Raw genomic sequence first — 58121 nt, 5'->3', positions numbered from 1 at the left:
TATAGATATGTATGTGCATATCAATGTTTAGTGATGATAAATTTATAGTGCATTAAAAAAACTAATCTTTTAAATTGATAAAATACATTTATTCCTTGTCTTCCTCTTGGATTATTTACTTTGATAATTGGTAGATTATATTTACACATGTTATCTAAAATAAGAAAAAAATTTAAGCAGATATATCTTTTCATATTAATTGAATCAATGTGCAATTTTTGCTTTGCGCGCTCAAAAAAAGAATAACAAAAGGAACGGGAAAAAGAAAAGCGAGAACGCGTGGGACAAAGGATATCTCGCGAGACTTATGTCCTTTTAACGTATGTTGCGGCAAAGGTGGAAAAGGATTCGGATTTATCTCTGATTCTGCGTTGGTGTAATGGCAAAAGAAGGTGGAGAATGAAAAAAGAAAGCACATATCAATTCCATAAGAGTCTATAGTATAGTTTCATTGAAACACCAGCGCGAGCACAGAAACACATCATCATCTATAGCTTCAAATTTCAAGGAACCTTTCTTTATTTCATAGAATTATAGACTCCCAGAGACGAAGAGAAAAATCGATGATGCATCAGAGAAATGACGAAGGCGAAAGATTATCGTCGATTATAATTAAGAGTAATTAAGCGCAGCAAAATTTAATAAGAACAAGGATGACTATCGTGAAAATTGAGAAATAAAAATAATGTATTTTTATAAGAAATATATAACGCATAAAAAATATAGATTTTTGATAAAGAAAAAATTCTTTATTTTGTAACTAACCGGTTTTATTATTTTATATTTTATTATATTAGTTTTTTAATTTTATATTTTATTTATATATATATATTATTCCATTTTATTTATTTTATTTTATATACATTCAGATCGACAAGAAAAATATTAGCAAAACATTGCAAAAATATTAGAAAGAATAAATTAATAAAATTAAATACGCGCGACAGATATATATACATATTATATATGTATATACATATGTAGATAACAAATTTAACATTTATTTTCAAATTTATATCATTAAAAATATATATATATATATATATATATAACAATTGTGTAATAGAAAAATTTCAAGTATATATATATATATATATTTATACTTGAAATTTTTCTATTACACAATTGTTCATATTATTGTATGACATATATACATATTTATATTATTATTATTGTTTTAATATTATTATTCTGTATTAATTATGTTATTTTTAGATAAGAAATATAGAGTAATAAGCAGAAATTATACGCAAACTTGTTTTAAAAATCTTTTGTTTATAATTTCTCACAATTAATTTAATACAAATTAAATAAAGAACATTTAAAAAAAAAATTAAGCTTAATATTTTTATATCTGGTTTTTATTAACCTTTTTTCTTGATCTGATTTTGTATTTATTTATCATAGAGCCTTTTCGTTTTATTATTATTATTATTATATGTATATATTAAATATTATTATTTTATTATCATATAAAAAATATCGTATTTTATACTACTAGTTTTATTCTCTCTCTTTTATATATGAAAATATAAAAAACAAGTTTTTTAAATCTCCAAAGAGACTTGCACGCGAAGCATTTTTCTGTAATTACGGTGACGTGAGAAAAGGCTCCAGCCTTACGGATTTCCTTAAGAAAACCGCTTAACAGCGTGTATAACTACTGATAAGGAGCACGTTGTATTTTTTTTCTTTCCAGCATCCGATTGCACCTATCTCATGTTCGTCCTCTCTCAAAGTCAAATAACACATTCTCGAGATATGAAATTATCTCTCAGCTTTAAAGAAAAAAGAAAAAGTGAGAGTGCCGTTTTGCCACTTCCGTAGAGTGAAAATAATCAAACAAATTGAAACACAACAAAATGATAATAAAGCGATTGGTCGGAGAAAAAATTATAAATCTTATATAAATAATAGAAACACACACATACATACATTTACTAAAGTATAATAAATATACTAGACATATGAAAAATTAATCAATTAAACCCAAAAATAATGTTTACAATAAACAAGTCATGAAAAAATATATTTCCCTTTATAATATTTATTATTTAAAGTTAAAAAGTATAACGATTTCATAGGATATTTATTATTATAAAAGTTATAAAATTGCAAATTATTATTTATCTGTTGGTTTTATTGTTTATTAATTGTTAATTATATGTTTGTTTGTGCAATCAAAATATTTACAAAATACTTATCAATAGTTACAATACTTACATATAATATATATATATATATATATATATATATATATAAGTATTGTAACATATTATACAGATAACATTATTTAATTATTAAAAACATTGTAATATTATAAGGATATTGTAATTTTTGTTATAACTTAGTTGTTGCACATATAATATAAATTTTATTATAATTTTTATTATAATATTTTTACCGTGTAGAGCAAAAGAAAATGTTGAATAATAAATAATATATAATAGAAAAAAAAATCAAAGAAAATATTTATATAAATTTTTCTCAATCAATAATATATACATATCTGTTTCTCATGAATTACTTTACAATATTTTATCAGAAAATAAATCTAATTTTAATTAAGTTAGTTTATTTAAAAGTTTCTAGCTAGTGTTTTGCTGTTTCAAAAATTCTTCCAGTTCTAAAGTTCTCTTTCTGTTTTGACCTAATTGAATAATTCAAAGAAATTGATAATACAAAAAGTGAAGTACCTTTTAAGCAATATTATTATGTAATTTATTTTCTTATTTGTAGATATCTAAATCCGTTTCATTCTTGTTTTTATCTCACAATTGTTATCATATTTTTATCTTTTTAATTGATATATCGGATTTAAAAATAAATTTCTCAGCTTATAATTTTTGTTTGTGCTTAAAAGAAATCAGAATATAAATCTAATTTTAATTTAGTTTGTTTATTCAAAAGATTCTAGCTAGTGCTTTGCTGTTGCAAAAATTCTTCCAGTTCTAAAGTTCTTTTTCTGTTTTAACCTAATTGAATAATTCAAAGAAATTGATAATACAAAAAGTGAAGTACCTTTTAAGCAATATTATTATGTAATTTATTTTCTTATTTGTAGATATCTAAATCCGTTTCATTCTTGTTTTTATCTCACAATTGTTATCATATTTTTATCTTTTTAATTGATATATCGGATTTAAAAATAAATTTCTCAGCTTATAATTTTTGTTTGTGCTTAAAAGAAATCAGAATATAAATCTAATTTTAATTTAGTTTGTTTATTCAAAAGATTCTAGCTAGTGCTTTGCTGTTGCAAAAATTCTTCCAGTTCTAAAGTTCTTTTTCTGTTTTAACCTAATTGAATAATTCAAAGAAATTGATAATACAAAAAGTGAAGTACCTTTTTAAGCAATATTATTATGTAATTTATTTTCATATTTGTATAGATATCTAAATCCGTTTCAGTCTTATTTTTACCTCTTATCTCAATTTTTATCATATTTTTATCTTTTTAATTAATATATCGGATTTGAAAATAAATTTCTAAGCTTATAATTTTTGTTCGTGCTTAAAAAAGATCATTGTGAAAAAAAAGTGTGAAAGAGTATTAAATAAAAATTGTAGTGCAGAGAAATATCAATAACTGATATTTTTCAGATTTGCTGATATAATAGGAAGCAGTAAATATCTCTATGAATAAAAATGTTTATTTTGAATGTTTAGTTAGAACCCCCAAAGCCTAAAAATAAAATTTCAGCCCTTTAATTTTCTTTCTCTATGATAAATAATTTTTTTTCTCAAATGAAAATTTTACTTTGATTAAAATATTAGCGAATCAAAAATCTATTTCAAGTAATGTACATAAAATTGCAATAACTATTAATATAAAATTGCAATAATTATTAATAAAATAACAATTGCTATAATTTGCAATAGAGAATTCAGGATCTAAATTCTATATTCCTAGAATTTGAATGCATCATTCAATGTTGTATAAGAAACATTTGCAGAATCGAATAAAGTTGTAATTATAAGATTCCATTTTTATGCGCAATTATTTTTATAATACATACAAAGACGCAAACAAGATAATACAAGATAACAAATAGTAGACAGAATAATTGATATTTAAAAAACAACTCACCTATTCCTCTTAACGTTCTCTCCTCCATGATTGGTCGAATCATCGCGATGACGTTACATACTGTTAGGTTAGAGTTAATTCACACATCGATTAGTCGCACGCTTATTAGTCATCTGCAAAACAAGACCATAATCGTAAATAAATGCGAAACAACAGCTACTAAACTGTGTCATTATTTTATTTGGCACAAGTTATAAAACATTAAGTTGTATGTGCGCGTATATACATGATATGTGCGTGTATACATGATATGTACATATGAATAAAAGCTCGAAAATATCTTCTTGTAAGTTAAATTTACGTCAATTTATGCATGTCTATTTAATAATAACACTGGGTTACAAAAATATTTTTTTTATTATTTTAAACCAGACAAGATGTACCCTAGAGTTGGGTAACTTAATAATTTTTTACAACTAAGTTAAATTAAAGTTAATTGTTTATAAAATTAATTTAGTTAAGTTAAAAGTTGCATGAACAAAAAATTAATTCAATTAAAGTTAAGATTAAATTAACTGAAGTTATATCAACAGTTAATTTTTAAAAACATTTGTATTAAATTAGAATTTTGTTTGTTAATTCTTTTAAAATTTACAATAACAAATAACAAAGATTTTGATTTCTATATAAAAATATATTTTTTGGTAATTACAATTGATGATAAATGAATATAAAAATTAATAACATTTTAATTTAAAAATAAAACGTTTATAATTTATAAAAAAAAACAATAACGGTATTTATAGAGAAAAAAAATTTAACTTAAAAAAAAGTTACTAAGTTTAAGGTCAAAAATAATTAGTTGAAATTAAAAATTACTACATTTTAAAATAATTAAACTAAGTTAAAAGTTATTAATTTTTTAATTTTTTCTTAACTTTTAACTAATTAATTGGTTATTACCCAACCCTGTAAATCATCGATCTTATTATAAATTAATCCCGTAATTAATCTAAAAAATCTTAAAGAATTATTTTGGAAATCTAACGCGCTAATGAAATTTGGTTTTCAGCATTCAAAAATCTATAAAGAACACTTTGTCTGGTTTAAAATAATTTTTGGCTGTAGACTAGTGTAGTAGACACTCTTTCGGAAAAGTAAAAATCTCAAAAATGACATATTGCTATTTATCGCAAAAAATATTGATAACATTATCGCAATTATTTCATAAATAAATAAATAAATAAATAAATAAATAATAAATAATAAATCTTTCAGTATATAATAAAAAAATAAAAATATTTTTTTCAATTATATGAGAAACAAGCATATAGAAACTGCAAATCCATAAAAATATGATATATATGGTAAAGTATAATATAAATCTATAAATAAAATAAAAATGTAATATAAATTTATAAATATATAATATAAAACATAATATTCATATAAAGATAAATTTTTCGCGGATGCGAAGGTAAGAGAGTAATGGTGCCGATTAATCATCTGCAATCCGAATCATTAGATGGACCGCGCATCCATCATGCGAGAGTGTTTAATTCCGACCGCCATGTTTCGACGATATCCATCAACGAGTCGCATTGATAAGAGAGCTCGAAAAAAATTCTGATAAAAGTCTTGTTAGATTATTTTACAATAACTGTTTAGTTTATTACTATTATGTATATATTTATTATTGTTTAGCATTTCATTTCGTATATCACGAAAAATATAAAATATTTATGTAATTTGAGTGCGAAAAAATATCTATGTATTTTAAATTGAATAATATACATTATTTGTATATACATATACATATATATTTTAATTATATTTAGAAATTTTTAATTATTGAAAGAAAAAATTTTTTTATTATAATCCAAAATTTAAAAAAATTATCACTAATTAAAAGCAGTTTTACATAAAATATTCTATCAATATTGTCATAAAGTATTGAATACTTTACATACAAATTGTATACAGCAAATTCCAGCAACAAGCTACTCTACTCCTCTACTTGGTTTAAACACGATCTATTCTTGGTGTTTCATTTCAGCATTATTTGCATAATACCGAGAGTATGTGTCGCTTCGCATCAACGAAGATATGGGTTACAAATGCTAGCAATTCGGTCGACTAGTAGTTTGTCGGACGATTAAAGGATTTATAATAAAAAATAAGTGTTTTTGAAAATTTATTTCCTCGGAAAAAAGGAAGAACTTTCTCTGTTCAATCTTTAATTTTATTTATGTAATTATATAGTTTTTAATAATTTCTCTCTTTTTGCTTCTTTCTATTTATTTATTTAAATTGTGTTTCTTAATAATATAATCTATTCACTTACGCAATTATATATAAAATTTGATATTTCTTTCTATTGATTATTTTAATGTGCAATACATATGTTTAAAAAATATATAGAATGTACAATTTGTATATTTATAATACATGTTTAATATCTTAATTATTTATTGCATGTCGCATTATGCTGTAACTAAAAATGTATCGATCGCTCTGTAAAATAACATAAAAGCAAAGTCACCTTGAGTTTTTACGTTTCATCTCGCGAAAGGATTTCGCAAATTTATGAAAGCACGATACGGCGAAAGGAATCGGCTCGTTGTTTAATCGGGCTTTTTACGGCCGCGTTGCATTTTACGGGAAGATACGCAATTATACGCACCGATGCAATTAACTGACGCGGTATGAAATAAAGGCCTCGTTGTTTGCATAAGAAGCTCCGAGGAACCCCGGTTTTAGCCGTTTGTGCATTAAGCATTTACATCCTCATATTATCGCGCATTTAGCTTTTATTTTTATCAGAAGAAAACTTATGTGCATATGCTTCTTATTGTTAATTTTATATATATATATATATATATATATATATATATATATATATATATATAGAATAAACATATTTTTATATATAGGAATAATGCAGGAAAAATTTACTCTCTTTATATATTAGGTGTAATATAATAAAAATATATATATATATATATGTATATATAAATACACATATATACACAGAATGTTTCTAAATAAGTGCGAAAAATTTTAGGAGATAATTCTTTGTTGAAAATTAAGGAGTTTTTCATATAAAAATTAAAAGATTTAATTTTTTTTCTTGAAAAATATTAATTTTACGAAAAAAGAAATAAAAAAGTTTTTAAAGAAACTTTTTTCTACCGCATGTTTTTAAATAATTACATTTCGCGCTCCTTTAAAAAATTTTAAAAAAATTAAGGGGTTTTTACATTTATCTCCTTAAAACAATACGGGAACATTTAAAAAATATTAATAAATATCCTTTTTATTAGTGAAAAATAACCACAAAATTTCATTTTTTTAACTGAACCAAAATTTGAGAAAAAAATTAAAAACCTAATTTTCACCTTCCGCTTTGGAGGAGTATAACTTCTTAGAGAGAAATATAGGGAGGAGTATATGTTTATATTAAGGTTTATATTCATATATATGAAAAACTTCCCTTAATTTTTAACAAAAAATAATTTCCTAAAGTTTTTCGTGCTTATTTATAGAAACACAGTATACAATGCAGCAGCTATATTTTTTTTAAATATAACTCAATTTTCTTCACACCAATCGATTTCTCTCATTATTTGGTACATCAAAGTATTAAGGTAATATCATTGGAAAATGAATATTTTACGAGATGTTTCATAGTTCATGTAAAATTATACCAAATTAAAGTCTAAACTATCTTATAAACAATTCACTTTTTGGTCATCTTATCTTTATAACTTTTTATACAGAATATTGTAAAAAATCAAAATATGTAAAAAGAATAGGATAGTTTCATTAAAAAAAAAATATTGACCTCTAAATGACATTGAAAAACGCCACTCAAAGGCAATTTTGGGTCACGATGTTATGTCCTCCTCGAAACATTACTGACAACTTTCATATAAAACATTTTGTTTAAACATGTCTCATTTTTAAGATAATCGACTCTATCGCTTAAAAAGAGACATCCTGTATGTAATTCATTTGTTTATTGTGCATTATTAGATATAATTATTATACATATTCCTGGCAACAACAAAGCTTTCATCGCAATTTCTCGATAAACCGATCGCATTTCTTTCCAAATCAATTGTTTTATATTTCATTATCGTAAAAAGGTGTAGAAATCTACAACAGTGTATTTTTCCTCGCGTTACGCTCTCGTTCACTCTCTCATCGAAGAGATTCGATCTTTTTATCTGTTAACTATTATCACCGCTGTATTGAGATGTTTTACATTTATTATAAACTAAATTCTCTTTTTCTCTTTCTCTCTCTTATTGACTTTTAGTAATAGAAACCGCTACATTTCAATACTATCTTTCAAACATGACATTTGACATTTTGACAGTTTGACATTTTGACATTTTAAAACAAAAAAGTATTACTATTTCTTCAAAATAATATATTTAGTGTATATAGCAGGGTTGGGTAATAACTAGTTAATTAGTTAAAAGTTAATATCTTAAAAGTTAATAACTTTTCACTTAGCTTAGTTGATTTAAAATGTATTAATTTTTAACTTCAACTAATTATTTTTACCTTCAACTTAGTAACTTTTTTCCTAAGTTAAATTTTTGTATCTCTGAATACTATTATTTTTTTACAAGTTATAAACTTATTATATTTAAATTAAAGTACTAATTTTTATAAAAATATTTATTTCTGAAACTAATTTTTATGTTTATTTGTCATCAATTGTAATTATCAAAAAATATATTTTTATATAAAAATCAAAATTTTTTGTTATAAATTTTAAAGAATTAACAACCAAAATTCTAATTTAATATAAATGTTTTTAAACATTAACTTTTGAACTTGGCAAAATTAATTTCGACGTAACTAGCAATTCTCACTTGATAAGGACCACAACCAAATGGTCAAAACGTTGTGAAAGTATTGAATAAAATTGCTAGTTACGTCGAAATCAATTTTGCCAAGTTTATTTTCACCACTAGCGTCCAATATTAATTTTGATTGATCTGATTAACTTTTGATTTAACTTGAGTTAATTTAATCTTAACTTAACTTGAATGGAGTTATTTGTTCATGCAACTTTTAACTTAACTAAATTAATTTTATAAGCAACTAACTTTAACTTAACTTAATTTTAAAAAATTATTAATTTATGTTTATTATCTTTTAATTATAATAAATAATAAATATAATAAATAATAAATATAATAAATATATTACTATGCTTATTCTATCCGTACATTTATGAAAAATTCTTAATTAGAACATAAATCAATTAATTGTGCGTTACAAAAAGTAAAATATCATTAAAATTCTCTCTTTGCAAGTTTTTCAATTTAAATACATTTCTTTTAAATGTATAGTCATCAATAAAATCATAATAATAAATATAAAATAAATATTCCTAATAATACAAATAAAAGAGTCATATATCAAATTATTATATTATACAACACAATGTTTATATTAAAATTTATCTCAAACTGATGACGAACGGCAAAAAAGCAATGCGTTACTTTTCTAAAACAGTTAGTAGTTGCGTTGAAACTATTACGCGTTATTTTATGTGAAATATTTTATATAAAATGTTGATTTCATGCGAATTTACACACATACATACGCATACACAAATTTGTACAATTAAAACAGACGCTAGAGATGCATTTATACCTATGTTTTGTAAATAAACGACACAAACCGAGCTTATTTGATGCAAGTATAACGCGCGTAGTAGCTAGCCAATTATCATGCAAACAATATATATAATAATGCAAACATTAACATCGACTCGAACCGGTGTTTTGCTCCTTCCAACATCCATCCCGCAAAAAACATACAAATAAATTTTGAATCTATTTTTTATTCTAATAACTTTTATATCTTGTAATTTGTGTTGGAAGTTTTACAAAATTCTGATCCTTTATTATTATTTTTTATTGTTCTTTTTATTTTAAAGAACTAACAAATTTGATGACTACATATTTTCTACTGACAATTAATTTTTCTATTGACTATTAAATTGTATGCATCAATTTTTGCATATAATAAAATACATTAAATTTGTGTGTGTTTTGTTGAAACCAAAATGCTGTGTAATATAAAATAAAGAGAGCGAAAAAAGAGAAGAATAAAATATTTTTAATATATAAATTATTATATAAATTAATATATAAATTAGAAATAAAATTTTATTTAATAAATTCTGAAATTTGCACAATTATATACTTAACTTAAAATATAGTAGATGTTTAATTTGACTACTATGATAAAGCTATAATCTATTGTTTCAGCGATCTTAAAAAGCTTAAGTATGTTTTTCCTTCATTATTTTAAAAGAACTGATGGCCTTGGACACGTCATGACAGAAACGATAAAGTGATGATAACATGAAAAATAGCGGGAGATAGTGCTGCTATTTCGAGAATAACTGCCGGAATAATACTATTAAAACCGGAAAATTAAATAATATTCATTATATTGTATAATGTTCTGATTGTAAGTAATATTAAAAAATAATAAATTTTACTAGAATTTAATATAATTAAAAAATCGAATAATTTATAACTTTGTAAATTTCAACTTTATGATGTGTGTATGTATAATAATTATTATCAATAATATATCATAGTACAATAGAAAAAAAATGTGACATGTAAAAAATTTTTCAAAAATCTTAATAAATATTTAGAAAAACTTTTTATTTCACTTATATTATTTATAAATATTTAAAAAATTGAAATATAAATTTAAAAATTAAAAAACTGTCGTAATTTAAAAATTGCAACAAAGCTTGATAATAATACTAGTTTATAAAAAATATTTTTTTAGTAATTTTAAATCAGACAAGATATTTTTTACAAATTCTTGAATGCTGAAAAATGATGTCGCAAACCAATTTTTACCAGCACGTCAAGTTTCCGAAATAACTGAGGTTTAAAGTGCAAAAAATGGCTTTTTTGCAATATCTGAGATCTTTTTATAGAAAAACTTATCTGAAAATTCTGATCAGATATGATATAAATGTATTAATTTATCCCCTATAAACTGCATTTTTTTTAATTTCCACATTTTTACTTTTTAGTCACGTTAGAAAGGATTTAAATACGGAGTTTTGCTTGAGGTAGCAAATATTTCGCCTATCATGATGAAATTATGTAATTATACCATAATTTGTAGTTTAGAACTCGATGCACATACGCAGTGTAACTTATCATGATAGATTCCATCAAATTGTATATTTATATATAGGGTGTCTTATTATAATTGTCCATCTTGAATTTTTTCAAACAAAATGCATTTTCAAAAAAATGTTCCAGGTAAAAGTTTTATGATCTAAAAAAGACAAATAATAGTAAAATTAATTTTGGAAAAAATAATTTATTTACAAAAACATTTTTTCCTTGAGAGCATCTTGTTTTTTTACAAAAAAAATCTCAAAATATAGCAAAAAAGCCATTTTTTCATATTAAAAACTTCAATTATTTTGGAAATCTAAGGTGCAAGTAAAATTTGATATGCAACTTTCATTTTCAGTATCCAAAAATCTATAAGAAACACCTTTGTCGGATTGAAAATAATTTTTGGCTGTAAATTAGTGTTATAAAAGATTTTTAAGATTCTATTTAATAAAATTTGATGTGTGTGTGTGTGTTTCTGTATATATGTGCATGCGTCTATCAAAGTACACACGTATGCTTTATATGTACAATTTATCGTCGTAATACCAGCTTTGACTTTGGTGGCTCATCTTATTAGCCGAGATAACAAACTCAATTTAAAGTTGCTATTTTCTGGCTTGCCGCTTCTCTTAAGAAACTGTCTATCAGCCGTTTTATCAATCGCTTTTTCAACAAGACAAATTAACTCTCTCGTTGCTCGTTCTTTCGCAAGCATTGTCTTAAAAAAATCTCAACTGCAGAAAATTGTAACTTCCCCTAAACTTCTTCTAACGTCGAACTATATCGCGTTTAAAAAGAACGGAAGAAAAATAAACAAATATAAAAGAACGATTGGCTCTCTCTCTCTCGAACTTCTTAAAATATGGGTATAAGAAAAATACTAAAAAAATCAAAGAAAAAGAATTTAAACAAAAAAATATTAATAAAGTCGACATAACTTATTTTTAAACCCTTTTAATGTTTCTGGCAGCCCGAATAAAATTTCTCTTTGAAATAAAAGGGTAAAGAGGAGATATCTCGATTCTCTCCCTTTCTCTTTCTCCAACTCGAGAACGCTCAATACACTAATTGGCACTATATAGTGACGTCGAAGACACTCGATAAACAAATTGCAGGCGACAACAAACTGTAGTACAAAGGAGAAGATCGAGACTGAATAAAATGCATATCGTCTGCTCAATTGTTTATGAATAATTTATATACTGATCGTTTGTTGTAAAGCATTTTCAAAGCACCTTCAAAATGTCTTTGTATCACTTGCGAAATAAATTTATGTAAACGGAGCTTGCGAAAGACACCAAAGCGTAATTGGAGGTCAGTTTCTGAAAGAATTTCATAGAATGTAGGATTGCTAGAGTATATATGTATATATTCGGATAATGTAAAAAAAAAAAAAAAAAAAAAAAACGTGATGAATATGTAAGTGTATACATAGTGGTTGCTGTTATCTAAATAAAATTATATAGAAAATATAATTATATAGATTAATATTATAATAAATATAATTATATAGAAAATTATATATATATATATATATATATATATATATATATATATATAGATAATGATCTAAATGAAATGTTAGCGTCATCTTATCTTTATAGATAATAAAAATATGTATTATCTGCATCTTAAATGAAAAAAAATATTATCTTTATTAAATTATCTAGAATAATTTCCAGATAATTTTGATTTAGAATCATAGCGCATAAAAATACTTAAATAGTAGAACTTAAGCAGTAAGCGATACAAATTTATAAATAAAAATACGAATACATACATATTTATATCCCTCTTATAATTAATTTACATTTTTTTATAATTGTATTTATAATATATGTATAAACAGTCAAAAATAATATTATTTGGAAGTTATCTGGATGAATCGTCATATAATTTTATTTTTCATCTAGATACATTTAAAATAAAATCATCTTTATCTTATCTAAGATAAATTTACATATTTGTATCTTTTCTTTATCTAAATAATTTTAAAATCATCTAAAAACAACACTAAATATACAGATAAAAAATTATATAAATTATATAAAAAATTGTGAAAAGCGAAAAAAGGAAAGAAGATGATTTATTTATTATATTTTATGATAAAAAATCTTTTGAAATACAGAAAGTACAGTATAATAAGTAAATGAGATGGACATAATTAAAATCATAAGAAAAGAGGGAAAGGAGAGAAAGAAAGAAGAAAAAAGTATGTAAAAGAAGATAGAGGAAGATTAAACTACATATTTTTATATATATATAAACTTGAGTTTGTGCCTCTCAAGACAAGATACTTGAAATGAGATGATGAGAAGATTGCATCTGAGTAGAAAAAAACAGAAAAAGCAAATTTTACGCTCAATAGAAATTGACATTACTGTGGCGTCAATGACGTGAAGCGTTATAAAACGATTTTCCGCATACTACCTATCATTGTTTGCACGCTTTTCTTATATATATATATATATATATATATATATATATATATTATTTCACTTCAATTCTAGCCATTTTATTTTTGTTAAAGTCGTTTGTCGCAACATATGATGTGAATCGACCAAATAATACCTTCAGATTTTCACAAGAATACTGGTATTCTACTGTGTTTTTAAAAATTTAATAAAAAATGTTAAATATAAATATAAATATGTAGAAATAATCTTAAAAAGTTTAATAAAAATATATAAATAATATTTTTAGCTTTTAAAGAAAATGCTATTCTATGTACTCTCAAAAGTTTAAATACAAATATAAAATAATTTTATAGAAACCTTTTCCAAAACACAAAAATAAAATATTGATATTGTAAAAAATATTATAAATAACTATTATAAATTAATAAATATTAATTACTATAAAAATTAACTAATATTATTTTAAACATAAAAAATATAATGTAGCACGTTCGCAAAATTTCACAAGAAAAAGAGACTCTGCTGTCAGTTCTTTATTCTATTCAATTCGGCCGTATTTTGTTAATTAAGTCTTTTATTTCGCCTACGCTGACACATTTACGAATGACAAGTATATAATACGTTACCTAGAAAACATCACGCGGAAAATCGCAAAACAAAATCGAATTTTTAAAAACTGTAAGATAATCACAAAATTTATCTCACGCTTATTTTGCATAATTATGATGCAAAAATAAAATATTATATATATAATGTGTTAAAATAATATATTATATATTTAATGTGTTATATAAAAAATTAAAAAACCGAGAATTTTACATAAAATCTGTTATAAAATGTATATAAATTATTAAACTGATAATTTAAACTGACGCACTTTTTCTCAGTAATAAAATACTATATTTCGTTAAAATTGATAAAAACTTGGTTAATTTACTCTTCAGAAATCTCTAATTTGTGTGAAATCGACTTGTTGCGTGAGTTGTTAAAATTTGATTCTTTTTATAATTAAGAGAGAGAAATGTATTTTTTGAATAATATTATGTATATGCGTATGCGTTTTTATTCTTTATATTCGTAATAAAATCTAAACTGTTTCATTTTCATTTCATTAATTTTTTATATTTTTGTTACAATTTTCTGTTAGTTTTCAATATATTTATACGATAAATTATAAAATTGTTGTATCGAACATCTGTTTCCGTATATTTATATTCGAGTGGTTGAAATAATTTTCCGTCCTTCTTGAAAATTTTACACCGCGCAGCGTTAGATGAAGTCTTTGAAAACAACAACAATACGAGAGAGAGGCAGAGCAAAGAGTTGCAAACACTGTTTCGCCTAAGTATTTCTTCGAAGAGTCCACGAGTTATATCTTGATGATCGCGCTTCATCTGCGTCATCTGTTCGCGCGGAAAATTGCGCTTGCGTTGAGAGAGGAGAGAAAATTTCGCTCCAAGAGGAATAAAAGCACAGGAAAACGACAGCAAAACGTGGAAACAAAGAAACAATCGGGTCGAGTAAGGAAGATTTAGAAATTCTATGACACATCAAGCTGCTCTTTTATTTTGTCAATCTCTTTGGCCGCATTATTCACAAAAAAGATGAAAAAATGTTTAATCGTTCGAAATAGAGTTCCTCTAGTAAGAGTTCAGACAATTCGGCATTAATAGCCAATTGGCATTGTATACATACGTTATATATACTATACTAATACCATTACATTACTACCAGATGTCTCGAATAACTTTGTCTTTTTCTTTTGTTTATTTTTGTTTTTTTCTTACTCACTTCTTGGCTATTACATATTTTTGCGGATTGGAATAAACAAAATTGATAGCCTGTTGTCTTAACTCTTACTCGAGAAACTCTAATTCAAAATATACTATATACTATATAATAATAATAATAATTACAATAATAATAATTAATAATAATACAATAATAACAATTATATAATAATAACAATTAATAACAATAATAATAATAATAATAATAATTACAATAATATTAGTAAAAATAAGAAAAATAATAACAATAACAATATTCACACACAATATTAATAATATTACACACAATAATAATAACACAATATTAATAATAATATTAGTTTATAAAAAGATTTTTTTTTCATTATTTTAAACTAGACAAGATGTTTCTTATAGATTTTTGGATGCTGAAAATGATATTACAAGTCACTTTTCACCAGCACGTTAAGTTTCCGAAGTAATTGAAGTTTAAAATGCAAAAAAAATGGCTTTTTTGTGAAAAAAGTTATCTAGAAGTTCTAATCAGATGTCAAAAACGTATTGTTCATCTTCTATAAAATGCATTTTTTTATTTCAATATCTAACTTTTTAGTCGTATGAAGATTTAAATATAAAGTTCTACTGAGATAGTAAATATTTTGCTTATAATGATGAAATGATATAATTATACCACGTCATGATAAATTTCACTAAATGTATATTTATATATAAGGTGTCTCATTTTTTTAATTGCCCACCTTGAATTTTTCGGAAAAAAATGCATGTTCAAAAAAATGTTCCAGACAAAAGTTGTATGATTTAAAAAGGGACAAATAATTATAATCAATTTAGAAAAAAATAATTTTTTTTCTAATAAAATCTTTCTTCAAGAGTATCTTCATGAAAAGTAGTTCCCTGTTTTAATCTTTCATAACATGACTAAAAAAAAAGATATTTAAATATAAAATGGATTTTATAGGGAATGTGTGTGTGTGTGTGAACAATGTATTCATGATATTTGATTAGACTTTCCAGATAACGTTAACCTTTTTTGCAAAAAAAATCTTAAGGCTCTTTGGTGCTCACCGCGGCCATGTTAAAATATGACGTCAGAGACGAGAAAATACACGCTGAAAATTTTTACGTGTCATTTTTAAGTAAAATGATATTTTGATGAAACACAAAGTTTGGATGACTTTAGCACACTTTTAAAATATTCCTTTTCTAAAACTATCCTTTACCCTTTATAATCAATCATCAACAGCTGTAAAATGACTGTGATAGACATACATAGTCATTCCACATGACAAAGTTTGACGTCATAATTATTTTACGGATGTTGATTGTCAAGAGAAAAAAATAGTTTTCGGAGTATTTTAAAAGTGCGCTAAAACCATCTGAAGTTGTGTTTCATCAAAATATCTTTTTACCTAAAACTGGCATGTAAAAATTTTCTCGTTTCTGACGTCACAATCTAACATGAATACGATGAGTACACAAAAGCCTTAAATATCGCACAAAAGGCATTTTATTTACACATTAAACCTCCATTATTTTAGAAATCTGACATATGCTAGTGAAATTTTTTGCATCCAAAAATTAAAAAAAAAATTTTGTTTAGAATAATTTTGGCTGTAAACTAGTATAAATTATCTCATTATGTTATACTTTAAGGCTCTCACTGCAGTCATTTTGGATTGATGATGTCAGAAGCGAGAAAATAATTATGAAAATTCTTGCGACTTACGTTAAAATAATAATGTTTTTCAATAAAATAGCATTTGAAATCGATAGAACAGACGTGTAAAATATACCGAAAATACTCTCCTTTTGTTTAAATAATCAATAATTAACATATATATGTCAAATTGAATTGAGCCTAATCAAGAACGAAAAACATCTGTTTGACAGATATCGAAATAAAATAAATATTTGCTTTCACATATTAAATTATGCCAAAATGGGAGTATTCGGTATATTTTAACATTACGACAATTATTTTAAACATAAAAACACTACAGTAAAACGAAAAATAACACTGTAAGTCGCAAGAATAATTTAGCTTGCTAAACCGATTAATAAGCAAAATTATATTATTTATTAATTATATTGTTTTTGTTTATTATTGTACTTTTTTGTCGGTAAAATAATATAGAGATTCTTATTTCCACCGTTTTGAATTAAGTCGTCACTGTCAACGCGGACTTGGCAATCAAGTATGCAGGAGTCTTAAAAAATATGTAAATTACACCTAGCAGCTATACATTTTTTCTTAAAAACAATTAACTATATTCTTTTTATGTCAATTAATTTCTCTAAATATTTTCTGCATAAAAATATTGAGATAAGATTATTGAAAAATAAATATTTTACGAGATATTTCATAGTTTATGTAAAATTATTAAAGTAAACTATTATATGTTAAAAATTATTAAAGTAAACTATTCGTTTTTTTGTCTTACTCTTTTTTAATTATCCTACTCTAATTTAATTTTTTAACTTTTATGAATGTTAGGAGGAATCAATTTGTCAAAAAATGATTTTATTTAAAAAATTCAAAGTGACTTTTATCCTGATCTTGACAACATCATCCAAGAACAAAAATATTTGGAAGAAAAAGAAGGATAATTTTCAAAAAATTCGCAATTGAGTATTGCTTCTGACGTATCTTCCTTCGAAGCAAAAGCTTGAAACGTAAATATATGCGATCCCGCTTTAGCGGATCATGCCGTACGCGTATTACGCTTGTTCATCTTAATATCCGCACCGTTGCGCGCCTCCGTGGGTGGACGAAATAAAGCCTAATCAAGGAGATGCGGTCTTATCCGCGTCGCAAACTGAGACATATTGCGCGGCGAGCTGCGACGAGACGATACGTGTATCGCATAATGCCAATCAAGCGAATCACATAATACCTGTGTAAATTTGCGCAACAACTTTCTCCGTCTCATCAATCTTAATCTTTGCAATTTTTTCATTCCTTCCCAAATTTTATTTTATTTATATATATATATATATATATATATATATGTATTCCCGATTCAGCGATTTTCGGATCTATATTTTTCTCTTGCATTCATTTATTTATTTTCCGTAGGGGGGTTAAAGGGTGTATTGAAAGTAAATCTCAAATATGAGATTATTTCATATTTTAAAATCTTGGCCGTGTCCAAGTAAAATTTGGTGCCTTGTGCACCGGTATTTAATTCTAACGGAAAATTATTTAGTTTCGTTAGGATAACGCATTGTCATCCGCGATTTGGCTCTTGTTGCCCGTCTTATACGTTAAATTTATATTTATATTACAGAGCCTTGTTAAAACTCTTATATTGATACACGCTGGCTTAAAAATGCGTTTGTTTACCAACATTAATATATATAACAGAGAAAAGTATAGAATCGAAAGGATCTGAATAGCTCAGCTGGAAGAGCAGTCGCCCGGCAAGCGAAAGGTCTCGGGTTCGTTTCCCGATTCAGCGATTTTCGGATCTATATTTTTCTCTTGCATTCATTTATTTATTTTCCGTAGGGGGGTTAAAGGGGGTATTGAAATTAAATCTCAAATATGAGATTATTTCATATATAATATTGCATATATTGATTTATATAAATTTTATTTTATTTATATTAATATATGTATAATTTATTATTTATTTTAGTATTTATTATATACATATTATATACATATACATGTATATATGTGTATATATATTATATATATATATATATATATTGCATATTGTATATTATACATTGTATATATGTATATTATATTGTATATTGATATTGTACAGTTTATATATTATATATTATATATATATATATATATATATATAATTGTAGATATAAAAAAGTAATTATAAAATAATATAAATAACTTTTAATCAAATTTCAATTAAAGATTAAGTCAAATTTTTGTCGATATAAAGTAAAAAATATTTTTTTCTCAAATTAAAAAAAAAATGGAATTTTTTCTCTCTCGGATTAAGATTGTCATATTTTAGAGTAAATAAATAGCGAATGTGAGAAAAAAGAAAAATGAAATGGATGATTCTGACAATGAGAGAGTCGCTTTCCTCATTATATAATTTGCGAGTCATAAATCACTATCTATTTAAATAGTAAATATTTAATCAAGAAGAACGGAGAATGTGAAAATTATTCAAGTTTTTAATTATTAAAATATTAAAATTTTAATTTTAATTGCAGGAAACGACTTTTGCAAATGCAGATATAAAATAAAAGTAATTTAGAAAATACAAAAGATTGAATTCTATTGTGTGCATACTAATCTGAATGTGCAATCTAAAATAAAATGTTTACGAATTTCGTAAATATTTGAATGTAGAATATATTTTTGTTTATCCGAATAAAAGAAATCTTACATATTACGAATAATATTTATATTTTTTTATACATATAATAATGCCGTGCATTAATATCACAATGAAATATTAAATGCAAAAATATAAAATTCCATTTAAGAAATAAACCGCGGATTTAAATATAAAACAACAACAATAATTTAGAAAAATACAAATACGATTGTATTTTTGTAAGCAGTTGTGCATTCTGCGTGCATCCGAGTATGAATTATATTTATTATAGCTTGAGGCAAATAAACGCTCTTTTTCCTTCTCTTTCTCTCTCTCCCTTCCCTCTCCGCTCCTCTCTAACAATCTCTCTTCCTAGACAAAAAATAAAATTATCTGTATTTTATTTATTTTTTTTAATACATTTTGTTGATGTAATATTTTTTATTCTAAAAAATTTATATAAAAATTCCTTATTGTTATATATGTTATATACCATATACATATTCCTTTATCTTATATATATGTTATGTGTATGTATGATTCCTTATAATTATATTTTTAAATTAATTAGATAATACAAAATTAATAGTTAAATTATTCAATTAAATATTTAATTTGATATATGTATAAGCATATATCAAATTTTTAATATTATTATATTATATTGTATATACTTGTCTTTTGTTTGTTAATTTCACATGCAAATGTGCATTTTAAAAATTGTTTTTCACTCTAGTTGTATTGCGAGACTTAAAATATTGCCAATATATTATTTAGGATAAAAAATGATCATCTAGAAAAAGATAGAACAATGAAGAAAATGTTCATTAATTATTATTAATATGAAAATTGCACTTAGGATAAAATAAATTTGCAGCTGTTTATATTATGTTAAGGATTAAAATTTGCACATTGGCGCAAATTTGAATTTGTGTGACATAGAGATGAAGATATAAGTGCGCGTTGTCACATTCAGTTAAGAAAATATACACACGAAAATCAGGATTTCGGCCAACTGGAACTATTCTAGATCATGTGAGATCTATTTTCAAAGGCACTTGCTACCCATCCTAAGCTCTCATCATTTAGATCTTGATAATCGTAAAAACTTAAAATCTCTAAACAATTTGCTGTTATATCTAAATAAAATTATATAGATAATCATCTAGATGAAACTTTGTATTATCTATAATAAATATGTATTATCCAGATCTGCATCTTAGATAAAAAAAAATATCTTTATCTAAATTATCTAGAGTAATTTTTACATAATTTTGGTTTAGAATCATATAGCGCATAAAAATACTTAAATAGTAGAACTTAGCAATAAGCGATAAAAATTTATAAATAAAAATATGAATACGTATATTTTTATATCCCTTTTATAATTTACATTTTTTTATAACGGTGTTTACATAAGCAATCTTAAAAATAATATTATCTGAAAATTATCTTGATGAATATAATTTTATTTTTTATCTATATTCAAAACAAAATCATCTTTATCTTATCTAAGATGAATTTATATATTTTTATCTCATCTTTATCTAACTAATTTTAAATTATCTAAGCACAACACTGTCTCTAAAGCATCTCTTTTTCATTTTCACCCAAATTTATATTCGCATAATAATTGTTTTGAGAAAAATGATCTTCCTGTTTACATTTATTTTTTACAAAATTAATAATAACCTTTTTTGATAATAATAAATATCTATTGATATAAGAAAGAGATCAGTCGTCTTTTAATAACATATCCTTCGACATAAATTCAATTTCTTTTTTTAACAAAAACGGAGAGTTAAAAAATAGTATTTGTAATGTAAAAAAAAATAAATGTAAAAAATGATAAGCATCCTTAAGCTTTTTATTTAAAAATATAGTACAGATATTGAATAACTATATTAAACGTTCGGCAAATAAAATATTTAATAAAAAAATTTGACATAAAATAGAATATTATTTATACGATAGTCATGTTTCTTCTTAGATTTTTTAAAATAAATTTTATGTATAGATATTTTAAAATTAAACAATAAACATAAATGATACAAACACTTATTGTGAATTTAGAAATTATTAAAAACGTATTTCTACGTACTCGTCTGTATTTTCGACTGTATTCGGATTACTTTCATAAATTAATTTTCTATTTCCATGAGACGCGGCTTGTCCTCCTTTTATCAAATCATCAATCTTTTTATTTCGCAATAACGAAACAACAACAACTGACCAATGTATTATTAGATATTTTGTCTGTAACATGGCCGAAGCTCAAAGACACAACGGGGACTAATTTTTAATGAATTTATATACATTACTCACGCAAGTCTTAACTGCGATCTACGTAAATGCAGCTGTTATATTTAATTAACTTTAATAGCTAAGATATATAACGTGATATATAATTTTAGTTTACTCTGAAAAAATTTTTTTTTATATATACTATTATATACTATGCATATACTATTATATACTATTATATACCATCATATACTATTATTATAAATATTTTTATAATAGTATGATAATATGTATAATAGCGCTATTATATAATTTTAGTTTACTATAAAATTTTTTTTTTAAATTGTATACTATTATTAAATACTATTATACATAATAGTGTTATAATATACATATATAATAGCGTTAACATAAAATATATAAAATATAACAAATAAAATTAAAACGTATGACACAAGGCTCTCAATAATTAAAATTAGCATTAACAACAATAAATAATAAATAAACTAAAAAAAATAAAAATTCATATATTTCTTTTACCCATTTTAAACATAATTGTTAAATATTTTTTCTTAATACATATGTAATTATTTTACATATTAAAATATTCAATATCGAAACTGTGATGTTTTTTCCGTGCATCGGAGTTTTCCGTTCAGGAAAATTGCATTGCGTAATTTGACACGTACCGTAGTTTTGCAATTAAGCGTTTCTCACGCTATTATTTCCGCGGACACAAATTTTAGAATAAATATTTTTTATCGTTTTCATCCTTGGGCAAATTGACGTTATTCGGTTGCGGTTTATCGCAGAATAAACCGCAATTGTTGAAACAGACTCACAAGCAATTTCACAATGCAATACGAATTTTTCATTTCAATTTAGAATTTAGACAATGTTCAATTTATAAGCGTTTACCTTTAATATCGTTATAACAATTCACAATATTATAATTACATTAATATAAGTTTACTTTTTGATGTTTATAAATTTATTTGTATTAGTCTACATATTAATTTCTCTTATAATTTAATCATTACATTTAGTTATAGATTTCATCTCATTTTACTTTTATTTTTTTTATTCATAATCTTATTACTCTAGAGTTTAATTAGCTAATTAATTTCTAATCTAACAATTGATCAGTTGTGTTTCTCAGAATTTTAATTAGGAAAAACAATCATTAATATTATAAGATGTTTCATTTTAAGTGATTTAGATGATCGATTATCTTGAAAATACAACATTTTCGAGAAAAAAACTTGTTTAATATAAAATTGTAATGTAATGTAAAAATTAAGATTAATAATTTATTTTACATCTTTAAGTACCATTTTTATTCTTAAACAGAGATAAACCTTAAAACATACTATATGTTCAAAGAGAAGGGTGCCAATAAGATAAAATGTAATTATTTTTAGAAAGAGAGAGAGAGAGAGTGGGAGAGAGGGAGAAGAGAAGAGAAGATGCTTGAAAAAACTTTCGTTGTGTAATTAAAATATAAAAATAAATGTACGCAATACTCTGCGTATTTTTCATAAATTATTCATTGTATACTATATATACAGAAAGATATATATTTTAAATAAATGAATGGATATAAAATAAAATTCATATTTGTATGTATGCGAGAAATCGATATATATTAATTTTGCATATATATTCGAATAAAAAATCCATGTTTCTTTAATTTATAAGCGCCCTCAATGTATATCTGTAATAGAGAATTCATGCAAAAAAATAAATCTATCAATTTGTCACGTGACATACTTAATGTATATCTCAATATTTGCAAAAATGTAAATAAATAAATAAATAATTCTAGAAAGAATCTAATTAATTAAAATTTTTTATCAATATATGTACATATATTATAAACAATTTATTTATTTGCGTTTTTATATCTAATTAATTTTTTAAAACTCTAAGCAAGTTTATTGCTTACAATATATGTAATTATAATCATAATAAATATAATTTTCAAAAATTATACATCTATATTTATTTTATATAAAATATCATACAATAAGAAAATAAAAGTTTAGTACAGAATACAAGTGGAAGGTACTGTAATACAAAACTATAATTTTTGAAAAAAGATATTTCTACAATAGGCCGCTCTCTTGTTCTATTAAAAAAAGAGTTCTATCCAAAACATCTTTTTTTTTACGTATTACACGTAGAATAGAAATAGAAACGAAATATTCAAAGAAAAATTATAATTATAATACTTTTTTGGGTCATATTAATAAAAGAACATTAAACAATAAATTTAAGCAAAAGTATCTAAAAACTGCATCAGTTAATTAAGAGCATTTTTCACGTAGTTTCATCAATAGAACGCCAATATATGTATAATGTAAAAATGATAATAACAGCAGAGAATAATATAATTAATTTAAAAAATTCATAGTGCATTATATTATTTTATACATTTATATAATATTTATATAATAGAAACTGCTATGTACACATTTTCTTGTAAATAATACATTACATAACATCAGCAAACATTAAATACTTATCAATATACTAATAAATATGTTAATGAATGCATAATCTCGCTAATAAATGTTGACTGTTGCATTGTAAAAATTCTCATAATTATTTTTTCTTAGTTATTTAGATTTTTCTATTTGTCGTTAATATCTCGATCCCATGTCTGATTAATAATTACATTGTTTACGTGTAGGAAAATTGTAATATTTTTATTTAACAGAATAAAAGTGACAACTTAAACGAACTCGTTATACATACCCTTTCTCTCAATCAAAACCCTTTTGTCGCAGCCGGACCTCTTAATAGAGCACGTAGAGAACTTTAATATACAGGTATATAAACACCCACACAAATATATATATACATACCACACTCGCGGATATCTTATCTACGGGAGCTTGGAATTTTTGACAGAACGCGACGGCGCCACGGAAAATCGAAGGACAGAGGGCTCCTCGTAACGCCGGACAAATTGACAATTTAATCGCAGCGAAACGAAACGCACGACCCGGTTTATCCGAACGTCGCGTCACGCGATCATGCAATAATGTATAACAACGATGACGGAAGACGAGAGATGGTATACGGGAGAGCACCACGTGGCTATGCGCACCTCGGGATAGAGCGCGCACGATTAACCACCCTCGCACGACGGCAGCTCGCTGCACACTGCTACACATCGCTCCGACCCGCGGTTGTCTCTGCGCGCGCGGCCCCCTCCACATTTTACGATATCACGCACCCCCCACCCCACCACTCGCCGTACCGCGCTCGTAGCACGCGTGAGCCGTACAGGGTGTACGAAAAGTCTTGGAGGCTCTTTAATTTGATGAAAAGTACTTTTTTATTTTTTAATTATTTATTAAAAACAATTTTTTATTTTTTTTATTAAAACATTGTTTTTAAACAAAATCGGTAGGTTCGCGCTTTGTTTATTTATATGTACTTTAATCGTGGAAAAGCATTTATTATAATAAGGGAATTATATTATAATATGATAATGATATTTAATAAAGAATAATAAGGGAATTAAAAAATTAAAAATCTTGCTTTCTGTTTTAATTAAATTTAATGTACACATGTTTAAAAATGTATACATTTATATACAGAATGTTCTACTAACTTCGTTAAATTCTATATTTTCTATGAAACTATTAAAGATGCATAATATAAATTGATTTTTAATATTGTTAGTATATGGTATAACAGAACTTTTTATTCTATAAAATTTAAAAAAGTTTATATATAAATATCTTTAATAATTCTTTAAAAAATAGCATGTAACAAAAAGTTAATTAAAAACATCTTGTTTATCAATTTATACATATATTTATAAAATATTATATAACGTATATACATATATATGCATAATGAAAAAACAAATAATTTCATTTTATAATTTATTAATGTTTATCTAAAAATAAATGTAAAAAATAAAGAGCATTATACATATAAGAAACTCTTTTTTTTCAAATACATTCACTAATTTACTTTGCATTTTTCTACAAATTTACTTTAATTAAAAAAAACATATTTTATTTTTTTTCACAAGCTAGAAAGAGCCAGATGCGGATGGTAATGCGTCAATTTCAAGAAAAAATTAATTTTTATTAAAACTAATTAGTTGTGTACAGAGTACAAGGTTTCCTTAGTGCGAAACCAAGCAATTAAATAAATCTCAATTCGAGATTTTTTATTTTTAATAAAACTCCTCCGTGTCCCTTTTTAAATAAGCGTAGACGAGAAAAATAAAAAGGCGAGGTCATTCCCGATTTAGCGACTTCGTCCCAATATTTTTCTACGCTTTAAAAAATAAAAAATCTCAAATAAAGATTTATTTAATTACTTGGTATCGTACCAAGGAAAATGTGTGCCTTGTGCACAATTAATCAGTTTCAATGCAAATTAATTTTTCTTTGAAACTGACGCACTATCATCATGTCTGGCTCTTTTTAGCCGCTTGAGATTTAAATATGTATTTTACATATATATTTTAAATATGTATTTTACATTTGTATTTTAAATATATATTTTATATTTTACATATGTACTTTAAATATATATTTTATATTGAGAAAGGTCTTACGTAGTTTTTAATTCATAAAAAAGTATTATTACGCACTTTTTCCATAGAGTTTAATTTTTAATTACTTTTAGACGCATTCGATTGCAATGATAAATTTTTTATTATTAAATCAATATTGTAGAGATCTTCCATAAATTACAATTTATTATATTTTATTAACTTTTTTACGTTCCATCATCTTTTGTACAGTATTATGTAATATACGTAGTTGAGTCGTTACATATAAAATGTCAAATATAAATATTTTTCGATTACACACACACACACACAACACACACACACACACACACACACACACACATATATATATATAAACAATATATATATATATATATATATATGGTATATATATATAATAGATTTGTATTCTTCGCCAGAGAGAATTTAAAAAATAATAAGGAAATTAATGATTAGTTCGACCTATACTGGCTCTTATTAATATTATTCGTCTTTATTAGATATGAAGTACACTACGTTTCGACCTTAATATATTAAAATATATATATATATATATATATATATATATATTATAATATATTGTATATACATTAAAATGCATTTATTTTATAAATTTTTCAGTTTTCGCGAAATGTTTGTATTTTCCAAAATAAGAATATATAAAAATTTTAAAAATTCTAACATTTTACATAACTTTTTACATTTAATTAATCGATATTACATGTAATATTAATGATAATTAATCGTTTTAAAAGAAAAAATCTTTAAAAATAAATATATTAATTAATCAGAAAAATTGATTAAATGATTAATCGATTTAAAAATTAATCGAATAATTGTATTCACTATAATCGATTAATTAGTACACTTGATTCTAATTGATTAATCAATTAATCAAATTAATCGATAATGACGAGCCTTAAAAGATAATACTTTTTTCATCTACGATACAGATATATAGATACAAAGTTTCATAGATAATCATCTATATAATTTTATTTAGATAACAGCAAACTATTTGGTGACAATATTTCCTCCAACGAAAATGTGGAGGCACTAATAATTTTTGAGTTATAAATGATTGAAAATAAAGGATTTTTCACAAATTAAGTCTTGTGATAATAAAATATTAACAAAACCACATTCTTTTATTAAATTCACGTAGATTTTACTTTAATAAAATTGTTATTTAGGGCTTACATATTTTGTTTTTCTAGAAATAATCTAAAAAGAGTTAATATATAAAATAATTCATTTTTTTATAATATATGTATTTATTTCTGAGTGTGTATATATAACTAAACATACTAAACTAAAATGTTTAAAAATTTTTGAATATATTATCGAACTTTTATATTCGTCACATTTATAATTTACAATAAATAATAATTACATTTATTATTTTAGATTCTTTTTCATATATTATTCTATAAATATAATATTATATTGTATTATATTTTTACACAGTTTTAAGACAATCCTAAATAAATTCTAAGTTGAATTTTTTATTCTTTCTTATACAAAGCAAAAAATAAATCAAATGAATTGAGGACTGCTCTGATGAATTGAGGAATTTAAATATTATTTAAATAAACAAATAAACTAATAAATTGAGGAATTTAAATATTATTTAAATAAACAAAAGAAGATAAACTAGAAAAAGAAGATTACAACAAGATATATTCTCGGGATACATATCGGCATAGATGATTAAAAAAATGACTTGGAAGTAGGATAAAAAGATTCATGGGGACTCGCATCCCTCGAAGGCGTAATTCTGCGAGATAAAAATCAAGTGAGCGAACGAGCATAAAAACGGCATTAAATTCGAATTGCTCGTATCCTGACGCGCAAAACTTTAACCGAAGAAGGCTTCTGTTGTCGTCAAAAAAAATAAAAAGATATCGTAAAGACACTATGTGACACTCAACCTTCTCGCAATCTTCGAGATACGTATATAACAAATCGAAATATACAAAGTATATGTCGAATAAATCGCAGTCCTCAATTCATTTGATTTATTTTTTGCTTCGTATAAAAGGAAGAATAAAAAATTCAACTTAGAATTGATTTAGGATTGTCTTAAAACTGTATAAAAGTATAATACAATATAATATAGTTTATAGAATAATATACAAAAAAGCATCTAAAATAATAAATGTAATTATTATTTATTGTAAATTATAAATGTGACGAATATAAAAGTTTGATATTCAATATGTAATAAAATGATTTGTACGAAATAAATTACGGATAAATAGTAATTATTTTATTATATGCACGTCGTAAATAAATAATGTGATAAATAATATACATAATGATAGAAATATAAGTTTTACGAAAAATGTGTAGATGTTTTACGACTCTCGAACTAATGAGAATTCGCGTAATATTTTGCGTAACATTCCGCGGCGGCTTAATTAATTAATCGCCGTCCCCGTAAGGTATATATAGAATGTTCGCTAAAATAATATTTTAATACAAACTTTCTAAAACAAGTATATTTTTCAAGTGTAACAGTTTTCCACGTATCAATGCGAAAATAATTTGCGAACAAATGTATAAACAAAATGCGTGTCTGAACATTTCGTCTCGCTTTTAGTGCAATGCAATTTACGTAAATTTATCTTTCGCGAATGTTTTTCTTTCGCATATCTGTGTATTCCTGGAAGCATCATAAATCATTAATAAAATATTTACCAGAGTTAAAAGCATAAATATAGAAAATACAAATAATGCAAAGTAGATGGAAAATTTTATTGAAACAATATAAATATTTTGTATAAATAAACAAGAAAATAATTATAGCGGTATAAATAATTGTAAAAAAATATTTCTAAAAAATGCTGTAATTAAAATAAGACATACATACACATTTTTATATGTACATATAGAATAAATATAAGTCTAAATAAATTTATAATATTTTATTTTATATTTTATATTATTAGCAAAATTATCTATATTTACGCAAGTTATTTTTTTATAATCTTGGACACATAATTTGAAAAACTTTTATGCATATTTTCTAGTAGGCTTTGTTTTCTTGTAAATCTCTAACGTTTTCTCTATTCTCATGATTTGACGCATTTTAGATGTACCGCAAAAATAGAAAATTTCTCTATCGTACATTTATATGCGGAAAAGTGCGCGCAAATACTTTGCGATGAAAATTCGTTTGGCTATTTACTCGGCAGATCAACTCTCTCGTGACTTCACACTATTGTTTCATCGCATCAACACAGAAAAAAAGGAATCCTTGATTCAAGTATATGTTTATTCTTGAACGTTATTTGATTGATTTAAGCATAGAATGCTCTTTGTAATCACAAATTTTCATTTGTTTTAATAATAAATAAGTTTGTGTGAAGTATATTTTATTCTTAAGATATATTCTTGTTTTAAAAATCGCATATGGTAAAAACAAACTTAGTTACATTTGAACTAAGAATTATTATATATACTTGAAAGTACCGCTTATATCCGATGCTCACTTGTCACTTGTCCTTGCAATATTTATAAGTAAATTTCAGCTTCAACCAAGAATATTTTGTACTTTGTTTTAAGGATAAATTATCCTTTATCCAAAATTATTTATATTTGGCGCTATTATAAGGATAAAATATACTTGAATCAAGGCATCTTTGCATTCTTTCAAAGATACTGTTTTTTCTGTCAAGATAACTCATCTTCTAAATTCTACAGTTTATAAATTTAAATGAACGATTTTGAGTAATTATTACCATATTTCTTATTAATTTATGTAAAATGTAATATATATATATAATTTATTATATATTTTATTCATTATATATTTCATATATTTTATTTATTATATATTTTATATATTTTAGATTTTTTATATGTGTACATATAATAAATAAAATATTGTTTAATATAAAGTGCTTTATTTAATAAATAAATATATTGTGTGTTTTTTTATATATATTATGTAAATAAATATGTGTCATATTTATTATATATTGACTATTTCATCAGTTTACAATTAATCAAACATTAATCAAATATTTTGTGTCAATAACATTTAATTACTTAATCACACTTAATTATTTTAATCACAGTTTGTTTAATCACATGTTACACATGTCATATAATTATATATTTTATATTTTTTAATTATAAAGCTCAATTTATATTTTGTTATATAGATTTTTTAAAAATGCAAATAATAAACTATAAACACAGATACTATTAACATTTTTTATAAACATTTACATTGGAAAAATGTAATTCAATAATTTTATCTTAAAAAAGATGATTTTAATTTAAACAGTTCTGTTAAAAATAGATTTCTGAAGAAAAATAGATACAAAAATATATAATATCGATATAATGTGCGAATTACAACTGATATGAGTAAAAAATTGTGCAAATTGAAATTTGCACATTGCTCCTTCGCCATATTAATTCAATTATGGCTTCCTCATACAGGAAGCTTTATATTTATTACGTAAAATTTGAAAATTATTTTTTTGAAAATTTAAAATTTTATAATTCACCGATCCATGTTAAATTCAACACTAAATATCCTGATATTTAAATTTTGTTACATAAAGTAACAATTTTTAAAAAATTAGATATTATTATAAATTTATAAGATATTATTAATTTATAAAAGTTAGAGCACACACACACAACAAAAGTCATTTTTCGAAAAATTCAAAATTTTATAAAAAATCTCTTTCCCCGAACCTTGTCAAATTCAATACCAATTTTTGATTTCATAACCATCCTTTGATGATAGTCTATTTATATTAAAAAATTTATTAAGATATTTTTTTTTTTTTTTAATTTACGAAAGTTAGAGCAACCACGGACATTTCTTTAAAAAATTCAAAATTTTATAAAAAATGGAATACTTTATGAATTTTTCTATAAATTATAGTAAATAAACGTGTAATTTAACTTTACTTGTATGCCAAATTACAGCGCTGCAAGTCGTATCATTTTTGAGATATTTAAATCTAAACACAAATGTGGGTGTGCACATATATACGTACTTACATATCCATTTTTTAAATGTGATTTTTCGATGTTTTGGAACATTCTAAACACATTGGTATAGAAATCTGAAAAAAACTTTTTTCACCAAAACAAAGCTTCCTCTATGAAGAAGCAAAAGAAAGATTTGCAAAATAGAACAAATATTAGTGACACTGAAGTATAAAATATCTCCTAAAGTAAATTATAGTTTACTCTTATAACTTTTTATAATGAATATTGCGAGAAATCAATTTATATAAAAAATATATATCGACTACATTCAATTCGTGACAGATATCATATATTGATAAAGTTTACATTTTAATGTAAATAATAGTATTTAAATAATAAATGTAAAAAAATCACAAATAAAAACTTAAATAAATAATATTGAAAAATAAATAAAATTTAAATAAAAAACAAATATATGTATTTAATTTAAAAAATATTAAAAGTTTAAATTTAACTATTATTTTAATTTAACTATATTATTTTAACCATTATTTAATATGAAAATGTTTAATTTTAATGAAGAGAGGACATTCTGCGAATTCTGAATTTATTTTTTAATCTATAATCGGTTTATGATCTAGCACAGAAATATATTTATTTTATTTATACACACACATATATACGTATGTATACACATATACATGTACAGGGTGTCCGGTAACTAACAGACCAACGATTACAAATGGATTCTTTGGTCAATTTGGGAACAATTTTTCCTCAGCGAAAATGTCGAAAAAGGTCATCATTTTTTACAACTTTCCAATATTTGTCATTATGTATCTTTATAACTAAGTCTCAAATTAAAATTTTATTATAGTAAACTCTACCTGAAATTAACTGAAGAATGTAATTATGTTAGACTTTTAACTCCAAAACGTTTAGTTTTCAAAAAACCAATTTTTTTCAATCACTAATAACTCGAAAATTATTGACTTCTCAACATTTTTGCTAAGAAAAAATCGTCTCCAAATTGGCTAGAGAATCCGCCCTTAATCATTGGTCCGTTAGTTACCGGACACCCTGTATGTATATATACACATATGTATATTCTATATATATAGACTCGTAATGATAAGAACAATCATTACACGTCTCATGTTGTCTCATATGTATACTACATACATTATCTTTGAAATGTGTGTTATCAAATAATTATTATTATACAAAAGTGTCGTAAATGTATTCTATATTCTTATTGTCAAATTCAATGTCATAATAATAATAATAAAATATTATAGAAAGGAAACAAGAAATTCTTTTAAAAAATTAAAATAGTTTGATATATTCATTTAATTATAATTATATGAATATATCAAACTATTTTAATATATATATATGTAGATAAAATAAAATATCTACTATTTTAGAAAATTGAAGTTGAAGAATGAGATTTTGCATCGTAATAATAATATCTTAATCAAATATTTTTTCGATGGAAAAGTATAAAAGATATGTATAGTATATAAATATATATATATATATATATATATATATATGTAAGTATATTTTATATTCACACGTTAATAATAATACATTTGATGACATTTAGTTAACAAATAAAACCAAAACAAAATAAAATTAATTAATTTGTATTAGAAATAAAACTAAATAAAATAATTTAGTATAATATATATATATATATATATATATATATATAAAAGTAATTTGTATTAAATATAATAATAAATAATAAACTCAAAATATTAAAATTAAATATACATATATTTGAAACAACTTAATTTTATAAAAATTTTATGAAATAAAATCTCTAAATCTCTATAATACACTCAGACAGCACACAATATTTATGATAAAGATTCATAAATATTTATGAATATTTTTTTTTTTTAATATATTACATAAATATTTTAAAAAGTTTTAAAAAACCTTTATTTAACATATTATTAAAACATAGATTAAATATAAAACTTCAAAAACATTTATAAAATATTTATGATAAATATTTCTAAACTATTTCTAAAATACTAAAATAATTAATTATTATAAATATTCTATAAATATTTTATAAATATTCTGTGCTGTTTGGGAATGTATTATATGAAATAAATTGTGAATAACATATATTTATAGCATATATATATATATATATATATATATGTGTGTGTGTGTGTGTGTGTGTGTGTGTGTGTGTGTGTGTGTGTGTATACATATATAATTACATTGTAGCAAAAATTTATATTTATTTTAATGTAATAATAAAATTACCATATTGTTAGTTAGATTTCTCGCGCATGCGCACTGAAATTTTGTCCGTAATCCTTGACTTTCCTGTCCAAAAGCCGACTGAATGCTCCCTAATATCTACTTCATTCATATGACACAAGATGGCGGTATTATTGCGTACCGATTTTTTAGAATGAATTCTTCACTATATATTTTTATGTAATTAACGATTGACAGGAATTGACAGAAGCAGACAGAAGAATCAGCAGACGAATCGAATATGAAGTATCAGATAAATATATATTCTGAAATAATCCAGAGCACGTAACAGATAAATAAAATACTTATATGAACAATATATATGTATTTAAAAAATAAATAAATAAATAAATAAAATATGAAATAAGAGTCAAAATATTAAACGATAAAATAAATATGTAAAATAAGACGATTGACATAAATATTTTCCATGTTACATACAATAATGTGTGTTCGCATAATACTGGTGTAATTAATTTTGATTGTGTTAAATAACTACTTTAATATAACTGTCGACAAAAAAGTTAATCAGTGACATGTCATAATAAAATACAAAGAACAATAAATAGCAATCAACAAGCATTTCATTTCACAAGTATTAAAAAAAAACTTGCGAAAATACTTAGGTACTATATAAAATAAATGATATATAAATATATGTTAATACTTTGCTGAAATATAATTTTATACTTTTTCTAGATTCCATCAAAACTTGCAAAGCTCATTTTATAACTCAATGATTCAAGCAGATTAAGGATATTCATGGAATATATTCAATACAATTTGATTTGGCCGAAGCAATCTTGTAACAGACACTTCTAGTCTCTTGATTCCGCTAAATTGCAAGAAGCCTCAAAATGGGGTCCGAACAAAGCTCTCAAAGTGGTAATCAGGGTACTAACAGTGGAAGAGCGAGGACCACTCAGCTTAGACGGGGCAAAAGTGTTCCAAATCGCGAAAGAATGCCAGAAGATACTCCACCGAGGTGCACCAGTCCTGGCGCCAGCATTTGCTCTGATTCTGATCTTCCATACATCTCTTATACTGTGAATCGACCCATCGGAGATTCCCCAAAAATGACTAACAAGCAGTCGCAGCTTTACAGAGGAAAGACAATCGGAGCTGGAGAGATCTCGAGGCGAAAAAATAGCCTGGGCACTATGAATCACAGGTGCGTCCATCATGAAATGTTAGTTTGCAATCAACTCTCCACAATTTTTGATAAAATATAGAAATATATAATTAAGAGAAAATAAATTCAGACATGAAAAGATCTAAGAGTCACAAACTTATTTTGAATGTTTGATTCATCCTTTATCCATCAGCATATTAGTTCTGAAGGAAGAAATAGAACATTCAATATAAGTAGAGAAATTCAAAAATAATTTTGTTGCACCTAATATTTGTGCTTGATTTTTACTGGTCTTTTTCTTATCTGAATTTATATTTATTAGAGCTTTTTCAATTTTTATTATTTAAAAAAAAATAGATAATACTTTTCACATTTTGCCAAATGATACTCAGAATTTTATTTTTCTTATGCTATTTAAAAGTGTTAATATAATATGTAATACTTTATCACATAAAATAGGATTACTATATTTTATATGCATCAATCTAATATATAAGGTGTATTATATGTATGCATCTCTGGAATGAATGATGAAGTCAAAATAAGTTGAATATAAAGAATGACAAAATTACGTTTGAGCTTTCTTTAAAGTTATAATCAAATAATTGAAACAGCTGTGTGGCTTATTATTTTTATTTGATTTTGAATTAAAAATTTGTAATTGTTTTTTATAATAATAAATTAAGAATCAATTACAATTAATTAACAAATAGACAATAAGATTAGAAACACAGAACTTCAGGTAACAAGTGTATGCAATTTTGACGTTTAATGATATGCTAGATATTTTAAAGCGTTTGATCAATCAAAATTAAATAAGTAAAGATTTTATCTCGATTGGTTAATATAGTGCTTCGTAACATGTCTATAATGTTTCTCTGACTGCAACAAGAATTTTCAGATGAACACTTGAAACACACAATTTCGATTCTAACTCTTTAAAGAAGACTCAAACGTATTTTGTCATTCTTTACTACTATACTTTACATATTTATTACTATTATATAATACGTTATTTCAGTACACATGAAAAGGACCAAAGTTATGATCGAAACGTTGTGAGATTTATTAAATAAAGAATTGTCATTATTGGTGGAGACATATTTATTCCTTTGTCATTCTTTACTTTCGACTTCGTCAATTCATTCTCCAGAAATAGGACGTGACTTATGATACACCTGTATACATTTTATTGATTTGATCTCTTTTCTATTCCTCGATCAGGCATACGAAGACCAATGCATCAGATAACAAAATCCATAATATTGTGGTAGTAAAGCCGGCTCAAGCGGATCCTACAGCGGACAAGGATCCTGATTTAGTGAAACTGCAGACTATCCCGATGTTCCTGCCGATTATGCGTGGCACGTTGAACCTACCGCCGGGTGTGCGTGATCCAGAGGTCCTGGAGAGACTCGATCCGGTCGGCCTGTTCAACTTGTGCGCGCGTTATCAGCATCATCTCAATGCGAACGCGCAGACAATAGCCGCGGAGCAGCTTGCTCTGTGCACCAATATGGAAACGGAATTCGCTAAGACGCTGAATTTCGCTGTTGATCGACAGAAGAGGTTCGCCAGATTCGCCGAGCAGCTGAACAAGGTGCACGAACTCAGCCGCCAGCTCACCAGATGCCACTCGCTTCTTAATCAAACTCTCGAGAGCCTCGAGACGCTCAACAATCTGTTGCCGATAGAAGAGAGACTCGAACCTTTTGTCTGGACCACGGGTTAAATCGGGAGATATTGCGATCGATAATCATTACTCATTCACTCGTTTTTTCTAGCAAAGAAAAGCATCGTAATTCTCTAACTTGGAAAAGAAAATTACAAGTTAAACATTATAAGAGTTTTGACATCTAGTCTCTACATGCCATGGAAAAGATAAGAAAATCAAATTAATAAAAAGAAAACAAATATGCATTCTTGATTGAAAACACAATTTATTGTCTTTGTAAATTTTAAACATACCCCTAGCAGCTTCTATTAGCCCATCGCTGGGATTTCAGTTGTCTGTAGACAGTGAAAGCTTCTCCTGTTTTCTTCTTTTTATCACAGGTAAGTTCTTTTTTTTCTTTATTAATTAAAGAGCCCTATATCATCCTTCCTTTCCTCTTGATATTTCTATGTTTAGCTCGCAATGTTTGTACATTGTCCTTTTCACGTTTGCACTTTGTTAGATCCCGAATTTGATCAGTTTCAAGGTCCTGTTCAATCTGAACACTATACTTCTTCTCAAACGTAGTTTCCTTGAGAAAAACATGGATTTCTTTAGAAATTTTGTGCAAAAATTGTTTACCAGAGTCAACTGGTCGCTGTTGAAATACTGATACAGTTTTCTCTGTCTTTATTTTTGGATCCAAACTTGGTTTAAGCTGTTGCTGGCCTACGTGGATGAACTGGTCTTTCTTCTTACGTTTCCTTTTTAAAATCCTATTATTAGTTTTAGCTTTAATTAATCTAAACATACCCTAGCAGCTGCTATTAGCCAATCGCTGGGACTTCAGCTGTCTGTAGGCAGCAATAGCTTTGCTCTGTTGTTTCTCCAATTTTTTTCTCTCCACCACAGGTAAGTTCTTTCTCTTTCCTGATCGATTGATCACTTTGGAGGTACAAGAAGGTTTAGAATTTTCCAACAGTGAATTCAGCAATAAATTCTTCGGTTTTCTTTCTTCATTAAACTTCTTTGATTTGATATTCAACTTTGGTGGTTCGTGAACCACTTCATTAAAGGCAACCTTGTCTTGCAAGCTCTCAAACTCGTCCACATCCTCTACTCTCCTTTCCTTCTTCAATTGGAACTTCAGTTTTCGTTTCTCGTTCTTTGTCAAAGAGTCCTCGGTTGTTCCTCTCTTCCTCTTAATATTTTTGTGCTTAGTTCGCAACGTTTCTATATCATCTTTCTCACGCTTGCACTTTGTTAGACCCTGAATCTGACCAGTCTCAGGGTTCCGATCAATCTGCACACTATACTTCTTCTCGAACGCGGTCTCCTTGAGAAAGGCATGGGTCTCCCTAGAAACTCTGTGGAAGAATTCTTCGCCAGATTCATTCGGTCGCTGCTGAAACACGGGTACGACTTTCTCCGGCTTCGCTTTCGGATGCAAACCTGATTTAAGTTTTTGCTGCTGGCCCACACAGATCAGCTGATTCTTCCTTCGTCGCTTTCTCTTCGAAACGCTATTAGTACTCGTTTTTGCGGCCTCCTTTAATTTCATCAGCCGCTCCAGACTCTTCGGGATCGCCTGCTCATCCACGTCTCTCGGTGCCGCATTCGTGCGCGATTCCAATCTAAAAACCTCGCTCGCGGGTTAAGATAAATTATCGTTTACAGGCGCATTATTTTTGCTTCGGAGCATTCGACGGACCAATCAGAACGAAGAATCCGGCGGCTTGAAGCGAAAATGCCGTCAAATGCGGGGCGCATCTTATACAGGGTGTCCCATTTTGATCTATCGCCCCTCGTAACTTTGCAGGGAATGTAGAAAAAAATGTTTCGGACAAAAGTTGTAGGATTCAGAGGTCGTCTGATGACCTTAATCTTGACCTTGGGGTCAAATTTGAAGGTCAATATATAAAAGCTTTAAGAGCTTTGGAAAATATTGAATGAAAAAATACTTTATTATAATTTTTTGGAAAATTTGACCGCAGGTCAAGATCAAGGTCACTACCAGATGATCTCCTCTAAACCCTACAATTTTTGTCTGAAATATTTCTCTATGACCGTTCCCTGAAGTTATGAGGAGTGATAGATTAAAATGGGACACCCTGTATATACGTCGTAACCTTAAATTTTGTTTGACAACTTACTCGGCTAAGCGTTTAGCACGCTGTTTTTCAGGATCCTTGACACCTCGGTGCCTCTTCGCCGGTATCTTGCGACCCATATTTGCCTTTTATCACTCTTCTCTGCAATCCGTCGACGTAAATATATGAAAATATGTATCAATCAACGAGCGTGATATTTTTCCAACGCATGCGTAGTTCACGCAATAGTTCACCAGAAACAACACGGTATACATAGAGAGGAAACAGAAAAAAAAGGAAGAGAGAATTTTAGGTCCTGTGCACAATATAGAAAATATTGGAAATAGGAATTAATATTTGTTTAAATAGGAATTGAGAAAATGTAATATTATAGAAAATACAAATATTAATTAATATTATTTTGTTTTCGAAAAAGAAATTTCCTCATTGGACAATTGCTTACGTTCTGACATTCGACTGCGACGTATTGTAGAACGAGCCTAAACTAGGCCAATACTTTTTTTTGTCGCATGACGTAATTATTAATAACTAATGCTGGAATGAACAGCTAAAAAACTTTGCATGTCATCAACGTCATCATATATGATCTTAACAAGCTTATGTCAAGGTTAAACTAATTATGCAGATGAATCTTCTTTCTTAAAATGTATGCATATTTATTTCCAACACATATTTATGTCTATAAGAGCCTATTTTTCCAACTTATTGGTAAATTTTACCTGATTTTAGTTTTTTTCAGATATAAATTGTAATTTTTCTGTCGATTGTGAACGCGTAGGCCCTTATTATAGATCCTAATTTAAAGGCGAAGACTCCCATCTATGTATATAATACATGTCTGTGGTGCAGAGTCCACTGGTGACTGATTGGTGCATGCTGTTTTGCGGGCACTCGCGAAAACGTTTTGTCAGAGAGGTGTCCCTTATTAAAAGTGCTCCCCCGCAAGAAGTTCCGCGACTCCGAAATATGATTCTATATAGCTCGCACTCGCGTAATCGTCTCCCTTCGGCGTCATCTGTCATCCCGCTCGCGTGACGCGCGAAACGTCATCAGCGAAGAAGAGACCGATGCTAGGACGGGGCTGTCGTCCTCGCGGATGATCGTCCACTTACGACGATGTCGGGCAGCAGCGATTCCGAGGAGTTCTTCGACGCGGAGGACGATTCGCTTCATCGCGCATCGCGGTAATTTTTCCTCGATTGCGCGATCCTATGCAAATTAACGATCTCGAGTATAGCCGATTCATCGTATTTGCGTTTTGTGATTTTATTATATTGCCGTTCTAACCGTGTTTTTTTTTATCCATAACGATATAATAAATCAAAGTTTCTCTGTTGCAGGAGAGACGAGGAGAGAGTTAGAATTTTTTTATTTTTTATAAGAAAAATTCACTTTTAAATGTAATTTTGTGTGATTTCAATTTTATATAATTTAATATATTATATGTGTGTATTATTAATTTAATATTTAATATATTATTAATTTTAATATATAATATATTTGTATAATTTAGATAATTTTTAATATATAATTTAATTTTTATACAGGGGAAAGTATGTTCAATCATGTCGTTCCTTAATAGAGTTAAATATTTTAAGGTGTTAATGCTGTATCGCAGCACGGTTTCATTAAAATGCTGCAATGTTTGTTTTCTTCTCAAGCGATCCATTAATGAATAACATTTATAAATTTATTTTGTTTGATTTTCATGTAATAACTTGATACTCCATGCCTAAGCTATTACATTGAGAAAGCTAAACGATTCAGTTTATTATTTATTTAACACATTTTTTCATCTTATTTAATTTTGTATATGGTAGCGTTAAAAAAATTAGCAAAATGTTTTAAGATTATTTTTTATTCACAAATTTAACAAAGCACTGGAAGTTTAGTCAAACGTACCAATAACTTTTTCTTATTCATTGTACTGATATGATTTACTAAATAAATTTTTTTATAAATTTTTTAAATTTGAATTTCTTTTTATTTAGCATACTTTCCCTTATTGATGTAATAAAAGTATAAATTTGTTAAAATCATTTATAAATCTGTATTTTTATGCATATTATCCTTGTTAGATACAATTAAATTTTATTTACATGGATTTGTTGTAAGATAAAGATAAAATAGATTTTCTTATCTAAAATATATAATTAGGTACACATATATATTGTATAATTAATTTTATTAAATTTATGTGTGTGTTTAGAAAATCTAAACAACATGAGTGCACCTCCAGTCCACCAGCCAGTGTCGAACCTCAAGTTGATAAGACGTTAGAAGTTTGCAAACAAGTCGATGACAATGTTTTTGTGAAACCTGCTGTACCTAAATCAACCATCGAGCTAAAGAGTGTATCTACTGATTGTGAGCAAAATAAAGATAAACTTGTAAGTATATTATAAATTTGTATATAATATGTAAACAATAATAATGTATATGCAGGATGTCCCATAGGAAATTGCTGAAACTAATCAGCTGTCATTTTTTGCATGCAGTTATTGAGAAAATAAAAATTGTATTGAAAAGAGGAAAATTTACAGTTTTTAATGGATAAATAAAATGGTTGTATGTCAGTTTATTTTATTGAAAAATAATGAAAAAAGTTTCAGCCATTTTCTGTGGGACACCTTGTTAGATACTATATACTATATATAAATATATATATATATATATCAAAATATACATATATATACATATATACATATATATATATATATACAAATATACATATAATTATATATAAGGAATATATTATGTAGCTCGAATTTTTCAAAAAAATGAGAAACAAAAATTATATTTAACACTTTTTAAAGTTGCATTTTATATACCATTATGAGGTTTTATCTATCTTTATGTATCTAAAACCCTAAAAAAAGGTACAAACTTAATTTAATAAATAAAATTTTAGGTCGAAAATGGTGCGGAATCAACCACGGATAAAATCGTGGGAAGGAAGAGATTTCGCGAACTCCGGCAACGTATGCAAACAGAAGACGACGATATTCCGATCAACAATTCTCCTCCAGATAGTCAGACATCTTCCATCGAGGGCGTTTATCCTACCCCTTCGAAAACGAGCCATCCATTTAAAATCATAGAACATGACACCCTCAGTTTACAAAGTATGACCTCTCTAGGCCGAGTAGGTCGAATTCTGGCAGGTGTCGCGGATAATACTTCCGGCGTGCTTGCACCTGGTGCATCTCAGTGCCCTCCCGCCGCCCTAACTCGCGAAGCTCAAACGTCCTCCTCCGTTCCTAGCATCCCGAGCAAAGACGAGGACACAGCCTCCGGTAAGGTGTCCCAATCTTCCAGCGTCCTTACGTTATCGGGAGATAACGTCCTGCAGGACTCCTCCATCAACGGCAGATCCAATTATGCCTCTCACTCACAAGGTGACAAGGCTGTTATGCTTCAAGAGCCGGATGTCATTGCGAGTACGAAGAATAACGGGAAATTGGCAGAGGATGTTGCGATTTCCGGTGTACCCGTTGCTCCACCACGTCGTAAGAAGAAAACGAAGACTCATACACCTACCGATCTAACTGTAAGATTTCTTACAATTATCTTTTACTTTAATGCGGATTATTAATGAGATTTAATTTAATCAATGGCTGAATATAATTAATTTTAGCCTTCTGCGGAAAAGCTTGTACCCGCATCGCCGCTTCCAAGTCCAGCTAGCACCATAGAATCGATTACTAGAGAATTCGAACACTCACTTGACATACGATCCGCGACAAAAGGACAGTATGTAGTTAAGCCGCAGGTAAATACTCTGTAAATAATTCTTAAATATAATTTATTTTATTGAATATAAAATGTAAAATATCTTGTAAAATATTCAGTTTTCGATAATTTTATCTTACTTTTATACATGGAACAATGAGATCAATCAATTAGTATAAAGAAAATATAAAGTTGCTTTTAATAAGGAAAAGTAGTTGGATGTTGCAAATTACATAGTTTTTTTAAAACAAATTATCTGTTAATAATATCGAAATATTTGACTGTCAAAAATAAAATGAGACACCCCGTATATTATTAAGGTAATTTTTTTATTTTATATATATTATTACAGGATGAAGATAAATTGAAAGCAGAAGGTCCATCTTCCGAGGAACTGGAGAGGGTAGAAAGAATGAAAGCAGAACTGCTTAGTCGATCGAGCGAAAAGTCCAGCAGTCCATTAGGATCAGCATCGAGCAACAGTATTGGCCGTTATTCTTTGGGTCCGCACAAGCTCTCGAGCATGAGTCCACAAAGTTCCAGGGAGAGACGTAAATCCGCCGGTGATCAAGATCTGGTTAAACAATTGAATATGTTCGTGAGAACTAGGACAGATTCCGGCAAGCGTCTTACCGATATGGTTCGTTAATCGCCATCTCAATAAATCATTTCAAGCATATTAATAAGATAAAATATAATACAGGCTGGACAAGATAAAGCGTCATTACAAATTTTTATTTCTAAAAATATTGTTTCTAGAGAAAAAAATGTTTCAAATAAAAGTCGCAGGAAATTGGCGTTACTGACTTTTTCCTAAAGAGTGATTTTCAAGGTTATTTGAAGGTTATTTGAAAGTCATTTGAAGGTCATTATGTTATTTTAAACGGAACCACTATATTTTTTTTTTTTTTTTACATAAATCGATTCCTCGCAAAATTCTGTGTAAAAAGTTACAAGTTTATTAAACTTAAGTATGAAATATCTCGTAAACTATTTACTTTTTGACCATTATATCCTTCTAACTTTTTATGCAAAATATAGCGAAGAATCGATGTATGTAAAAAATATGGTGGTTCCATATAAAAAAAAACAAATAACCTTTAAATGACGTTGAAAATCACCCTTTAGGGGAAAAGTCGGTATCACTAAGATTTTTCTCTGGAAACAATACTTTTGGAGATAAAAATTAGTAACGTTTTATTTTATCCATCCTGTATATATTAAGGTATATTCTCACATCTGTTTTTTCTTGCAGGAAATTTTGGAACAAGTGCCTGTAACGAATTTAGATACAGGGGAACAGGTGCCATTAAGTATAGCAGAAGATAAATTACCGCAGTGTATTAATCCTTTGTCGTTGCACATTATGAGACTAACCAAGTCTAAATATATAAGCAATTCTAGTCTGGAGAAGGAGAAGGAGAGCGACGAGGAGAGCGTAGATAGTAAAATGTCCAGCATACCCCCGGACGAGGACGTGTCCGTGGACAGGGTACGCAAGCGGACGCAGAAGCTGAAGCGATTTCTGGGCTCTACCGTGAAGAAGACCATGAACAAGGCGAAGTCCATCGCGCAGGAGGTTTCGCACGCGAGACACAAGGAAGACGTAATGGACATCGTGGACGAGGTCTATCCCGGCGAGCAGCTGTACATCAAGCTAAAAGCGTCGAACAGTCACAAGGGCCCGTATGAGTTTAGCTGTCTCCAGCACGTTCAGGATCTCAGCGGGGAGCACGTCGGACCCGTCTGGTGCATGAAGTTCTCCGCCTGCGGTCGACTGCTGGCCACCGCGGGACAGGATCGAGTCCTGAGAATCTGGGTCCTGCGGGACGCCTTCACCTACTTTCAGGACATGCGCACCAAGTACAACGCGGAGAAGGTCAGCCCCACTCCGTCGCAGGAGTCCCTAGTCTCGCAGCAGTCTATGGAGGATCCCAGCGTCGTCGCCAGCGCGTTCAGCGAGATCGAGGGCACGAAGAGCCCGTTTATGCCGAAGCCGTTCTGCACGTACACCGGCCACACTTCAGGACCTGCTCGACGTCTCCTGGTCCAAGAACTACTTCGTTCTCTCCTCGTCTATGGACAAGACCGTGCGGCTCTGGCACATATCCCGGAAGGAGTGTCTTTGCTGCTTCCAGCACATTGACTTCGTCACCGCGATAGTGTTCCATCCGCGGGACGATCGGTACTTCCTCTCGGGCTCGCTAGACGGTAAACTGCGTCTGTGGAACATCCCGGACAAGAAGGTGGCTGTGTGGAACGAGGTGGACGGGCAGACGAAGCTGATCACCGCAGCGAACTTCTGCCAGAACGGGAAATTCGCGGTCGTAGGCTCCTACGACGGTAGATGTATATTCTACAACACGGATCAGCTCAAATACCACACACAGATACACGTGCGCTCGACGAGGGGGAAGAATTCGACCGGCCGCAAGATCAGCGGGATCGAACCGATGCCGGGGGAGGACAAGATCCTGGTCACCTCGAACGACAGTCGTATACGTCTGTACGACTTAAGGGACCTGAATCTCTCTTGCAAGTACAAGGGTTATGTCAACATCAGCAGTCAGATCAAGGCGAGCTTCAGCCCGGACGGCCAGTATATCGTCAGCGGCTCCGAGAACCAATGCATTTACATCTGGAAGACTCACCACGACTATTCCAAGTTCTCGAGCGTTCGCAGAGACCGGAATGACTTCTGGGAGGGTATAAAGGCGCACAACGCCGTGGTCACGTGCGCCGTCTTCGCGCCAAATCCGGATAGCATTATCAGGCAGATCGAGGCGAGGGAACAGTGGGAGAGCAAGGAGGAGGCGAAGAGCGTGGACAGTTCCAGCAGTATAGGTGTCGTCCCTGTGGACCCTGTCGTCGAGCAACGCACCAAGGGCTGCGGCGGCCACGTCCTTGTGAGCGCCGACTTTAACGGGTGCATCAAGGTCTTTCTGAAACAAGACGAAACCCAAGCACAGCTCCCTACCGGCGTCCGCGCTCGCGTAATATAACGTTACATCGATTTGCGCGTCGGATAGTGGACGAAAATTGTGTGTATATGTTGTACGCGTATGTGCTTATATTCGTGCAAAAATATTTTTTTTCCCGCCTCCTGTATATGCGAATTTTCACTGTGCACTTGTTTGAACACAGAATTGTGTACAATAATTTTTTCAGACTCCTGGTTCCTCGCCGCGAGGCCAGATGTCTATCGCACTTTACTTATTACTAGTTAAAAATGTATAGAGTAACTAAATTTTTAATTGTTACTTCGTTATATATGTAACGAGATGCCACTGTTACTCGTTATATTTGTAACAAGTAACGAAATTAATTTTGTTACTTGATACATTTGTAACGCATAATGAAGAAAAATTTATAATGCGTTACAATTGTATCAAGTAACAAAATTAATTTTGTTACTTGTTACAAATGTAACGAATAATAAAATTAATTTTGTTGTTACAAATGTAACGAGTAACGAATTTTTTTTCGTTACTTAATACTTTACAAAACTCAATACTTTACATAATTATAAATAAAGAAAATGATTATTATATTTTACATATTACATTATAATATTATTATTATTATTACTATTTATATGTCAATATTGGCATCTCGTTACATGTGTAACGAGTAACAATGAAAATTTATTTACTCGATATATTATTTTAACTAGTAACTTTTGCGTAACTAATTACGAATGTAACTAGTTATGGCCATCTCTGGCCGCGGCCATGTCAGATTGTGACATCAGAGGCGAAGAGCCAAGAGCCTTGAGTACAAGCACTGTTTTAGCATTGTGTGTGAATGTGTGTGTATGTGTGTTATAAAAAATAATTTTAAATAATTATACACACATGCACGCACATACATACATACGCACACATATATTGATAGGAAAAATATTTCCATGAGCTAAAATGTTCAAGTTTTTAGTAACAAATTAATGTCATTTGGGGGCACGTAATATTAACCATAGATAAATATTGTATAATTTTAAATGCATTTTATCATGTCGTGGTGAGACAAATTATTTATTGAATCTTTTTGTATGTCAAAAAAAAAAGTTTTGCAATTAAAGATTTTTTTCTATCTTGTGCTTATATTACGATTTGACAGTGCTGGTCCCACTGTTGCCACAATTATTATTTCATAAGAGATTTTATCAAAATTAAGTCGTAGAATGATAATGATAAGTTATCAAAGAGAAATGTAAGAAAAATATGGAAAGGATATTGTTCTTGTATATTATATATATAATCGTTTCCATGTACATGTATGATAAAGACATAGTAAAAACAACAAGGGCACCTTGGTGAAAACAAAGTATAAAAAAAAATTAAACGATGGCGATATATTCAAATATCTCGTTTTATTGATTATATCGGACTTATATAGATTTTTATAAATTATTCGATTATTTATCAATAGTAAAGTGCTAAATAGGAATTGCTAATTTTTGCAAATATATCGAGTCAAATTTTACAAAATACCACTGATTTCTAAGTCGCGTTCTTCTAGAACATAATAGTTGTAAGCTAGTATAACACATCAAAGACAATATCAAAGATGTTTTGAAGCTAAAATACATCATGGTTACGTTTTTCTACGAATGTTCTACATATTATAGAAAATGTAACGTATTTTTATTGTACAGTTTTAGAATAATGTATATTAGGATGTGTTATATAATTTGACATTGCGCTATGTACATATGCATCAATTTTCATAATGTACGTACATATCTAGTTTACTTTGTATATTAATATACAGAATTGTGTGGAAAAAATGGAATACAACTCGCGAAAAGAAGAAATTACTCTTGTGCAAAAATTAATTGAAAAAGTGGAAGAGATAAATTGTTTCTACAAAGCTTTGTTTTCAAAAAGAGTGACTTTAAAATTCGAAAAATTAATGTTTATTCTTTTTAAGCTACAATATAAGTTCTAACAATTATGTTGCAATATGTGTATTATCCAATTTATCTCCATAATAACTACAAAAAGGCGCAACATTCTTTTTTGTTAAAAAATATATATATTTTACGAGATATAATATATTAGTAGAGAGCTTAAATAAATGAAGCTTAAATAAATTTAAATATGTTATTGATTTTCCGAAGTAATGCTTTATGTGAACAAGTTTTACATTTTTAATTATATTTTTGCACGAGAAATTACTTCTTTTTCAGCTGTAGCGTTATTGAAACTGTGTTTCCCGATCTATCTTGTATTTTACACACAAGTTGTCATATGCTCACAATACTCGCTATCTAGAGTTTAATGTTATATTAGAATATACATTGAATTAATATAGATACGTTGTGCAAAACACGTACTCCACGTTCTGTCAATTATATAAATATAATGGAAATTATTCTTATATAAGAATAAACATGTTCTGTAAGAGAGTAGTTCGATACTCTTTATTCGAGCTTTCGTACACAAAATACAGATTTTGCATCTGATTTCTGTTTCTTATGTGTATTTATGAAATAATTTTTGAAACGTGGGAAAAAAGACAAAAGATATGCGAATTGAGAATTACCATTTCGATCGTATAAATTATTATTCGGAAGTCACAGTAATGAGCAGTACGAGTTTTGTCAGATAATGTAAAATATAAGTTTACTTTTTAAATTGCGAAACACTGTGAAAAATTAACCCCTTATGTGTGTCTGTGTTGATGTAAAAATGGTATAAATGCGCTAATATATATGTATGTACGTATATACATATATTTATACAAAAAGTATTGAAACTTTTTAATTTTACAAAAATTGCGCATTCAAAAAAAAAGAGATAAAAAAGTTGTAGAGTTGTAAAGTCTATTTTACGAAGCTTATTTCAATTTTTTTCTTTTAACGCAAGGCTAAAACCTTACTTTGACTTTGGGCGACGCTGTCAATGTCGAGACACAAATCATCCTTTTTTATGTAAATCGATGCCTTGTAATATTTGGCATAAAAACTTATAAGGATTGTGTCGAGATATTTCATACTTTAATTTAACATAATCACGTAAACTATGAAATATCTTATAAAATATTAATTTATTTTTTAATGATCTTAATATTCTTTTACAAAATAAGAGAAAATAATTGATGTAAAAAAAAAAAAACGAAGAATAGGTATATAATATAAATTATAACTATAGCAGAGGAATTTTATATAAAAAAGTACAGTGGATCTATTTAAAAAATTCAAAATCTTATTCCAATTTTGGCAACATAAACTGTGATAAACTTAGTAAAAAATCTTCTTTAATTCTATAATTTTTTTCAAAAACACGTAGTTTTTGTAAAATTAAGGATTTCCAACCCTTTTTGTATATGTATTGCGCACATACAATAAATAGAATTTTCGATTGTATTGCAGTTATAAAGTTAAACTATATCGCGATTTTAATGTAAATACACACATACAATCATAATAACAAGGATTGTAGGTATTTTGTGTAAATGCAATTGTAAATACAATAGTATATCAATATCGTTGTATTGCTATCGATGATAGTGAAACGTCAAAGCCACTCGGCTTCAAAAAGTTGAAAAAATTCATCAAAAGTTCACGAAAAATTTATCAAAAGAGCGGGAAACAGTGTGAGATACTATATGAAACAGCGACAAAAAAAGCGTAAGGAAATGTAAATTAGATGGAATAGAAGGATAATATAGATGAAACGAGTAAAATAAATAAAAGAGGTCTCTCTTAACTACATCTCGATTTTAATTTATTCAAGTTAACAAGAAACAATTTTAAATTTAGGTATAAATAGTATCTCTCTTATTCTAGATTCAGGATTTCGGCTTAATTAATCGTCGATTAATTCAAATGGGAGTTTCTTTTATGTTTTAATTATATAATTTGCCATTCCTTATATAATCTAATCTTCCTTTCCATATGTGTTCCAAATAACATAAAATTAATATTTTAATATATAACATTAATATTTCGGTTTATTAATAAAATATTGCGGATATTATTTGATAAATTAATCGGAATTTGAGGTTTATAATTTTTTTAGTAACTTAAAAAATTATTAAAAATCATTTAAAAATTATTTTAAAAAATAGGAATATATGTTTGAATTTTTTCGCATGATTTATCAGTATTTCCGTATAATTTGAATTTTAGTAGTTGTTCTCTAAAGATATTTTATTCATTTTACAAGATAATTTAAGTTTAAAAAGAGCGTATTTTATGACTCCAGAATTTAAAAATATTTAAATGTTTCACGGGCTATAAAATATAAGGTTTTACGTATCTTAGTTTTAAGACCAGAATTTCTGAATAAAGATTTAAAAAAATCAAAAATAAGATTTAATAGAAATTTTCATATTTCTCTTAACAATTCCTATATATTTCTTGTCTAAAGAGATATCTTTTTATTATAGCAAAATATATATTGCTGAGATCAGCTGATGCGATGCTTTATTCATGCGCAGGATTTGTTTATACATATTTTTATTAAAAAAAATAATCATTGATATTTACGATGTATTAATTTGTAACACGATTGTTATTATATAATATAATGCATGTTTATTATTATTATTTATTTTTATTATATATTTATAAGACTCGATCACAGATTAGAAAAAATCAGGGTTGGGTGAGTTAATTACATATAGTTATTAATTTAGTTAAATAAAAGTACATGAACAAAAAAAGAAAATTAGATTTAATTTAAGTTAAATTTACTGAAGTTAAATCAGAAGTTAAATTCACAAAAACATATATATTAAATTTAAATTTTGTTTATTAATTCTTTCAAAATTTATAATAGCAACAAAGAAATTTTGATTTTTATATAAATATATTTTTTGGTAATTACAATATAATAAAACTAATTATAATATTTTGCAATTTTTGTGATAAAAATAATGTGATAAACGTGTTCTATCCCTAACAGCATACATATCCTGAAGACGTTCAGAGAACATATCCTGAGGATGTTCGAATGCCCTCTGGATAGCCTCTAAATATCATACGGATATGTCGCGCTATTAGGGATATTTATTTATATATATATATATATATATAATTTAAAGAATAAAATAAATTTACATTTTAAAAAATAATTAATATTGATTACGATTTATTACTTATAGATTATCTCTAATATAAAAAATAATAGAGGATTGTATCTGATTGTATTGATGCCAATATCAGAAATCTCTGCACATATATTATACATGATGGAAAGAAAGTACTTTCTTTCCACCATGATATTATATACAGAGATTCTTCTCTCTGTTATATACATATAAGCGCCCTCTTGGGACCTGGGAACACTGGCACTAGTTCACCAGGGCTGCGTTCGGAAACGTCCTCTGAGTACATTCTCTCTCTTTCTATATCACTCCTATGTCAGTCACGTTTCCGAACGCAGCCCAGTACAGTAGTACAGCAATAAAGAACAAATTTATAACCTAACAAAGTCCTGCAATTTCTATTTCTATTATGGTTTACCGAAATGAATGAAAATTGGTGTAATCCGGAAACAATTGTTTTATTGATAAAAAAAATTGATTGAAATTGTAAAAAATATATTGCGTGTCGCACAATAAATTTTACAACAATGAGGTTCGGTAAAAGATGTTCGTCCAGAACGTCGATGTCGTATTTTTGGAAAAGAAAGGAGTTTCAAAAGATTCTCACAACAAATCTGGGCTTAAATTCCGCCGATGTCGAGGAGTTTATTGATATGAACAAAACTATCCTTAATTTTCCCCGTCATCGGTTAATAAATAACTGCTTGATATGTCAGGTGTGTGTGTACAAAAGTATATTTTTTTCATGAAACTTCTGAAATAGATATTTTAAAATAATTACAAATTAATTATATTTTTTAAAATTAATTTTTAATAATTTTACTTTTTCTGTTTAATTCTAGAATTAAGAAAACAGCAGAAAATTTTAAAATTGCAGTTAATTGTTGAAATAAATGATCCAATAGCAGATGGATGTTATTAAACGTCAAAATAAAAAAATGACGTTTAATGACGTTAGTCTGCTACCTGGGAAATTAACATGTTTATGTAAAGAGGAAAAAATAATGTGAAAAATTTCTTTTTTGCAATTTTCAAAGTAAAATTTTGTTTAAAATAGGAATGATGTTTCTCCACTTATTTTTTATTAAACACAGTATTTCTTATTCACATTTCAGAAATATGATGTCAAAGCGAGTCCTCTGCTGAACTTTGGATATTGTCTGATATTAAGAAATTACAAATTAGAACATAGAATCAATATGCTGAAGGACATTGGAGTGCCCGATTTGAACTCGTCTCTAGTGGGCAAGTAAGTTTAATTACAGATCAATCATATTCTGTTAAGTGTATAAATGTTCCAATAATTCTTTGTAATTTTTAGGATGGTTTATCTTTTCCGCAAACACATACCTATGTTCAAAGAGAAGGTCAATATTCCAGTCGAACAAAACATTGCAAAGAATATATTTGACAGACTGGGTCGAGAAGTTCCAAGTGACATTTCCAAATTGGAATCATCAAGCAACAGTTTGACAGTCAATCAATACTACCAAGCATGCCTCTTACACTGCAAAACTCGAGTATTTGATCTGCCATATTTAGATGACAAGATATTGTTGCACAAGTATATGAAATTTAAGAGTATAAGCATGATTGCGGAAACATTAAAAATACTCAGAATTAATCTCGATTACAATGAAGACCTGGTAAGTCTGTACTCTTTTTCAAATTAATTTTATTTTTCATAAATAAATTTTACAAATTAAATTGAAATAATAGAAACCAGATACAAATTTTTTTTCAAGTCCTTTGATTCAGTTTGATTTTCTAAATCCTCAGAATTTCATTCAATTTATAAATCTTTTTAATTTATACTGATTTTATAATTAAATATATATGATTATCATTATATTATATGATTATATATAAATATCTTTATAAAAATCTCTGTTGCGTTTGCACACAGATAAAAAAGAATCCTTTTGTCATTACTGCTCCGGCTGACAACATCAAGTTGCTGCTGAATACATTCACAGACATTTGTGGAATACCGATCGTGACGCTTTTAAGGAAATATCCCCGCATACTTTTTGAGGATTCTGATAATATTAAGCGATTACTAATGTCATTCAAACGATACGACATACCGGATAAATATGTACAGAAATATATGAAGATTTTTCAAATCGGCGACGACACTTTCCTGGAGCAGATGGAGACGATAAAGCGACATCCGGATTTGCACGTGTGGTGCAAACATCCTCGAGTCCTACGGATTATCTTTCACAAGGATAAGGCAAAGGATCGCGTAGGTTATCTCAACATCATAAATCGCTCGAAATGGGTTCGTCCCCATACAGTCTTGTCCACTTCAAACGATTTGGAAAGGTGAAAAGTTACAATTCACATAAACGTATAGTTAAAATATCAGCAAAATTGATATTTCCTATATATATAGTTTGTTTATAACTGCAACATTTTTTCTTACAATCATGGTTTTTTTGTACCAATTGATTCCTATCATTATTTTATGCATAAAAGTATTGAAGCAAAATCGTTGAAAAAATGAATATTTTATAGTTTATGTAAAATTATATCAATTTAAATGACATATTTCGTAAACTATTCATTTTTTTAGTCATCTTATCCTTGTAAATTTTTATGCCGAAAATTGCGAGAATCCGTTTATATATAAAAAAATTATTTTGAAAAGCGATTTTTAGAAAAAGGTTTTTCAATTGTATATAAAGGTCATTTGTTTTTTAAAAATTGAACTATTATATATTTTTTATATAAATGCTATCTTTTTTCTCCTTTAAGCCAAATAACTTTTATTTAAAACATTTTGTCGTACAATCAAAAATAAAAAAGCTTTTGGGGATGTATGATTAAAATGGGACACCCTACTTATATATTTTTACTTTGTTAATTTTATTCTAGGTTTTTACATACTGGCGCCAGCACAGTTCTATCAAAAAAAGCTCTGAAACATATATTTATGCAAGAATTGGGAGTGGATAAGAAGGACCTACTAGCGAGACATCCGCACTGGAAAACGGTCGGGTTTGCTGATATCGAGCAAATGTTTAAATATCTGAAAACGCACTTTACGATAAACGAGATATGCCAGAATATACACGTCATACTTTATTCACAGTAATGGCTGCTGTTATTTACAGAATGTCCCATAGGAAATTGCTGAAACTAATCAGCTGTCATTTTTAATGCATGTAGTTATTGAGAAAACAAAAGTTGTGTTGGAAAAAAAGAAAGTCTACAATTTTTAATAAATATGAATAAAATATTTGTATATCTGTTTATTTTATTGAAAAAAAGTAATGAAAAAAGTGGTAATAATCACATAAAATCACATAAACTAATGATAAATATCTTCAACAGTACCAGATAATTACAGCTATTAAAAGGATCGTCAATAACATAAAAAAAATGACATGTTAGAAAAAGTTTTTAAGAGTTTTCGTAAAAGAACAGAATTTTGTACAAATTAAAATGGTGCACACTTTGAAAATATTTATCATTAGTTTACATATGTGATTATTAGCACTTTTTTCATTATTTTTTTCAATAAATAAACTGATATTTGATTTATATCCATTAAAAACTATAGACTTTTCTCTTTTCAACACAATTTTTGTTTTCTTAATATATAATTGTATGCATTAAACAATGACAACTGATTAATTTTAGCAATTTCCTATGGAACCTGTACATGTTTAAAAAAATTATTAAGATGAACCGAAGATTTGTTATTTTCAGGTGCAAGGTGGAGAAAGTACTAGCAGATTTGAGGCGACGTTATTCTCAGAGTACAGAGTATTCATTTACAAATAGCCAGTATCTTGCATTATGTCTGTATATCCTGGAAAAGGATACTCATTTCACAGGCGACGGCATTTGGAATAATGAACACAAAGAGAAGCAACAATCTTTGCTTTCTTCAGAAAAGGAACATGTTGCAGAAAACGCTAATGATAATACTGTAAAAAGTATCAATGACTCTTTGAATATCGAAGTTAATCATAATATAGATGATGATGATATTTTGAGTACCAAAGACAGCAGTGATATGGATGATCATGATGATTTGAATGATGAAAACGAGACATCTAATTGTAAAACAAATCGACAACATACATGATATAAAGCGAACATTTTCTATAGAGTACTTTACAGAAAATTATTACATATATATATATATATACACACATATAAAGTTTATATCAACAATAAAATAAAACGCTAATTAATTCTGTCGCGGTAAATAATTGCCCAAAAATCTTTTTTCTTGAAAATGTTAATAATTTAATAAACCATAAACTTTTTTTATTAAAATTTTTAATATCAAAATTTTAATGTTATTAAATTTTTTTAATCATTTATTATGCCAAACTTTTAATTAGCCCTCTATTTTATATTTGATATAGATAAAAGATTTTCTGTATTTATATGTACATTATTTATTCTAATTGAAAATGAATATACACGTATATACATTTTGATATTATATAATTTTGAATAAACAAATGAAAGAAAAAAAAAGATATTGCTAAAATAAGGATAGAAATAGATATAATAAATATGTATGACAGTGTATAATATATTTTTACATCTCATTATTTTTTAATTAGGAAGTAAAAAGTGTATGTTCTAAATATTACATTAGAAATTATTAATTCCCTTACCCAATATTTAATATCTTAATTGTGTGAGTAAAAATGTCCGAGAATCTACACAGATTTGTGTCAGACTACTAAATATATATTTTTTAAAAAATTTTATTATATTTAAGTTTTAAATAGATGACAAATATTGTAATTTTAATTCTAAATTGAAAAATTTATTACGAAATTAAATGATTTTATATTTATACATTAAAACTAAATTTACTTAAGCAAATAGTTAATTAAAAAATTTATAATCTAACAAATATGTTCAATACATACTACTTGTTATATGACTCGAATATTTGTAACGTCAAACAATAAGACTCATTCTCATTAGCCTATACATCTTATTGACATCTGTAATGTCAAGGTTGTTAATTTTTCCTCTTCATTTGTACATTACGAAAATGTATATATATATGCGATTTGAAAAGATAAATAATTGAAGAAGATAAATTAAAGAAAAGATAAATAATTGAATCTTGGGATTGCAACGTGATGCACTCATAAAAGATTATTTTTTCCAAACAAATTGGAAATTTCAACCAAATTTCAACTAAAAATTCAATATCAAATTTTTAATACCTTTAATTATTTAATAATTCAATACTACATAAATAACACATTTGCTGTTATCTAAATAATATTATATATAGATGACCTAGATGAAATTATGGCGTCGTCTTATCTTTATGGAGATATAATAAAAATATGCATACCTATATCTGCATCTTGCATGAAAAAAGTGTTATCTTTATACAAAATTATTTACAATAATGTTCAGATAATTTGGTTTAAAGTCATAGCGCAAAGGACTACTTAATTAGTAAAATAAGCAGTAAGCAATAAGAACTCAGAGAAATGATGGCCGAATCAATGTCGATTCAATCATTTTGACATCGATACGACGTCATTTCTCGCTGGGTAAGATCGTAACAATTACAGACTGTCTTATAATTTAAATAGTAGAAAATTAGAATAATAGCATCAAATACTGTTTATGTTTATATGTTTATATGAGAGTATTTCATAAATTTATACTTAATACAGATATCTGAGAGTATTTCATCAATTCATCCTTAATACAGAAATGACAGCATGAGTAATGAGCGTGCGGTTTCTTAAGTTTTAACTACTTTTCTATTAAATCGCATGTTTTCGAAGATATAATTTTTTTTCAAAACTATGGAGTTTGATACTCATTTCATCGTAATTATTGCATGATTTTTGTGACGCTTTAAAATATAGTATTATGGTAAGTATTATGGTAAAAAAGTAAAGAAAATAAGTAAAATGAAAAAGCGATATTCCTCCAACGTAGTCATAATGTGATGGTTAAAATTTGTAAAGTGTGTTTCTATTTTATTAGACCCGATAGACACATGATGATTTAAAATCGAATAATTTTAATCCTATAACGTTATTGAATAGTTATTGATTTATTTAAACTTAATAGGTTGTACGAAAACGAAGATGTTTATAGACTTGACTAGATTACAACGTACAACAGTAGTGTAAGAGAAACATCGATTCCTGAATTGTACGCTTTAAAAAATACAGTATAGTTTAAAGAAAACTGTCAAAGTTGATTCGCTTCAAATTTCAAGATTTTAAAATTCTGCTTTTTCCATACATATATTTTTCGATGGGGAATGTTATAAACAATAAGAATTGATTCTAAATACGGCTGAGCATGTAAATTTAACATTTCTTAAAGATGGCCACTTTTTAAATTTTTAGCTTCAAAATCGACATTGATCTATCTTCGCTCAAAGATTTTTATTCGCACTTGAAAATGTGTCTTTAATATATTAACGTAAATGTAGAACCAGATTTAAGGAATTAAATTTTTAATACGGAAAACGACAGCATTTCGATCGCAAGCCTCGTCAATGTAAAAATCAAAATTTAAAATTGTGACCCAACTTTAAAGTAAAGCAAATCCGAATACGCAGTATTATTTAATATCGTTTCTAATTGTAGAAAGTGATTTTTGTTTCGCTTGTAGTTGTACGCTTTAAGAAATACAGTAGATTAAACACAACTGTCAAAGTTCATTCTCATCAAATTTCAAGATTTTCGAATTCTGCTTTTTCCATTAATATATTTTTTAATTAAAAATGTTCTAAACAATAAGAATCGATACTAAACACGACTGAGCATGTATATTTCACATATCTTAAAGCTTGTCACTTTTTAAATTTTTCGCTTGCACATCGAAATCGATCTATCTTCGCTTAAAGACTTTGAACGCACTTGAAAATGTGTTTTTAATATATATTAATGTGAATTTGACAGCTGACTATAAGGAATTAATTTTTTTAATACCGAAAATGATAGTACGTCGATCGCTCGCGTCGTCAATCGAAAAATCAAAAGTTCAAGTTTTTCCCCAAATTGAAAATAACGCAAATCTAAATCAGCAGTCTTATTAAGAATCGTTTATAGATGTGTGAACTGAAATTCGTTTTGCATTAAATCGCAAACTTTATAAAATACAGCAGTTTAAACAAAACTGTCAAAAATGAATTTTTTCAAATTGAAAATAACGCAAATCCAAATCAGCAGTCTTATTAAGAATCGTTTATAGATATGTGAACTGAATTTCGTTTCGCTTTAAGTCGCACACTTTAAAAAATACAGCAGTTTAAACAAAACTGACAAAAATAAATTTTTTCAAATTGAAAATAACGCAAATCTAAATCAGCAGTCTTATTAAGAATCGTTTATAGATGTGTGAACTGAAATTCGTTTCGCTTTAAATCGCACACTTTATAAAATACAGCAGTTTAAACAAAACTGTCAAAAATGAATTTTTTCAAATTGAAAATAACGCAAATCCAAATCAGCAGTCTTATTAAGAATCGTTTATAGATATGTGAACTGAATTTCGTTTCGCTTTAAGTCGCACACTTTAAAAAATACAGCAGTTTAAACAAAACTGTCAGAAATAAATTTTTTCAAATTGAAAATAACGCAAATCTAAATCAGCAGTCTTATTAAGAATCGTTTATAGATGTATGAACTGAATTTCGTTTCGCTTTAAATCGCAATCTTTAAAAAATACAGCAGTTTAAACGAAACTGACAAAAAT

At 27.1% G+C, this 58121-nt stretch overlaps 4 protein-coding genes across 6 annotated transcripts; 3 read left to right on the top strand and 1 right to left on the bottom strand.

The window, feature by feature from the left end:
• The first annotated feature begins 33893 nt into the window (after positions 1-33893).
• On the top strand, positions 33894-36792 carry BORCS5 (BLOC-1 related complex subunit 5). The gene is made up of 3 exons (XM_029306361.2): positions 33894-34347; positions 34421-34892; positions 36078-36792. Exons 2-3 carry the CDS (start codon positions 34579-34581, stop codon positions 36583-36585), a joined length of 822 nt encoding a protein of 273 aa, XP_029162194.2. The 5' UTR covers positions 33894-34347; positions 34421-34578; the 3' UTR covers positions 36586-36792.
• On the bottom strand, positions 35896-38845 carry LOC114933785 (coiled-coil domain-containing protein 137). Of its 2 annotated transcripts, XR_014925553.1 has the most exons (3): positions 38661-38845; positions 36822-38141; positions 35896-36633 (listed from the first exon to the last, which is right to left on the bottom strand). XR_014925553.1 is itself a non-coding variant. In XM_029306360.2 (2 exons), the coding sequence occupies exons 1-2, from the start codon at positions 38735-38737 to the stop codon at positions 37322-37324; spliced, it is 897 nt and encodes a 298-aa protein (XP_029162193.1). In that variant the 5' UTR covers positions 38738-38845; the 3' UTR covers positions 36774-37321. The 2 variants fall into 2 exon arrangements, 1 of the variants encoding a protein (XP_029162193.1); XM_029306360.2 differs by lacking the exon at positions 35896-36633 and having other exon boundaries at positions 36774-38141.
• A 624-nt stretch (positions 38846-39469) lies between these two features.
• On the top strand, positions 39470-49063 carry LOC114927980 (WD repeat-containing protein 44). The gene is given in 8 exon segments (XM_029299067.2): positions 39470-39802; positions 40828-41008; positions 41530-42168; positions 42256-42390; positions 42703-42990; positions 43606-44376; positions 44378-45295; positions 45297-49063. Coding segments are annotated over 8 exon segments (3051 nt in total). The 5' UTR covers positions 39470-39734; the 3' UTR covers positions 45348-49063.
• Positions 49064-50702: 1639 nt separating this feature from the next.
• On the top strand, positions 50703-54610 carry mTerf5 (mitochondrial transcription termination factor 5). 2 transcript variants are annotated; one of them, XM_029299065.2, is made up of 6 exons: positions 50703-51118; positions 51518-51651; positions 51724-52048; positions 52309-52730; positions 53283-53498; positions 54120-54610. In XM_029299065.2, exons 1-6 carry the CDS (start codon positions 50930-50932, stop codon positions 54499-54501), a joined length of 1668 nt encoding a protein of 555 aa, XP_029154898.2. In that variant the 5' UTR covers positions 50703-50929; the 3' UTR covers positions 54502-54610. The 2 variants fall into 2 exon arrangements, with proteins under 2 accessions (XP_029154898.2, XP_085342525.1); XM_085486399.1 differs by lacking the exon at positions 50703-51118 and having other exon boundaries at positions 51583-51647.
• Positions 54611-58121: the final 3511 nt, after the last annotated feature.

This window comes from Nylanderia fulva, unplaced genomic scaffold (assembly GCF_048542155.1).
Source record: "Nylanderia fulva isolate GAGA-0341 unplaced genomic scaffold, ASM4854215v1 Scaffold43, whole genome shotgun sequence".
Lineage (NCBI taxonomy): Eukaryota > Metazoa > Arthropoda > Insecta > Hymenoptera > Formicidae > Nylanderia > Nylanderia fulva.
The sequence above is the reverse complement of the archived record's forward strand: the minus strand, read 5'-3'. Positions and strand labels throughout refer to the sequence as shown.

Bases quoted from the DNA above. Each gene is read 5' to 3' on its own strand.
- LOC114933785 (XM_029306360.2), bottom strand. From the start codon at position 38,737: ATGGGTCGCAAGATACCGGCGAAGAGGCACCGAGGTGTCAAGGATCCT. The intron at 38,142-38,660 runs GTAAGTTGTCAA...CGAGGTTTTTAG, and splicing joins CGTGCTAAACGCTTAGCCGA to ATTGGAATCGCGCACGAATG.
- BORCS5 (XM_029306361.2), top strand. From the start codon at position 34,579: ATGGGGTCCGAACAAAGCTCTCAAAGTGGTAATCAGGGTACTAACAGT. The intron at 34,893-36,077 runs GTGCGTCCATCA...TTCCTCGATCAG, and splicing joins CTGGGCACTATGAATCACAG to GCATACGAAGACCAATGCAT.
- mTerf5 (XM_029299065.2), top strand. From the start codon at position 50,930: ATGAGGTTCGGTAAAAGATGTTCGTCCAGAACGTCGATGTCGTATTTT. The intron at 52,049-52,308 runs GTAAGTCTGTAC...GTTTGCACACAG, and splicing joins TCGATTACAATGAAGACCTG to ATAAAAAAGAATCCTTTTGT. The intron at 53,499-54,119 runs GTAATGGCTGCT...TGTTATTTTCAG, and splicing joins CACGTCATACTTTATTCACA to GTGCAAGGTGGAGAAAGTAC.